The sequence below is a fragment of the Archocentrus centrarchus genome, unplaced genomic scaffold (assembly GCF_007364275.1).
Source record: "Archocentrus centrarchus isolate MPI-CPG fArcCen1 unplaced genomic scaffold, fArcCen1 scaffold_107_ctg1, whole genome shotgun sequence".
Lineage (NCBI taxonomy): Eukaryota > Metazoa > Chordata > Actinopteri > Cichliformes > Cichlidae > Archocentrus > Archocentrus centrarchus.
In genome coordinates, this window is record NW_022060153.1 from 1 (window position 1) to 71,244 (window position 71,244).

A 71,244-nucleotide genomic window follows, 5' to 3' on the forward strand; every position below is an offset into this window, starting at 1 on the left:
AGGTCAAGATAGAGAGAGTGCTGTGATAGATAGTTAACCTTTTCAGGATATACGCTTCCTCTATGATGGCTGGGACAGGGTTCAGCCCCCCCCCCCCCCCCCCCCCCCCCCCCCCTCACAGGTACAGATGTGAGATAGAAAGTGGTCAGTCAGAGGCACCTTTTTTCCACCTCGTTAGAAACAGTCTCCTTGTATTCATATTTTATTTAAAATACCTGATAATACCAACATGAAGCTTTGTCTTCATGTTGGGCTCCAGGACCAGTGTTACAGAGGAGTTTCTACTAAGCACAGATTCACAGTAAAGCATGAAGCTGTACCTAAAAACAAAGATGGTGTCCTTAATATGTCAACATTCAATAATATCATATCAATCAATTAAAAGTTTTTTCTTTTGTTGTATCTAAAAAAATGCTAAAAAAATCTGAAAATAAAACCTGAGATGGAAAAAATAAGGCTTTAATAAAATCAATCTCCTCTAATATCCACCTTTAATCACTTAATGTTAACATTTAGATGGAATCAGTAAATATGTGTAAGTATTGTCTCTGATGTGTCATAAATATTCTTATATGAAGTTTATTTTTATTAAATTGAAGTCAAAACAGACGTCTTTACACCATTTTACATGATATATTTAATGAGCAGTATAATTTTGTGTGCAGATTATAAAACAGCCTCGCGTGCTCAGTATGTTTTCAAAGCAGCAGCTGACCCGGGGTCAGAAACTTCACAGATCTTTAATGCTGAATTACACTTAATTTTACAGGAAACAGCAACATCTGTCAGGAAACTGCAACATCTGCATTCATGATGGTTCACATTAAACTGGATAATAAAACATCAAACAGAGACTTCTGATGACAGTACAAAACAAACGAAACAATTATTGGACAAATCAACAGGTCTTATAATTAAAATAACACGAATCACCGTTTTGAGCATCGATCTGAACTATTACAGGTTTTTTTAATAACTTTATGATCATTTAACTTTTTTCCAGTTTAGTTTCCAGAGTGGGTTTCCTCACTTATAGTTTTAACAATGTTTGCCTTTAATTTTACTTTAATTAGTTCTACAGTTCATTTTAAAGTGCTATTATTATTATTATTATTATTATTATTATTATTATTATTATTATTATTATATGTTTAATGAGGAAAAGATTTAGAAACACATTTTAAGTGACAGGCTACAAATTGACAGTGAAAATCAGAATGAGGAGATATAATTAATGAATCTGTCAAATAATCATAAAGATAACAATACCACCAATTATTACTACTATTACTAATATTATGGGTCTGCATGTCTGCTACAATGGACAAGTCTCTCTAGAAAAACATCAATGCAATATTATTTTATTTACATAGGTAAAAAACTAAGTAAATACAATAATAACTAAGCAGAAATATCCATTTACAAAAGACAATAAATAAATATTTCAACAGTTATCTGTTTCTCAGTATATTTAAATTAATTCAATTTTATTTATATAGCACCAAATAACAAAGAGTCGCCTCAAGACGCTTTGTATTGTGGGTAAAGACCCTACAATATTACAGAGAAAACCCAACAGTCATAATGACCCCCTATGAGCAGCACTTGGTGACAGTGGGAAGGAAAAACTCCCTTTTAACAGGAAGAAACCTCCAGCAGAACCAGGCTCAGGGAGGGGGGGTCATCTGCTGTGACCGGTTGGGGCTATTCATGCACTGAGATTGCACATGAACAGACCCTGTTATAAATTAGATTTTTTTTTTTTTTTTTTACTTGTAAAATTTCACAACACATTCAGCAACACACAAATACACATGAATGTAAAGTATGGATGTGCATTCACCAGTAATTCGGCTCAGTGTGATCCACTTAGTTCTAGTTGATAACAGATCATCTCAAGGTGTTTTATATTTGTCAGTAAAGACTCTGCAAACTGAGAGAAAAGGCTCCAAAGATCACATGAGCCTCTACAAGCAGCACATGGTTAAAGTGGGGAGGAAGAACTTCCTTTGAACAGGAAGAAACTTTCATCAGCACCAGTTACAAAACACACTTTCACACCTGCATTTGGTTATAAAGACAAAAAATGACATTTCTCATGTTTAGAAACGCTTTAATTTAACCTAATTTAACAATGAATTCTTGATTATTGACTGATTATTTTCCTGTTTTCTAAGAGCTCATCACAGTGTAGCTGACTCCAGTTCCACCCCTTCACTTCACTGTCCTGACTCAAACTCCTCTCAGCTTTGAGCCAAGTGAGGCGTCTTTGTAATAAAAGAGCTTTGAGTATTAGCATTAGAGCAGCCATCCTTTTATTATTTACCCTCTTTGTTGTTTTTAATTTTCTGACGTCTGATTCTTCATTAGTGACGATTCCAACGTTAATCCAAACCTTAAACCATTAGAACATGGGATTTTTTTTTTGTGATTAAATCAATCTTTTCTTTATGTTTGAACAAAAACAAAACATCTCACTCTGTGTGATGCTGTCCCATATAAAGTGTCTGACAGTGCATACGTTTATTTGATATAGCAGTTACTACAGGACAGCAGAGAGGCTCTTTGGTTTGGTGAATTTGATAAATGTATTCACTGTAATGTCGCTGTTAAATTTTTCTTTAACACTTACATACAGTTCAGGTCCCGTTCTGACATTTAACAAAAATGAATGAAGGTCACATCAGATCCAACAGCTGCCTGACATCCAGTGCAGAAAAACAGATTCTGTAACAGCTTCACCCCCTAATCTCCAGTCTCTGCACCCCCCTCCAGTCTCGCATGTATGTGCAATAACGCTGTGCTATTGACTACAAACAACAGTTTAAATATTCACTAAATATTGACTGTTGTCTTCTTGCATTCTTACGTTTACTTGCACTTTTTTTTCTTTTTGTTTTTTACATTTTTTAAGATATTTTATAATTTACATCTTATGCGTATTGCATAGTAATACTACATCTATGCACATACAGCATAGACCTGTGGATAGTTAAGTCACAGTAAAAGTCTGTTCTATTCTATTCTATTCTATTCTATTCTATTCTATTCTATTCATAATTCTGTGAGCCTGAAATCTGATATATTGAAGTGACCCAGTGCATTTAAATTTTTGTGCCCTTTGACAGATGTTACAGTTTTTGGTGTGGCTCAAAGTAAAGTACGTGGCACCTCTCTGAGAGGACTTTGACACCGTGATGAGAACTAACTGTTCCCACCACTTCTGTCCAGGTTCCCACAGAGAAACATACCTGCCGATCTCCAAAGTCTCCAAACAGTGTTATAGTAAAACAGCAGAGAAGGGATCGTATATGGTGCGCATAAGGAGCAAAGGTCACTCAGAGGTCACAGAGTGCCCAAATCAAAATTTTTCTGATCTGAGATTAAGAAAACATCTAAAGAGGGACTGAGATGGTCACAAGTCACCTGTGGTGTAATTTCAGCATGTGCGTGTTTCCTACCACTGCTTTGAATGCACACACTAATTTTTAATAACCAAGGATTGTTATGTAAGAGTTAATTGATATTTAATTATTATTTATAGTTTTAAGTAATGCTATGAGAAAATGTTAATGCTAGAGAAGTGGGGACAGTGTTTAAAGGCTGCAGTGATTACACAGTTATATAATTAAATCCTAATGTTTTATTGTCTCAGGTAAAACACGTTTCAGGTGTTTTTTCTGATAAAAATATTATAACTACTGTCTGAAATATTAATTTTTAATCATCAATCCATCAATTTATACACTCTAAATTAATCTGTAGTTCAAATTTGTTGTTGAGAGAATTTTTGGCCTGGGACAGAAATTAAGCTGAACCATGAGATATGAGCAGTATATAAATATATATAAGTATATATATGTATATAAGTATATATAAGGTGAGCAAAGCTTTCACATTTCTGCTCCATCAGCAGGATGTTTCAGACCAGATTATTCCTCAGTAGGAAGCAAACTCAGATGCTTCTTATTTCTTTTAAGGAGCAAAACTAACAAAACAGCCACAGCAGCTACAACAGTGACAGCAGCAGCAGCAGCAGCAACAGCAGCAACAACCAGCGGGGCAGTCGGAGTTCCAACCTGCTCAACATCAGTGTTTCCATCAGCATCTTCTCTTTCCATGATGAGCTTCTCCAACGTGTCTTTGTTTGTTTCACCTGCAGAGGAAAGATCAGCTGTCAGAGCAGAACCCTTCAGACAAAGCAGCAGCAAAGAGTCCTGCAGGTCAAAGGACGAGGAGAGCAGCTTCATCTCCACGTCAGAAAACATGAAAACATCTGTTATAGGGACGTTTTTAACTTAGATAAAATACGTTTGGCTGCTGAGCGTCCACAGGAGCACTTTTAGCCTCCGTGTTAGCAGCATGCTGTGACTTTAACATTCAACAGTGTTAGCTTAATGCCTGTTTGTTATCTGTGTTACTCATAGCACAGTGAGTCACTCCACAGGTTTCACACCAGGCGACCTTCCTGATGCCACAGGGGATTCATGTGAATGTGTTAACCACTACACTGTGGAGGCATCGCATTTGCTTTGTGACAAAGGCAGAAATATCAAACTGAATTGGAAAGGAGGCGGTTCTCAGGGGGAGCCCACTCACCTGTGACTGTGAGCTCGATGAAGTGGCTGATCTCAGTGTGAGCTCTCTTACTTCTCACAGGGTTCCTCACTGCTATGTGACACTCATATATCCCAGCGTCATTAAATGTGACGTTTTTCAGGATCAGAGAAAAGTCTCCGTCCTTCATCTCCGGGTTCCTCAGCTTCACTCGCCCGTGGAAAGATGGATGCTGGTAGTTTTCATAGGAGCGGCTGTTCCTGTAGAAGTAGACGTAGCCGTCTGTGTTCAGGTCAGGTCTGCTCCACTTCAGCACTGAGATGGTTTCATGTTTGGAGATCTGACACTGAAGAGTGACGTCCTCTCCGAGCTTCACCTGCACATCCTGCTGCAGAGCTGAAGACAAGAATCATCAGTTATCATTAGTTTCACGCCAAAGTTTGTTTTTTTTAAGACATGAAACTCATTTTAAAATGTCTGATATATATATATCAAATCAAACACTGCAGTTTACACAGGTGTTGGTCTAAAACCTGAAGAGAACCCTGCACAATGTCAAATGATCCTCATTTCCATAAAAATTTTTAATTTAGCACAATTGGTTTTTATTCTGTGGAATAAAACAAGGAAAGAATGAGGAAACGAAAGCAGGAATGTGATGAGCTCATTATATGTAAATTGCGGCAATGCGATTTACAGAAAAGGGAAGAGCTTGTTTCAGAGAAATCATTACCAATTCACACACATTCAGTTTCACACTGACACTCTGATGAGTCAGCATTCAGCATCTTGCCACACAACACAGCCCAGCAGGACCACTTTGCCACTGTTGGGTTTGTTACTCATAAAAAAGTACTTGTTACTTTTCTTAAAAATAATGCAGTACATTAATTAATTAGTTACACTACTTGTTACATTACATTCCTCTTACGTCATAAAATGACCTGAAAAGCATCGTCACATAATTACCAGTTATAAACTAAGTGATATTATAAGTTACTTTATTAGTTACTTTCAACAGCAGCCGGTCTTGTGCCAAAAAGTGATTGTCTGCCACAGGGTTATAATAGTTTTGGATTTTACATTATCGGTTAGTTTTAGTTAGTTTTTACTTTTTTTTTCTTTAATTCATTTAGTTTTAATTAGTTTTCAGAGTGGTTTTGCTCGTTTTTATTTTTTGTTTATTGCTTAGTTTTAGTTTAGTTTCGTTAGTTTCAGTATTAGTTTTAATTTTTCATACTTTGTCAGGTGCAAGATTCAAAGTACAAGAGTAACTCTTGTGTAATAAAAACTCAACAAAAGATACCGTTTAAAGAAATTTATTCAACAACCAAGTGTTCAAAAGACAGCAGCACTACGTGCTAAATGTGTGTAAAAAATGTGTTTCCGTAGCTGCCTTGTGTGCGCTTCTCAGGTGGTGTGTTGATATTGGTGTTTTTTCCTCACCGAGACGTGTTCCTATGGAGCTAAATTGGGGCCATAAAGTTTGTTCGAAAAAAAATAAATTGAAACTGAAAAATTATTTTGAACGTTTTGCAACCAAAAAAAAATAGTTTGAAAATGAAAAAAAGTTTTGCAACTGAAAAAAAAGATGTGAAACTTAAAAAATTTATTTCAAAACTACATTTCAGATTCAAGTTTTTTTTTTTCCACTTTCAGATTTTTTTTTCGCAGTTTAAATTTTTTTTTCGAGTTCAAAGTTTTGGCCCTGTTTTGGCTTGGGGGGCGGAGCCTCAGATGACGGGGGTGTGGAATCATGACAATGGCAATGGCAGTTTTTACCTTGATTAAATATATATATATAAAATTCACTTTGCCAGAAACTGATTGCAGCTTGTACCTTGTGATAGAAATGCTGTTCTCTCTCAGATATCATTCAGAGAATGTTTGACACGTTTCACAGATTATAGGTCAACAAGTCATTTACAGCAGTTTAAATACAGGCGATCACTTGTCGGCAAATATCGAAAATCACTTTTTGGCACAACACCGGCAGCACCCCCGCTGCCTCAACATAAAAATGACAACCAGGAAACGAGGGCGAGTCAGCCGTGTTTAAGGGCAGCATTTCCTCTGCTACATACTGTCCGACCATCATCCACTTACTAGTTTGTACCAAAGTCCAGATTTCGTTGTTTGGGTGCTGGGGGGCTCCTGCATTAGCCGCAGCTCTGCTTCGCTCCACCTGGTGGGACTCGCTCTGTAAGTGTGACTGCTCCGTGACTCCAGATGTTTCTTCAAATCTGACTTAATGTATTTGAACCTAGACAGCACTTTGTCGCCAGCACAGAGCGCACAGCTAACCTTGATATTGTCATCTTTAGCTGACACAGACTCACAATAGTGCCTGTATTTTAGCTAGAAAACGCGCATCTCTCTCCTCCCTGCATTGTTTATGTTTGTGTCGCTGTGCTGTTATTGTCCTCATGCTGCAAAGGGGACGCAATTGTCCCATCGGCCAGCGGTCACTCCCCGAGACTCAAGAAGAAAGCAAAAGTATATCTTTGTACTGAGGAAAATGACAAAAAAGTAACGCACAGGGACCTGGATAAGTAACTTTAATTTAATGGACTGCAAATACTAACGCGTTAGATTACTCGTTACCGAGAAAAAGTAGTCAGAGTAGAGTAAGGCGGGATGTCAGTGATGTCAGTAACGCACTTAGTAATGAGTTACTGACATCACTGGTGGTTTGAGAAAAAATAACAAAGTTGCTGGACTCACCTGTAGACAGAGAAATTAGTGACAAAAACAGCAGAAATTTGACCGAAGCCATCTGTGACAGCAGGGTGGAGAGGGGAGCAGAAGCCTGACCTGAACAGAGTGAAGAACATTTACAGTACAGAGCAGCTATTTCACAGAAAGGCTGGGGATGAGGGAGGGAACACAGAACAGAAACTGAAACTATGTTTATTCAAATGTAAAAGCACGTGAGATTAAAATTCTGTGTCCAAGCAGAACTGTAAACAGCAGCGCATACAGCACACAGCAGGGACAGCAGCGCTAAATGATCCCCAACGCCCAAATTATTCAGTTCCACAACATTTTAGTGAGAACATCTCAGGAAGAGGATGTTAAAAAAATGGTAATGTGATGAGTATATGTATGATATCATTGCCCAGGTGGTTCTCAGCTCGAAACCGGAACAAATTAAATGATCTGTTTGTTTGTTTAAGGCACTCTCACAGTCAAAGTATCCATGTGCTGAATTCAACATATGAATAATACCGATCGAGTGCTTCAAAGTTTCTGTTTTCTATTAATCAGAACAGAAACAGAACATCTGCCCTTTCATACAAACCCTCTACCTCAAGATAAATAATAATAATAATAATGCATTAGTCTTATATAGCGCTTTTCTAGACACCTTTACAATTTCATGCACTATTCATTCATTCTTGCCTCTGTTTTACTTTACAGTTTTAATTTAATTCTGCTGTAGAATAAACGAGTGTCGGGATCAACACGAATAAAATGTTATTTAAAGCTATGGAAAAGTATCAACATACAGTTTAATCCAAAAGTGAAACTAATTTCAGGTTCAGCCAGCCGTGATAAGATTTTAATCTGGTGACGGTGTGCTCAGACTGAAACCAAAACTTCTCTGTGTGCAATTTCCTTAGATTTAATTTTAGAACAGAAACTATTTGATTTGGCTGCTTTAAGCGTGATACAGAGGCTCTGCTGACCGAGCCGGTTTATATCTGCAGCTTTTTTAATCTAGAGCCTGGTGGGACTCGTGTGAATGGAGCCCAGCGGTAGAGCCACAGCGCTGTTTCTCTGCAGCTTGCATGTATCCAGGGGAGTGGTGGCCATCGGGAGGTTTCCCGAACTGCCGGTCGTGTCCAGGTCGAACCGGCCGGTGAACAGATTATGTTTTATTTTACCCAATGAAGCACAGCAGCGCGCTGCAGATCTCGCGGCCACGCGCCCGGACTGAATTTCAACCCCAGCCCTGCATATCTCCAGCTGGTGATGCAGAAAGTGTATAAATGTGTTTGTTTTGTTCCGATGCTGCTGAGGCTCTTTAACGTCGCTGGAACTGCAGCTGCTAACACGGATTAGAGACTGTTCAGTTACATTAGCAGGATATTTATCACCGATAATGTTCAGTCAGTAAAGCTCGGGTCTGTTTGGCTTCAAACTGTCCTCACACTGACTCAGAGTCAGACCTGAACGCACGGAGCAGCCTGCAGTTATATCACAGTAATGTCTCTGAGAGAGGCGGCGCTCAAATAGAGGCGCGCAGAAGAAGAAACAAACAAAACGACCCGTGCGTGAGCGCGCACAGACAGACGCAGACGTTTTTAACCATCCTTCTGCTTTAGGTTTTTTGGAACCATCGAAAACCAATAAACACATTCAACCCGCTCCGTAGTCGCAGCACTGTGTTTGTAACTGTAACTGTATCTGCAGTGAGCGCGGTTTATTAAAGGCCCGTTTACATGATAAATATGAGCAAAGCTCTTACATGACTGCTGGATTCAGAACAAGTTAAAGCTCACCTGCAGCTCAGCTCCAGCAGCCATTTCCGCCTCATTGTTGTGCTGATGCGACTCTTCAAAGTTTTCTAAATATCCAAAGGATGCTGGGATTCCCGAGGACAGCAGAATATCCGAGTTTAAATCCTGACGAGATGTTAAAGAAAGCCGAAAGTCTCCGAGTGTGAGAGCAGGTTGTTTACAGCAGCTCGCTCTGACTGTTAGTGTTCTTCCTCGTGACCTACTGGGGGTGGGGTCATAAACACGTGCGCAATAACAAAGGAGCTGAAGTTACTGAAAGAAAAAAAAAGTTTATCCTGCTCCGAGCTGATCACCAACAAACGGATCATAACTCAATTAACTGTCACTTAAAACCCACCACGGAAGCTGTTAGAATGAAACTGATTCATGCTCAGCTTTATTCTGTTCATCTGGGACTGTTTTCTATTTTTGATCTCTCGTCCTCAGGAGCCTCAAACTGAGACGATGTCTCTTTGCTCACACAGTCGAGCACACACTGGTGCAGCTTTGAGTTGTGTCTCCTTTCTAAGGCTGTAGTCACCGTAATAAATTTACAGACATTAATCAATAACTGATCACATGATCAGATCTTAGAAGCACTCACTCAATAGGTCACAAAGCCTCTCAGCCTCATCTTCATCTCAGCTTGTATCTTCATCACATCTTTCTCGCATCTGTCTGCTCCACCTGGATGTGTTGTCTTCTTCTTTACCTGCAGGACTGCCCCCCCCCCTGTCACTGACTCTCTGCTGTCCTCCAATAATATCCATCCATCCATCCATCCATCCATCCATCCATCCATCCTCTTCCACTTATGTGGAGCCTATCCCAGCTGTCATAGGGCAAGAGGCAGAGTACACCCTGTACAGGTCACATCCACACTCACATTCACACCTATGGGCAATTTAGAATCACCAATGAACCTAACCCCAGTACCTGCATGTCTTTGGACTGTGGGAGGAAACCCACGCAGACACGAGGAGAACATGCAAACTCCACACAGAGAGACCAGAGCCAAGCTGGAGTCAAACCCAGGCCTTCTAGCTTTGAGGCAACAGTGCAGGAGGAACTTTAATAAAACACAGCATCACAGGTCACTCAGAGTGAAACTGAAGGAGCTTCATTCAAATCTGATCCAGGGTCAGTTTGAAGTAAGACTGAAACAATAAATGAAATCCAAATCAGAGCGTTTATTTAAACACAAAAGCAGAAATATATCCAAATGATCTTCACACAGTCAGACAACTCGGGGTGTTTGTCAATTCAGGATGTGTTGAGCCAGGGTGGGTCAGTGGGGTGGGGGTTTCCTGTTAAACTGGCATACTGCTTGGAGAGCTGATCCGGCACATTTAAAGTCAGTCTGTGTCGTCCCCACAGAAATCATTTCCTCAGCTGGCGCCCATCCAACAAGGTCAGTTCTTACTCTCAGCCTGAACCTCTGTGCAGGTTTGAAGTTTGTAAAACATGTAAATCAGGTTCCATCTACCAGGTCCTGGCTCAGCTGCCTCGTGTGTTCCAGATGTTTTCCTCTGATGGCTTCACTGACCACGATGCTCTTCTTTAGTTCTCCATGGACTAAGTGCTGCAGGGATTTGGGCATGTCCCACACTGTGATCCACACCGATGCTAAAGCATTCCTTTGGTTTGTTGGGATTGTTAACTGGTCACTGATAAGATTAAAAAGCTGTATGTACATTATTACAAAGTCCAAAAAATATAAAAGTCAGCGGACAGAAATAATAACTTGGCAGGCAGGAACTACACAACAAAACAAACTGATGCTGGAAAGTCAAAAGTAAAGTCAAAGTACAAAGTAAAAGTGGAAATAAAAAAAAAATAAATAAACAAATACAAAGGCAGGAAACTCCCACTGAACAAAAATGCTAGGGGAACTCTGTGCGTGTGTGGGCGTGTGTGGGTGTGGGTGTGTGTGGGTGGGGGTGGGGGGTTACCAGCAAAGCACAATGAATAGATAACAGTGATGTGCAGTCAGGTGAGGCAGTGCCTCCCGTCATCATGACAAGTAGAATAGAATAGAATACAATGCCTTTATTGTCATTATACAGGATGTACAATGCGATTGGAGGGCCACTCCTGTTCAGTGCCATGCAACAGAAAATCAAACTCTCTAAAATAAAAAATAAAAATATTATAATCTAGTATAATCAAGAAATATACAGAAAATAAACAATGTATAAAATATACAAAAAATAGAATGTATAGAAATATATACATACATTAAACATACGTAAACATACATAAAATATTAACAATGATGAGAAAATACATTTGACCACTTCACTGTTCAATAAAACTGTTTTCTGAATTATTTCAACACTTTAATGGTCAAAATCGCGGAATTTACACATCGCCTGTTCAAACACATGAAGAAATGCGGGGAGAGGCAGTGCAGTGCAGTGGTTCACCTCTGGTGGCGCTGTGTCACATACAACAAATGAAGCAGGCGGTTGGCGCATGCCCATTGCTGTCTCTCTTTATATCACTAATACATGTTTGATTACACATGTGCTGCACATGCTGATGTTCCACAGTCTGTGTAACAAACTGAAAGAATGTGTGTGACGTGTTTATTCTTTATGATCGGTCATAAATTCATGGTGAAAATAAGCAGGGGGAGGCAGGAAGTACCGTGTCGCACCAATAGGGGGCAGTGCTGTCCATTATTCAAGAAAAATTTTAAATTCTATATTTAAAAGGAAGCCAAGGAAGAGGAGCCAGTATGGGAGAACTCTGCTCTCTTGATCACAAATCACAGAGATTTAAGACTGTGTGCAGGAAGAGTGTGACCTTTCTCCACTTGTCTCAATTTATTTGGAATGTTAAAGATGTTAAAAAACTACACAGATTACCAGTTAACGAATTAGCCTCTTAATTCTAAATGAGCTCAATGAACTCAGAGATGACCTGGAATCTACAAATTTGAAGGAGTTTCCATTAGTACATGGTACCAGGTAGCAGATACTTTATTTTAGTACTCACTCAGCCGGAGTTCCAAGTGATCTGAGGAGATCCTAAACTGTGATGTGGAAGAACAGCAAAATTCACAGTTCTGGACATTTCAGACCACACTCAAAAAAAGGAATTTAGGTTGTCATTACATTAAAAAAATAGTAACATGTTCTTTAACAAAATAATTTCATGTTTCAAAGGCAAACGTGATAAAATCATGTCAGATAAGCATGAAATTAACAACCTAACGTTCATGAAATTCAGTCATGTTGAGATAACATGATTCAATGGAGTCAGAATGATCTTGCGCCGAAGACGGAGCAGCGAGATCACGGGAGATCACGCGAGATCACGCGAGATGACATACCATTTGGTGTGCCCGGGAAATTTCGAATGGCAGTTATCAAGCGAAGAAGGAAGTTGGCTGGCGTGCATCATAAAAGGTAAGATTCAGTCTTTTTTTTTTTCTCGTCCGTCTAAATGCAAATGATAATATGTGAATCAAATCATCAGCAGACTTTAATCATTTTCCGTAATATTTGGTCGCGTAACATGTTTGTTAGCTAAAGTGACGATAGTTAGCTGGCAATTATTCGTGCTTCTCTACCATTTGCGCCAATGTTTTGCCTGTTCCATGCTTGTATATGGCACATTATTTTATGTTGTGTGGATTAAATAGGTTAATTTTAGGCACAAACAATGCTTCGTTTTAACTCTGCAGCTCCTGGAGCGATGTCGCTCGCGCTCCATTCATTTTTTCCTATAGAACTTGTGTGATGAGGCCACCGTGGCTTCACACAAGTTCCATAGGAAATGAATGGAGAGGGAGTGACGGATTTCCATCATATGGACAAAACGACCCTTTAACACGAGTGGATCATCGCGTACAAGTTTTTCCACGCCTCCACAGCTCTGTGCTGTGAGCGTGCATGCGTGTGTTGTGCTCGCTGTGCAGAGGTCAGCTGTTATTTTTTCTTTACGTCAGCTGAAGCCACCGTTAGCAGCCATCGTTCAGTGTTGGTCTTGTGCGAAATTCTGTTCCCGTGTGAAAATCTGTTCCCCCTGTGTTGGGAGCACGCACTGCAGCCAGAGAGGCGGATCGAACTGTCTTCAGCAAACCTCATTTGGTATTTTCCCCAGTGATTTATGTACAACCTTCCCTACCACCCCTAACGTGCCCTATATTTCCAGTTGTTATTCATGTTGCATTCCAGAGACCTATACCAAAAGTTTGAATACATGTATAGATGCACCTCTGCTCAGGATGAATTAAATATTTAATGGTTGAAAATTTATCTGATCTCTTTCAGAACATCACTTGTCTGTTGTTCATCTGCATGAGTACCAGTGAAGGGGGTCATCGGCCATCAAGTTTTTGATTTCAGTGGTTAATAGTAAGTTTTACCAGATCTGAAGTGACTGATTCTAATGTTGGAGTGCTTATAAAGCTAAACCTGCATGTGAAGAAGCCAAAAAAAGCAGAAGTAAATTACTGCCCCAGCTATCCAGCCAGTGAAACAGCAGAGACACTGGAAGAGTTGAGAGTGACGCTCCTCTCAGAAGTAAAAAGAGAAACAATCATCAGAAGTTGGCAGAAATGATGGACAAGACCTTTGCACTCAGAAGGCAAGAATGTATTTGGAGAGGCCCCCATGATAGCAACAAGGTGGCGAGCTCTCTTCCATGTTTGTGACATAAGTGGATGAATGCATAAAAGAACAAGCCCCACTGCATGCAATGTGTCACAATACATATTGGCAGACTCCGAGAAGTTACTCATACTGATGTGGATTTACTGAAGGCCAGCAACTGTAGCCTAAGGCTACATTCACACTGCAGCCTGAAGTGACCCAAATCTTTTTTCTTTTTTTTTTGCCCTTATGTGACCTGTATCTGATCTTTTCATGTCAGTCTGAACAACATTGGATTTCACAAAAAAAATCGGAATTGAGCATTAAGGCCTGCACTGTGAATGTAGCTTTAGTTGGCCTTCTGACAAAGAAAGTTCATGTATAGATAATACATGTTTTATGCATTTACATTTCTTAAACAGAACTGCTATCTCAAACGATTACCAAAGGTGACGGTACAAGTGCCAAACTAAGTTTTGTCTACTTTTTTGGTTTTTTTTGTAGGTGAGTGCAGAGTTCGAGAGAATCACAACAATCCATTTGCAGTCAACATTCTTCTCCAGGCTTGATGTTCAATCTGCAAACCTAATGAAGGCGTATGCCAAGAAAGGAGGCGTTCAAGGGAGAAAAATCAAGACCATCCTGGCACCCATAACCCAGGTATGATACCAGTGTAAAAGTGACATTACTGAAAACTGGTCTATTGTAGAAATGACTGAGCACCACATCCTTTGTTAAACTAGAAGGATGTAAACTGTTTTGGAGTGGTCTACTTTTCACATATTTCAGGCATAAATATTTCTTAGATGACATCTTCAACTAGGTGGTAAAATAAATGTTAAAATAATTCATTTTAATCATGGCGTGATGAAAGGAAACACAAAGTAGTAAAAATAGTTAAGTAATGGATTCTTAAAGATCTTTTTAAACAGACTATCCCTGATCAAACAATCTAAGCTGTATAAAATGTTAGCCACTGATCACTTTTATATTATGACTTCCTTTGAATTTAGTTAAGTTTCCAAGTGTGTGAACCTACACTGCTGGATTGTTGAAATTGTGTTTTCACTGTTTTCTTCTTTTTCTGATCTGCATATTAAGAATGAAACTATTGAAGTCAGAAGAGAATACATCCTCAAAGGTCTCTGCATGTACCTGAATGAAGACCCAGAGAAGCTGGTGAAGGAATACCTGGTATGTTAATTTACCTATGTGTTATGATAGGGATGATCAGAGTTGGAGTTAATTGGGCTTCCTGTGTATTCCTATTAGATTTAAATTATGTTAAGAGAAGGTCATTAAAACTCTTCTTTTTCTTCTTTCTCTTGGTTAAATTTCCAGTTCAATTTATTTATAATGTTCATTTAAAAATAACAAAAATTTGACCAGGACATTAAAAACATGCACCATACTTTGGCACAATCACAAACCACCCTTACCTACTAGACATTTACAACCCATTGTTACTCTAAATTGAATCACATGCTGTCGTTGAGGGTCACTTGAAGAAGGGGGAAGGTATAAGCACTGACTTGTGGGACGTCTTTACTAGGGCTGGGTGGTATATCGAGTTTTTAAGAATCTCGATATATATTTTTATATGCGATATAAGATGAGACAATATCATTATATCGATATAGTCATGTTACAGTCATACTTGTTTGTCTCTGAAAAACTTCACACTGCCTCACCTTTCTCCCTCACCGCTTCACCCATAAATAATGCAGGAAGCGACAGCATGGCAGTGTTGCCAACTTAGCGAATTTGTCACTAGATTCAGTGGCTTTTCAGACCCCGCTGGTGACTTTTTTTTTTTTAACCAAAAAGCACCTCGCGACCAATGTAGCGACTTTTCCCGGTGATGTTGCCGATTTTGGAGAGTTTTGGAACCTGAAATCCGCCGCTGTCGCTGTGTTTTGTGTACATACAGCCTTCATACTGTGTCCATTTATATGCTTTGGCATTGCCTGGACCCAAGAGTCCCTGGCCATACACAACTAGATAGCATAATTTGGTTTGTACTGTAAGTCATGTGACCTTAAAAGCGGAGGTGGGTCTTTTTTGTGTGCATGCATTGTCATGGCATTTACTCCATCATGGGAACAAGACAGGTTCTGCACATGGAAGATGTTTGGTTTGTATATAGAGTTGCTATGGAGGGCTTTGTACTCGCCCATAAGTATGACTGGTTTGGAATGACAGGCAATGTGGCAGACCCTCCAAGCAAACTTGCAAATTGAGGTGACTGGCCATGGAATACTGGGCCTGTTTGGGATTCACCCTCTGTCCTTGTCTTTCTGACAATAACAAACACACATACCCTACTTTAGCTCCTAGTTTTTCCTGTAATGAGACAATATACCTTTTCCAAATTGGAAAATCTAACGCTGGACTCACGATTACCACAGACAGGCCTATGGTGGAGCTAGTTGTTGGAAGTATTTCACCATGACTCAGTCAAATTTTTATGTTAATTGGTTATTTGATTACATGTGTTTTGTTATGAATATGGATTAGGGTAGTGAAAGCTGTTTTACATACTGTAAAGATTGTGTACTGTAAATATGAATGCAGTGCAAATCAATTTAAGAAATCTTTATTCTTTTTTTGCAGGATGTCAATGAAGGTGCTCAACGGCCATAGCAGAGACTGCGTTTGAAATCTTTGTCCTTCAAGCAGAAGGTGCAGAGCCTGGTGATGACCCCATGGATGTTGGGAGTGGAAGTGATGAGTAACTTGGACAGTGTATCTTTTGCTGTAGAGAAGTTGCTGGGTCTTGTCTATGTGCTAAGAGAGGCAAGAGGTTTATTCCTTGTTTAGTAGTCAGCAAGCATCTGCACTGCCCATGTAAAAGTAATGCATTACATTTTTGGAAATACATTTTTAGAAATACAATTCTATTGTATTTTTTCTAATTTGTTGTGTATTCTTTCAACCCTTTCAACCAGTACTGTTAAAACACTTAATTTATTAACACTAAAAAACTATTCTTTAAGGTAACGTAATTCAATCATGGAAAGTATTTCCACAAGATTAATTGCTTTCTTTCAGCATAAAGCAAATTTGTTAGGCTAACTTAATTTCCATGAATTGGATCAACTTAATTAAGTAGTGTAGTTATACCACTGTAAAATAAGTTGAATTCAACTAAATTTGAATTCATCTGAAACAAGTAAATTCATTTAGTTGGTCCAAAACATTACAAATTAGTTGGGCTGGCTCTATTAAATTAAATTGGGCCCAACTATAGTAATAGGTTGAATCAACCTTAATAAATTAAGTTGAACCAACACAGGTGCTTTAAATTGGAGCAACAGAATTACATAATGCTGAAATAAAGTAAAGTAATCATGTGGAAATCTTTTCCATGATTTTTTTATGTTAATCCAAAGAGTTATTTTTTTGAGTGCAACTGCTGGTTATGTGCCTCAGTGGGCTGCTTCTTCTTCCTTTTAAATCTCCACAGAACTACAGAACCAGCTACAGCAGCAGCAGCAGCAGCAGCAGCAGCAACAACAACAACAACAACAACAACAACAGCAGGAAGAACCATCAGGACAGTCGGAGTTTCCTCTTCTACCACATCAAGCGTGTTTTCATCTTCACGTTCTCCTTCTGTGACGTTCGTCTCCATCATGTTTCCATGTGTTTCACCTGCAGAGGAAACATTAACAATCAGAGCAGAAACACTGAGACACCAAAGCAGCAGTGAACCAACAGGTGTGTGTTCAACAGGTGAAACTGCAGAGACAGCAGCTTCAGCTGCTCATCAGAAAAAGCTATTTGAGAGCAGCTTCAGCAGTAAAGAGGACTGTGGCTGAGTTTTAGCTCAGCACCACGTTACAAATGGAGAAAATTATAACTGGCTCATAAAGCTGTGCAGTTTTAGATTCTCACAGTTTTTAATTTTACACTTAAAATTTATTTTCTTTTTCCACGTTTTTATGATATGAGACCTGAGTGTGAGCTCCACAGACTCACCTGTGACTGTGAGGTTGATGAAGTGGCTGATCTCAGTGTGAGCTCTGCTACTTCTCCCAGGTTTCCTCACTGCTATGTGACACTCATATATCCCAGTGTCATTAAACGTCACGTTCTCCAGGATCAGAGAAACGTCTCCGTCCTTCATCTCCGGGTTCCTCAGCTTCACTCGGCCGTGGAAAGATGGATGCTGGTAGTTTTGATAGGAGCGCCTGTTCCTGTAGAAGTAGATGTAGCCGTCTGTGTTCAGGTCAGCTCTGCTCCACTTCAGCACTGAGATGGTTTCATGTTTGCAGATCTGACACTGAAGAGTGACGTTCTCTCCAAGCTTCACCTGCACATCCTGCTGCAGAGCTGAAGGAAAGAGAGGAATCATCAGTTTCTCTCCCTTCACTGTTATTTTAACAGATAAAGCTGCTGAATAGCCGGGAAAAAAAAAAAATGGCTGAACAAACTTCGGGGAAACGTTTAATCATTCAAACCTGAATCCAGTTTCCAGTCAAGTGAACAAACTTCTACGTGTGAAAAGTGAAGTCAGACCTCTGACTCAGTGGATTGCAGAACCACTTTTAGCTACAATAACTCAAAGTAATCATTTTCTCCAGAACTTCATGAGTCTCTCACAGCTCTTCAGACTCATCTATAAAATTAGGCATAAAATTAGGAACATGGATGATTAACAGACACCAAAACAAATGTAGCCTCTAGCTCTCTGCAGCCTAACTTCAGCTAATTAGAGTCCCTGAACAAGACTGTTGTGTTTGTGCTGTTGGAGCATTTTTAATGCAAATAGCTGACATTTATTATGGCTGCTGTGCAGTTAATTAGCTAACAGACCATCCAAGAAGTCTGCTCCTGACCTGAGCAGCTGTGATCACAGCTGTCCTGTAAGGCTGTCAGGTGGTCTTCACCTGTGCACCTGAACACACATATTTGACGATGTGTTCAGTGTCCAGCTGGTGGTCCTGCTCTGCTTAAACCACCAAATGTAAATCAGTGACTTCTGACTGATGCTAATTCAATTTTATTTATATAGCTCCAATTCACAACAACTGTCACCTCAAGCTGCTTTTTAATGCAGGCTACAGACCCCCTGTGAGCAGCACATGGTGACAGTGGGAAGGAAAAACTCCCTTTTAACAGGAAAAAGCCTCCAGCAGAACCAGGCTCAGGGAGGGGCAGTCATCTGCCGCGATGGGTTGGGGCCCCAGCAGCCTAGGCCTATAGCAGCATAACTAGGGGAGGGTTCAGGGTCACCTGATCCAGCCTTAACTAAGTCCTGCTGGACTTTCATTGATGTCACATTTGTGTGGATGGACGTTTATGGTCACAGAGGAGGTTAAGGGATTAACTGCTTCACATTTTTAATCTATGACCAAACGTCAGGAAGCAGAAAGGGAAAAAGAGTCGGCCCTGAAGCTGCAAGGGGATCAGGTGGAGGAAGGCCAACCATTGGAGCAGGAAGCTCAGAGGACCTGCCAGCTTTAGATAAGCCTGAGCAGAGATGCTGTGACGGCACCTATGATCCATAACAAGAAACACGCACAACCACGCACACACAACCACACACATGCACAACCACACACAGAAATTAGGTTGAAATTGTTTTTTAGCATGAAAATAGGACAACACTGCCCACAACCACCAGATGTTCCACTGAGGACATGATACAGAAAATAGACAACCTAGTTTTGGAAAGAATTAGAGCACACACACACACACACACACACACACGCACACGCACACACCCACACGCACACACTTCTGTTGCTGTCAGAGCTCAGTCAGAGTTCAAATGCACAGTTTACAATGTTAAACCCTTTAAAGGACAAACGTCTCCATCTGCTCCAAACCTCTCCAACATCTCCCGGGGTGCCAGGTAACAGCATTCCTGCATCTCACTGCAACCATTCCAGATGCTTCCAGAAGAGCTGCCATTGAACTCCATCAGACTGGATGAGTCAGTCGGGACAGCATCAAGTCCTGACTGAGCATCAGCATTTGTGAAAATGGATTGATCAGCTATAACGAGTGATGACACATTTGGCGGCTGTAGATACCGACATGTTTCCCACCTCAGAGCTTTCTGCTCAGGTTTCTGCTTGTTCTCATCATGCAGCAATTCCCTGCTGACAGTTTACAATCCAGCATTGAGACATCACAGTTTATTTTACACCTTTACCAGTGGGGGCATCCAAAGGGGGGGCTGAGTGCGCTGACAGATTTCTGATAGGATAGTTAATGAGCAGTGATGTCAGTAACGCGCTACTTAGTAACGCGTTACTCTAATCTGACTACTTTGTCTCGGTAACGAGTAATCTAACGTGTTACTATTTGCAGTCGAGTAATCAGATTAAAGTTACTTATCCAAGTAACTGTGCGTTACTATTTTTGTCATTTTCCTCAGTACAAAGATATATTTTTGCTTTCTTCTTGCGTCTCGGAGAGTGACGTCTGGCAGATGCGACAGTTAAGTCCCGTTTTCGGCATGAGGACAATAACAGCACAGCGACACAAATGTAAACAATGAAGGGAGGAGAGAGATGCACGTTTTCTAGCTGAAATACAGACACTATTGTGAGTCTGTGTCAGCTAAAGATGACATCAAGGTTAGTTGTTCGCTCTGTGCTGCGACAAAGTGCTGTCTAGCTTCAAAAACACTACGTCAGATATGAGGAAACATCTGGAGTCACGGCGCAGTCACACTTACAGAGCGAGTCGCAACAGGTGGAGCGAAGCAGAGCTGCGACTAATGCAGGAGCCCCCCAGCACCCAAACAGCAAAAGCTGGACTTCAGTACAAACCAGTAAGGGGGGGAAGGGCTGAAAAAGTTGAAAAGCCCTCTACTTTAGTATGTAGTAGAGGCTGGTATTGTGCAAAAAGTGATCGTCTGCCAAAAAGAAATTTTCGGTATTTGCCAGAAAAAAATCATTCCCTGTATTTAAACAGCTGTAAATGACTTGATGACCTATAATCTGTGAAGCATATATCAAACATATCTCTCCTGAATGATATCAGGTTATTCTGAGTGAGAAACAGCATTTCTAGCACAAGGTAGAAGCTGCACTCAGTTTTTTGAAAAAGTGACTTTTATATATAGATTTTTTTTTTTTCAAGGTAAAAACTGTCTGACATTAAAAATGTCTTTTTAAACAGAAATCTGGCTCACAAAGCTGCAGAAATCACAACAAATATAACATCACAGTTATATAAAGATATTTGAAGTGGCCAAAAAGCTCTGGATTGATTATAATGTAGGTACAATAACACAGACTCCTAAAGATTGTTGAAAAACATCTTCTGCATTTTATGAAGGGCTTACTTCATAAATCAGGCTGACTGAACTCTGTTTACCAATATAAGCAAAGATATTACACATAAAAACACACAGAAACATCAGAATCACTTTATGACAGACGATCACTTTTTGGCACAAGACCGGCAGCTGTTGAAAGTAACTAATAAAGTAACTGTAATCTAACTTAGTTACTTCTAAAATTAAGTAATCAGTAAAGTAACTAAGTTACTTTTTACTTTTTTTCAAGGTAACTATACCATCACTGTTAATGAGTACTTTTACTTTTTCTCTGAAACTTTGGTACTCTTACTTAAGTAAAGAGTCTAAAAAATTCATTTCAACAGTTTGTGAAACAACTCTAAACTCTGGAGATTATTAGTGATCAGTCTGTATGAGGGCTGAACTTGAGCCTGAGAATCAGAGTTTAATTTAGTTTAGCTTTAAATAATCCTGGAAACACTGCTGTGACAGCAGACACCCCCATCCCACAATCTGTAGTGTCAACATCATCTGTGGTCTCATTATTAGTCATTACAGTGCAATAAATAATCTGTTTCACTCACCTGTAGATGCAGAAATTAGAGACAAACACAGGAGCAGCTTGAAGGAGTCCATCAGTGACAGCAGAGAGAATGCAGACTGAACAGAAAGAGATTTGCAGTCAGGGCAAAACCTTTATGTAGAGAGGGAGGATTTTACCACAAAAACAAAACCAAAAAAAAAACCACCCAAAAGATCATGTTACAACAGAAAATGAAATTCCAGAAGTATTCAATCACTTTCTCTCTCACACACACACACACACACACACACACACACACACACACACACACACACACACACACACACACACACACACACACACACCCCAAATTTTTCCCAAGATATTCAGGATTATTTTTCAAACAAAAGAACTAAACAAATCCCCCAAACAACCCAAAAATCAGAAAAAGGAATAAAAAAACTAAAAACGCATTAAAAAAAATAAGTATATGATATTCTCTAAAAACAATGAACTCCTGACTGCCCCCCCCCCCCTTTTTTGATTTTGCACTTTTATGTCCTTCAATGGGAGACAACAGTCACTTTGTATCCCTGAGCGCTCTTGACCCCCACTCCCTAACTCTACCATCCATACCAAAAAACAAACAAATGCAAAAAGGGGAGAAAAACAAGCCACACACACTGACTCAGATACACACACACTGACTCAGATACACACACACTGACTCAGATACACACACATAGACAGATACACACACAGACACGTTTCCTTTTACTATGCGATTCAGCATATGCGAGTTTTTCCCAGATTCCTGACCTTTTGTTTTCAGGTGCACAATTTAAAACAAAGAATTGAACCAAACTTTTGCTTTATCTAATATCTGAGCATCTCCCTCATAATTGTTTACATTTACTGCAACCTTGATATTTGTCCTCTGGACTTTATTCACCCTTAATTTGTTTTACCGGTTTCTTTAGGATTTCATCCCCCTTTTTTTTTTTTTTCCTTTTTTCACTGCAGTATCAGCCCACTTGTTCTCACACACACACACAGATACACACATACACACAGGCCTCCTCATTCACACTTTTAGTTGCAACTTTTACTAACAATTTCATGCCAGTTTATTAGTCTATTTATTCACACAACACTTATGTTACAATTTTTATTTTCTGCCAACGTATATACCATGAAAGATCGCCCGAAATATTGGTTATGTTCAATTTTATCTAAAACAGCCACGAGTCTATTCTACAAGCAAGTCATTATTTTAAGTCTAATCTGATTACAATTCCACCAGTCAGGCTTGACCTCTAGAACAGCTCTAATTAATGTTTTAGTGATTTCAGCACACCACCACCCTAGCTATAAGTCTTTAATCCGGTTACTCGAACATTTAGATTAGCTCTATTAATGTCTTAGTGATTTCAGCACACCACCACAATGGCACGACGTTAGCTATTGAGTCTTTAATCTGGTTACTCAAGCCAAAGGTCGGGGCCCGGACATTTAGATTAGTTCTATTAATGTCTTAGTGACTCAAAAAAACCCAAAACACAATACTTTTTAGACTTTGCTGCACACACGTCACTACTCGTCATCTTTCATGTATAAAAACCAGTTCTCACACTCCATACTTAATGCTGTGGATTACAGGAGTTATTTCTATTCAGTAGAACTTCTTGGTTTAAATAAATTTAAACTATAGCCTACTGCTATAGGGCAGTTTTACATTTCCAGTATCTCACAATCCTTTTCTCACTTATTTCAACTCTTATAAATTTGTTCTCTCGAGACCTTACCTCCTCCTCACTCACAAAATTTCAACATCCAATTCTGCAGGATTCGGTTATTTAAAAACAGGTTTCTGTTTACCTTATTTATGAGGCGCCCCCCGTGAGTGTTTTGAGTTAAAGTCCCAAGGTGAGTCCTGGAGGAAATATTCCCCTTTGTCCTCTTTTGTCAATCATCCTCCTTCACAAATTACGTGTCATTACCTGTTATCAGTCCTTATCACATCGGGGTCACCATCTGACAGGTAACCAGATTGTTTATGAAGGAAGACACCTGAAACACTTTAATTAAAACAGTAAAACATTTAATATATTCAAGAATCAGTAAAATACACACATGCATGTGGGGACTCAGGAGAGACAGGCCTGTGTGTGTCCTCTCTCTCTCTGAGCCCGTGTTCCTGTCTAACCACATTTTTATGCTGAAAGCCTCCTCCTATCTATACAAACAATCTCTGGGCGCTACGAGTTGACCTTTGTCACTCAGTCTTGTTCAAGCTGGTTTTCATGCTTCATGATTCCTCAGCTGTGGAGTCATGAAGCACATCATCTTCCTGATGTTTTAATTATGCGTCCTTGTGGCCGGTCTTCAAGATAAGATGCACTGAAACAGAGAAGTTAGTCTAGTACTTTCTGATCAGTTGCTCTGTCTAATGTATTATTTAATTGTTTATTATCTGGTTGATCCACTGTTAATTATTTAATTTACTGGAGTTTACCTTTAAACATTTGTCCTTTATTCACTGAGTAAAAAATAATCCCTAACAAATCCCTGCCTCCACAAGAGCCTGTTTCAAACCAGCCTTAACAGAATCCTTCATCTTTTTATCAGATATGTCAATTTTGAACTGTTCCTCAGTACACAGTTCCAGTGCCAATTCTGAAGGAGCCTGAACAAAACTCTGCAAAACAGAAGCCATTTTCAACAAATTCCACAACCATTAAATTCACAAAAAGCAACCCACCTGCTGCCAGACTGGGTCTAGGACAGGAGACACACCCCACTATACCGCAAAACAGCTAACTGCACCCTAGGCTTCATGCAGTCACATGTGGGGGGGGGTCTTAAGCATACAAACACAATGGAATGAAAAAAGTAACCAAAACCGGTCACCCTCCCCATCCATGGAGGTGCTCCCGAGCTGATGTCAGGGAAAAAGGGAACAGGGAAGCTCTACCCACGTTCACTGCCACCTAAAAAACAAAACACACCACGAGCGTCCTAATGACACTCGCTGATTAACCTCAAACGGGGAGGACTCCCACCAAACACAAACCCAGTATAGGCCCAAAGTGAGTCACAAAACCAACTAGCAAATGCTAACCAAACAAAAGGAACAGAAGGGCCGTGACAACTGGAATAAATAATGTTGCAAATCACAATATTTCCCCTGTAAATTACCATAAAGGGGCAACATGGTGGGTTGCTTTATTGTACAGCATCCATTTCCACCAAGGACAAAAAACAACACAGTAATGATTTTGGCCTGATACAGCCATATTTTTGATAAATACCACAGCTCTGGTTTAAATCACTCATACATAGTGTTGGTAAAAGTCATCAAAAAAAAAAAAAAAACATACAAAGGAAGCTTTTGCTTCACCATATAGCAAGTGTTTTATATTTTAAAACAAACAAAAAGGAAAACAAATGTACCTTTTTGTAAATATAAAGTGATTTTTAAATATTTAATTTCAATTGATACAGTTTCGCTGTCTTGTTTTCATGTAAAAACACTGTCATTCACATCGGTAATTCCTTATTGTGCTTTAAAATGCACACTTCTTAACTAATTCTTTAATGTCATCTGTTCATTACTTTTACTTGTAACCAATAAGCATTTTATTGAACCCTGTACGGACCAAATACTCACTGGAATTTATGAGCTGCATTCAGATAGTGTTTGAATATAGCAAATTATTGTACAAATTAAGTACATTATCAGTTCAAAAGTCCAAAAAAGAAACATGACTGAAATAAGAGAGCTGGTGGTTTGTAAAGATCAACAAAAAAAACACCAAACCCTTTTTAAGTTTTGAAAGGCATCATTTAAAACCAAGCCACTGCTTTTTGTTAGGCTTATAAGTGTATCAAATAAAGAAGCTGCTCAGTATAAAATAGCATCACCGAAGTCATGACCTTTTTTTAGTCGCTGCTAGAGCATTTCAGATTAGGGTCGTGTATCTGGTGCCACATGAGATACATGTGAGCTGAAAGGAATCTGTGAACGAGCAGAGTTCCTCTATAAAAGCAAGGATCATAGCCGTCAGCTTTGCTGGAAGCAAGATAAAGTCCAGTTAACTTCACACCAGCGTGGGACTCAGGTCGAAGTCTTGCTTTGAGCAGACACATTCCAAAGTAAACATCATCAATGGGATGAAGGGTGATAGATTGGGACACATTGTATATAATCAAAGCTGTGTAACCAGATAAAAGGAAACCCCCACCACTACAGTAAGGGGGATAAGAGTTTGACTCCTGCACCTGAACTGGAATATAATACTTACTGTTTTGATATCGAACGGGGCCAGTATTTTCGAACAGGTAGCCAGTAAAGAGGTGCTTCTGTCTAACATTGTTGTCAAAGTATTGGAGATATTCTACCATGTTATCTGTGTTGGCAAAGACATCATCATCACCATTTAGCAGGAAGTGAACATGTGGACAGTTTCTTTCCATCCATTCGAGGAAGAGTGTTTGCTTCAAGGTGAGGTTGTAAAATGTGTCACTAAAGTCCCACTGGAGAATATCATTGTTCTCACGTTGCTCTATTTCAAGCAGTTTGTTCAGTCTCTCTTTCTCAAAACCAGCACCCGTTGTCCCTGAGATGAAGAGGGTTCGGATCCACACACCATTATGTAATCTCTCCTCAGCCCAGGTTTTGCGCAGTACTTCTCGACGGTCGTAGTTCAAAGGATGGCTTTTAATGACCAGTAGAAGAAAGACTCCTGCAGATCCATCGGGTCCTCCACACTTATCAGGAATGTCCAGTAGCATGGGGAAATGTCGACAGTGGCGATAGTACAGAAAGTCTTTTATATGACCAGGGAGAGAGCTGAAATTCGTGATGTTGGCAGCAGACGTGTTTTGTTGACACTTTGGCCAGGAATAAATGTAAGGTGAAGTTGTGGGGGGCAGCTTTGTTTGAATGACATCATTTCTCAGGATTCCTTGTAGTAGTGTATTATTATGGAGAAAAGTCACAACCAGGATGACAACTGTTGTAACCAGGAAAGCGACTTTTTTTGAGAGGTTCATCCTCAAAAATCTGTGGTGACAAGAAAGTTTTCACATTAGAAATTAGAAACCTTTTAAAACCCAGCAGTCTATCTGGCTTTTTCAGAGTTCTGAAGTTTTGCATTAACAGTGGTCTTTCACTGCAGGGACTACATCACAGGTACTCTAGAGCAGTGGTCCCCAACCTTTTTTGAACCACGGACTGGTTTAGGGTTAGAAAACATTTCCACGGACCAGCCTTTAAGGTGTGGCGGATAAATATGTCAAACTAAATGATACGACAGTAATAAAAAGTGTGGTATTTTCAGTATAATAATATAATAATTATATAAATAGTATAATAATTTTAAGTATAATAATAAATGTGAATCCTCTGTGTATTCCTATGCAACTCTATCAGCAGCATCCTCGTAATATCGTGCCAAAACATGAATAACATCCTCTCTACCCACAATGCTCTCTCGTCGCCATGGTGACGTTTAAACACGCCTTCAAAATAAGATACACCGCAAAAACAAATACAGTAGAAATCGCCTCAGTCAGATTCAAATGGTCCAGTTTGGGGTCTAATATCGAGTTTCGCTGCAATGGTTTCTGCTTCATGTCTGGATTTGCTTCTGCAAATTTTAGAACCTCATATTTTTGCTCATAAGTGCGATTTTGTAGATTACGCTTGCCTCCTGCGCTTCCCATGATTGTCTACGGTGAAATGAACTGATGTAGACACTAAAGCCAGGCGTTCTTAGTGTGTGTAGTTGTGTGCGAACGAGCCGATGCATGGAAGTGGATGAGGTAGGTGAATATCCCACTGATTTAGGAGACGATTATAGTGGGATTAATGTTAGGAAAACTCAGGACCTGCAGAAGCCATCGACTAGATGTGCCACTACGACTTAGGTGATTTTTACTGTATAAAGCGCATGAAAAATACAACTCACCATAATGCTGAATCAGTGTGAGCCCTGAGCTTGATTCACTGATAACCGTTTTTGCTAGCTTGTGGGCTGGCTGGGTTCCGCACACACAATTACAAGCTTTGATTTCACATGGAGAGTCGCTGCAGAGCCGCGGTGTCGAGCACAGGAGAGCGAGCTTGATGCCTAATGTAGGTCAACCAACTGATTTTGTTAGACACAAAGCTTCTGGATTTGATTTTAACAGTCATGTGACCAGAAAAATCTTGACACATCAAGAGGAAGTCATACAGGGAAGTAACGGAGAGAATCTGCCCATTTTTCAAAACAAAACATCATTGAGACTCAGATAATAAGTAAAGCGGAAATAATGTAAGTTATTTATTCTTTAAGTGCAGCCCGGCACCAAATGACCCACGGCCCGGTACCGCTCTACGGCCCGGGGATCGGGGACCTCTGCTCTAGACAAAAGAAAGAGATGTGTAATGTTAGAGACTGCTATGTGGTTTCTCCACCAGAGGCACTGAAGAGAAATCACACTGGGCTTCGTTTTGGTGGATAAGAAATTTAGGTCACTGTGAGAAAACCTTGATCTGATTCAATTTGACCAGTAAAACCCCCAAAAATTCTTCAAGGACTTTAAAATTTAAAAACTGCACTTCTGTCGCCTCCCTATGTTACATTTGGTGGTTGCTTAGTAAATGTCATAGTAGAACGTGTTGACACTTTGATGCAGCAAAGGCAGTGATCGTCCTTCCGATGATCCCTTTGTCTCTTACTGCATTCATTGAGGTTCCTCATACCTTTTTTAATGTCTTCGAATCTTAAAGTTTGAATATGAATATGTGACCACTCTTCTTGGCACAACTGGAAGAGTTAATTTAATTGGTTGTTTTCCTGGCATGGACCTGGCTTTTAAGCATAGTTCACAAATTTTCAATAAAGTTGAGGCCGGGACTTTGAAGCTGCCCACACAGACAAGCCAAATGTCTTCTAGAGAAAAGTTTTATGGTCAGACGAGCCAAAGATTGAGCTATTTGGCCACAATAGTGGTACTGGTGCATTCCAGACAGAAGGTGGACCTCAAAATTCTTCAACTACATCTCAAAGTGTGGAAAATTTGTTGTTATGCTATTGTATGGCGTGAAAACACTGACTGCTGGAATATTTCGTCAGTGGTGGAAATAGTCTTAACAGTCTTTAAGGAATACAATAAGCTTAACTGACATCTGAAAAAAAGGAGGATTTAGTTTGTTTGATTGGCTATTTAAACTCCTCCTGGAGGGCATTCCAGCTTTTCTTGTTTCACTACATTCAGAGTATCTTTAGTTTGTGTCGTCTTTTCTGAATGTTCCAACAGGGTTGCAAAATAGTTAACAATGTGCTTAAAGCTATTCTCAAAGTAGTGAAAAGTCTAACTTTACTGTCAGCTTGAATGTCATTTAGAGAAATCCTTACACAAAATACAGCTCTGCACAAATATACACACAAATACACGAGTCATCTTGCTTTTGTCTTTGAAGAATTTCAGAATCTGCTGATAGTAATTTAGTCAAATTTGCTTAAAAGGAAGAGTATCAAACAATTCTGCTGTCTACAAATTTGGTTCTTGTCACGCAAAGCAAAATTAAAGTAAAAAAACATTGGAGCAACAAGGAGATTATTCAGCAGAGCTTCTAAGTTTCATAACACCCTCGACTTTCGGACTCACTGCACTTTTACACTCTAATGCACTGACTTTTCACAACTACTCAAATAATCCAGACTTTAACCTGTTAACTGGCCACACCCAGTCTACTTTCAGTGATTCCCTCACACACCCAAAATAAATAAATGGTATATCTAAAAAAAGTTTCATGCACTTATATCTGGAATGAGATTCCATATTGCACTGGATCAATAAACCAACATTTACACTTCACAAACATGTATTTCACTGCTGAAAAAAACACCTTAAACAACTGACTCAAATCTTACTAGCCACTATCTACTCACTTCACAAGTTCTCTCCTTTGATACACCTATGATGAACTGCATATATATATATATATATATATATATATATATATATATATATATATATATATATATATATATATATACAGACTAAGTTAACATGAATATCTAAAAATATATCTGTTACTATAAACATCAATTTTGTTCAACAGTAATTACCTCAGCACACTGGCAGATCGGTGCAGTTGACAAGTACCCCTCAGGTCAGCTGTGAGAACATGCCTGAAGACAAGTTAAACTGCTTAAACTTAAAGGCTGTTACCAGGAAATACTTTGACTGCGTCCAGTTGATCCGGTACACCAAGGCAAACTATCCTTTTCAAACACTACATTATTCTAATTATTTGACGTAGGAGAAAATGTATTTAAATAAAAAAGATGAAATAATAAATAATACAAAGACAAATACATTTGTCATAGCTTGCTGACATTATTAAGGTGAAAGTTAGTGGCGCAGAAATGCAACCAGTGTACAGTCAACGTTACCTGAGAAGGCAGGACCGCGGTGAGGGCAGGGTGGAGACTGAGGCAAAACTGATGGGGCTGCTGAAATGCTTTCCAAATGGTTTTGTATGGCAGATCAAAAGCAGCATTTCCACACAGAATGACTCAGCACGGGTCGACTCACTCAACACAACACGCCACGGTCGTGTAGTGTTTCCATTGCAGCGCGGGCAGTAGGCTCAATGTCATTTGTATGCGACTCAAAACACTACACAACAATAGATGAGATAGAGGCAAGCTAACAGCTAATGCCAGTTTAATATCATCACCATGCATAAGTCCCCGGTACAATATTTTAATGGATGAAGGTTATCATTAAGTATAACCCTATAGCTCCGAACATGTTATAATCAGCTCAGTGTACTTCAAAAGTGCCACCGCTCGTGGACTTACGGCAACAATTACCATAATAAAACCATAGTAATACCCTATGTAGGTTGTGAAGTGCAGTTTCTCAGCTTTCAGAAACAGCTTGAATTTTTCCGATAGGACAAACGGTCGCGTTATTACGGTAATTCAAATTGCTTTGATCAGCCGCCGCAGGCTCGGCGTTAACCAGCCGTTCGGCTTGTAGGGGCAGGAGCGCTTCAGCGGCGATTGTCCGGCAGTATCAGGTTATAATTAGGGATGGGACGCTCGACGCTGAAGGTTCGACGCTGTGTCGAGCTTCCGAAGCGCAGGTGTTTCGAAACACTGCTCCGAAACCTGGTTCGAAACACCTACATCACGTGACCGTGGCTAAGCCAGGCTTCGGTGCGTTTCACTCCTGCTGTTTCAGGCGGCCGAGGCGGCAGGATTCATGTGTTTTTCTTCTTTTTTTTTAAATGAACCTGTCATTCTGGGCTGGGCCTTGTAATTGCTGAATGAATGTTTTTGATACCAACGTTTTTATTTATTACAAGCGGACACGCAGGTATAACTGATTATTGTTATGTTGGACGGTGAAGAATGAAGTAGGAGATCCGTTCAAAAACAGGCGAAACATTTTCTTTCGGTGCGAAAACGAATCAACAAACTGAGCCCACACTGGGACAGCTGGCTGTGGGGCTGAAACCCTCAATCCTCCAACTGTGTCTGCACGAGCCGAAATGATCTATTTCATTTTCAAATAAACATTAGAGGAACTTCCCTCAGTCTGACCTGCCTCCACCCTCCGCTCAGTGTCCTCCTCAGTCATGCTGATCACCACGATCGCTGCTGAAGCCTAAACCGAATCATTAAACTGAGCTCGCACTGCAGTTATTTACCGGTGACGTGGCTGTTTAAGTTTTTCATTAACAAACTGTATGAATTTGTGTAACTTATAGTTGAAGCGTATCAGTTTGGTGGTTTGTCCACGTCTCACAGTTATTAAACATATACATGTGTAAATTATACATGCAATAATAGGTGTACTCAACAGAGGTGGCAAAAGTACTGACATTCTGTACTTAAGTAGAAGTTCAAGTACTTATGTTAAAAAATACTTTAGTAAAAGTCGAAGTACTGGTTCAACTTCTCTACTTAAGTAAAAGTAAAAAAGTACAGGCTCTGAAATGTACTCAAAGTAAGAAAGTAAAAGTAGTTCTTTGGAGGATGTTTCTACAAGCTATTTTTGTGTAAAACTAACCGAACCTCATTATATATTATTGTAATAATATAAAATAATATTACATGAGAATACAAATGTTATTCCAATCTAAATTTTAATCCTAATGAATGCACTCAGCTTGAAACTGTTATGTAGGACACAAACTGTGAAAGGGAATTTAAACACAGCTCTATTCTCTGTGTCCTCCATAGTAGAGGGTGACTGTGCCTCCACCTAAACACCAACATGAGGATACTCAGGGGTTACAGTGGGATTCAGAAGGTGGAGGAACCCTAAGATCAGCTGTAGTGGCTCTGCATGGGGAGAAGAATCACAGCTTTCTATTGTAGCTGCAGTAAATGATGTTGGTGTGCAGGCTGTGATCAGCTGACCTGCTGCTGCTGCTGCTCTGAGGTTTACTGCTCTGTGTGGATGAACTGAACTCACAAAGATGTAACCCAGTATTTCACAGCTCTCTGAGCTGATCTCCATCCCCTACACTGACAGCATACAGTGAATGAATCTCAGCATCAGCAGCTTTGATTCAAACTCATCTCTGCTGCAATGATGTAACCTGTAATTCTGACCATGAACACAAACACTGTGCTCCAGTCCAACACAGAGCTTTACTGTAAATACATTACAACAAGCTAACCTAAACTGCAGTATTTTCATAGAATCTTTGAATTACACAACGTCAGCATACTTCAGTTTATTTTCCGGGCCTTACCTTTAATTCTAACCTCTCTTCTTCCTCTCCTGTCCTCTCTCTCCATCTCTGAGTGAACTTCTCTCTCTTTGCTCTCCCTGAAATACAGCAGCTCTTCTTTTAGCTAGCAGACACACTGTGTAACAAACTGCACACACTTTGTGTGTTTGCTGATATTTGTTGAGCATTTAGAAACGTTGCATTTATCTGCCACACGTTACTCCCTTCGTGCTCGCTCCTCTTCAGTAGCGCTAGCTAAGCTGTTTATGTGCCGCAGCGCAACTTACGGACTCGGTCCGGCCCGCTGTAACCCCTGATTATAGCGCTATAAATGATACATTAATTATATGGGTTTGCGTATTTAATCCCTTTGTACGAGATAAGCCCCGATGATGGAGGATACGCCAGTACGATTGTCTCTTATGTGTTATTATTCCTCCGTTTAGGCTCAGATCGTTTGATGTTTGACGGCGCACTGACCGGAAATGCAAACTTCTCTCTGACGTGTTAAAAAGTAACGAGTCTGTTTGAAAATGTAAGAAGTAGAAAGTACAGATACTTGTGTAAAAATGTAGGGAGTAAAAGTAAAAGTAGTCAGAAAAATAAATACTTAAGTAAAGTACAGATACCTGAAAAATCTACTTAAGTACAGTAACGAAGTATTTGTACTTCGTTACTTCCCACCTCTGGTACTCAATACTATTTTTCCAAGAAACATTTGAAAAAGAAAAAAGTAAAAGATCAAATAGCATTTTTATGATTTGCTCCGAGTATTAACGGATCTGTCAGGTTTCCGATATGTGTCCCCCCGAATAGTAAACTCCTTCCTACGCCCTTGGCTGCACTAGATTGGAACAACCTCGAAGGAACAAAGAAAATGATTGCAGGTTTAATTGAGGGCCAGTTGCAGATTTTATCCATATAAGCAGAAGAGATTTTATGTTCGCTGCCAAAGTGTTCAGTAAGGAGTGATTTGGCTCTCTGATATCCTTCTCCAGGGGGAAGATGCTGACAACTTCTAGTAATCCAAGAAGTATCCAGTAAAGGGAAAGATTTTTCACTTAATGTAGCGGCCATTTGTCCACATCAAACCCCAACAAATCCAAATGGGCACTGAGGCACCTCAGGACTGGATCTTACGCAGGTCAAAAAGGTCTTAAAAATAACACAATGTCCATACAAAAGTGCATTTGGGTCGGTTTATTCTCCATTACGCAGCAAACTTACAGACATAAGCACTTTGGTCTGCAGCCTCTCTGTCACCTGGTAAAAAACCATATGACCCGGTGCCTGCTGACCCCTCCTACTTCACCTACTTAAGTAAATTAAGTGTATGCCTGCTTAGCCATGAACCCAAAACGTGAACCCAAATTTATCAGAAGAAAAACCATGAACTTAACCTTAGCAAAAATAAACTCAACACTTTAATCCAAAAAGCAAAAAACCCCACAAATAGCTCCAACAATATGTGCACTTATTTTACTTTTCTTACAATGTATATATGCACCAATGTATATATTTTTATACATTCTCCTATTTTCTGTATTTTAAATACATTTTATTTTAAGAAGAAGAAGAAGAAACAGCCTTTATTGTCCCACAGAGGGGAAATTTGGGTGTAACAGCAGCCGCAGTTATTATAAATATAAATAAAGATATAATAATTCACACTATTAAGAAAAGAATATATATAAAATCAACAAACAATATTAACCTTAATACTACTAATAATAATAACACTATATACAATGTGCATGATGTGCCGGACTATTTACAGTATATTATATATTATCCTACATTGTGTAGGCTATTGTGGTTTTTGTTGGGAGCAGTGATGGTTATAAAGTCTTACAGCTGCTGGGAGGAAGGATCTGCGGTAACGCTCCTTTGTGCATTTAGGATGCAGCAGTCTGTCACTGAAGGAGCTCTCCAGCTCAGCAACAGTTTCATGCATGGGATGGGAGACCTTGTCCATCAGTGATGTTATTTTGGTCAGAGTCCTTCTGTCTCCCACCACCTGCACTGAGTCGAGAGGACATCCTAGGACAGAGCTGGCTTTCCTGATGAGCTTGTCTATCCTCTTCCTCTCAGCTGTAGCCAAGCTGCTGCTCCAACATACTGCTGCATAGAAGATGGCTGATGCCACCACAGAGTCATAGAAGGTCTTCAGGAGTGTCCCCTGCACTCCAAAAGACCTCAGCCTTCTCAGCAGGTAGAGTCTGCTCTGACCCTTCCTGTAGAGCGCATCAGTGTTATGAGTCCAGTCCAGTTTATTGTTTAGGTGAACACCCAGGTACTTATAAGAGTCCACTATCTCAATGTCCACTCCCTGGATGTTCACCGGTGTCCGTGTGGTGGGTCTGCGCCTGCGGAAATCCACCACCAGCTCCTTGGTTTTAGCGGCGTTGATCAGGAGGTGGTTCCGCTGGCACCAGTCCACAAAGTCCTGAGTCCACTGTCTGTACTCTGAGTCATCCTCACCTGTGATGAGGCCAACTATGGCAGAGTCGTCAGAGAACTTCTGCAGATGGCAGCGTGGGGAGTTGATGGAGAAGTCTGCAGTGTAGAGGGTGAAGAGGAACGGTGCCAGCACAGTTCCCTGTGGGGCCCCCGTACTGCAGACCAGCCTGTCAGAGACACAGCCCTGTGTCCTCACGTACTGTGGGCGGTCATTGAGGTAGTCCAGTATCCACTCGGAGATGTGGTGGTCCACTCCTGACAGTTCCAGCTTGTCTCTCAGAAGTCCTGGCTGGATGGTGTTAAAAGCACTGGAGAAATCAAAGAACATGATCCTCACAGTGCTTCCAGGCTTCTCCAGGTGGGTCAGAGCTCGGTGCAGGAGGTAGATGATGGCGTCATCCACCCCGCTGCCAGGCCGGTAGGCGAACTGCAGCGGGTCCAACGAAGACGACACCATGAGGCGTAGATGGTTGAGGACCAGCCTCTCGAGGGTCTTCATTAGATGCGATGTCAGGGCTACCGGCCTGTAGCTGCTAAGATCCTTTGGATGTTTGGTCTTTGGTACCGGTACCACACAGGAGGTCTTCCACAGTTGTGGTACTTTCCCCAGCTTCAAGCTCAGGTTGAACATGTATCCCATGATGCCACACAGCTGATCTGCGCAGCACCTCAGGAGCCTGGAGCTGATGCCGTCTGGACCAGCAGCCTTTCGCACCTTGATCTTACGTAGCTCCTTCCTCACATGATGAGTTGAGAGGGACAAGATGGAGGTGGGGGATATATTCTGTATATATTTTTATACATTTTATTTTTTGTATATTTTATACATTGTGTTTTATTTTCTGTATATTTTTTGATTAGATTATTATATTTTTATTTTTATTTTAGAGAGTTTGACTTTCTGTTGCATGGCACTGAACAGGAGTGGCCCTCCAATCTCATTGTACATCCTGTATAATGACAATAAAGGCATTCTATTCTATTCTGTTCTATTCAAGTTAGATCTGCTGCCTCAGTAAGCCTCACTGACCTTGGCTTCTTACTTATTATAAATATCAAAAATGCCAAAAACCCGACAACAGCAGCAACAACAGTGATCAGAACAGTCCGAGTTTCTGCTTCTTCATCATGAATATTTCCATCTCCTCTTTCCACAATTTGCTGCTCCAACATGTTTTCATGTGTTTCACCTGCAGAGAAAACAGAGCAGAAACACTGAGACACAAAGGCAACAGCAAACCAACAGATGTGTTTGTGTGTGTGTGTGTGTGTGTGTGTGTGTTCTACAGGTAAAACTACAGAGAGCAGCTCAGACAGCAAGAAATATATCTTAAACTTATGCCTATATTTTTTTTAAATGAGCAAAAACATGTTTGAGTTCTGACTCTCGACAGAAGCACATTTGTTAGCCACATGCTATGACCTTTCCCTTCACACTTACACTGAAGGAAATGAGCAGAGGGGATTGTGGGTCACAAGAGAAAATTATAAGTGGCTCATAAAGCTGTGAGGCTGTGCAGTTTCAGTGGAGTAGAGGAATGCTGGGAGCAACCAATTTTATACATTTTTATTTTACATTTAAAATTTCATTTATTCACACCTGAGTGTGAGCTCCACACACTCACCTGTGACTGTGAGGTTGATGAAGTGGCTGATCTCAGTGTGAGCTCTGTTACTGCTCCCAGGTTTCCTCACTGCTATGTGACACTCATATATCCCAGTGTCATTAAACGTGACGTTCTCCAGGATCAGAGAAACGTCTCCGTCCTTCATCTCCGGGTTCCTCAGCTTCACTCGGCCGTGGAAAGATGGATGCTGGTAGTTTTCATAGGAGCGCCTGTTCCTGTAGAAGTAGACGTAGCCGTCTGTGTTCAGGTCAGCTCTGCTCCACTTCAGCACTGAGATGGTTTCCTCTGTGGAGATCTGACACTGAAGAGTGACGTCCTCTCTGAGCTTCACCTGCACATCCTGCTGCAGAGCTGAAGGAAAGAGTCAGTCAGCATTTCACTGTTAAAACACGACCATTGATATTTAACTCACCATCATGGAAACTTTTCCAGTGTCAGACTTTTTTAACACACATATTTATTTAAATTTCTAAGGATGAGGCTGGTTTACACTATTGTATTTATTCATTTATGTACGATATGAGTGAAAGTACCGGAGTGAGAGAGGAGCTGAAAGCTTTAATAGAAATAAAAATATTTTATTAACTCCACTTGATGAATCCAACATTTTTAACTTCTGTGGCTGAAAAATGAAGCCAACAAACTGCAGTTCCTCTAATGTCCACTTGAGGCTCTAAAAGTGAGTCTGTCCCCATAAACTCCAAAGTTAAAATGTCCAAATAAACATGTTTACAGCCTGGAAAAGCAGCACTGGACTCTGGTCCTTATTTCCCCCTTTGGAACAGCTCCATGTGGATCTGACCAAGGCTTAAAACTAGAGACAAACTTGATTAACATGGACTCTAACACAGGTGGTTGTAAGAGAATGTAATAGTAATTATCTGACACTATCGCTGTTGTGCAGTTAATTGTACTAACAGATTATCCAAGAAGACGAGGTCTGAGCTCCAGATTACGTGAGTGAAATTCGAAGACTATTTTGCATTTAGCATTAATTACCAGCTATCTGTGACTCTGATTTAATTCTGATCCAAAATGCTGCAGCTAGAGTACTGACAGGGACTAGAAAGAGAGAGCAGATTTCTCCCATATTGGCTTCTCTTCATTGGCTCCCTGTTAAATCTAGAATAGAATTTAAAATCCTTCTCCTCACCTACAAGGTCTTGAATAATCAGGCTCCATCTTATCTCAAAGACCTTATAGTACCATATCACCCCAACAGAGCACTTCACTCTCAGACTGCTGGCTTACTTGTGGTTCCTCGGATACTTAAGAGTAGAATGGGAGGCAGAGCCTTCAGCTTTCAGGCCCCTCTTCTGTGGAACCAACTTCCAGCTTGGATTCAGGAGACAGACACCCTCTCTATTTTTAAGATTAGGCTTAAAACTTTCCTTTTTGATCAAGCTTATAGTTAGGGCTGGTTCAGGTGTCCCTGAACTAGCCCTTAGTTATGCTGCTATAGGCCTAGGCTGCTGGGGGGTGACATTTTCATTTTATTCTCCCAAAAAAAGACATAAAAATCCAATAAAGTCAAAAGTTAACTGATCTTTTGGTCGTGATAAATATGAAAATCTCATCAGCACAAAACACTCTCAGCCCAACTCTGAATGCTGAAATTTCAGAATTTCCAAAAAGGTAAGCGTGATGTGATCCCCAACCAAAAGAGAAAGTTTCAGTTCTGCCTTAAATGATTTCACTTTACTTTTTTGAATTGTAGTTAAAATTCAGTTAGAGTGAAAAAACACAGTTCAGGTTAAAATGCAAAAAGTCAAACACACTTTAAACAGCAAACTTCTCCCATCTGGAAAGGACCTCTCCAAAATCTCCTGAGGTACCAACTTCCAGTTTGGTTTCATCTCCTGACTTAAGCATCAGTTTGTGTGGACATGAGTTGGTCAGTTAAAGTGAGTAATGAGATGTTTAGCATAGCTACCTTTAACCGCAGTAAAGGTAGCCACATGTTTGCCACTGCAAACGTCTTCAGTCTTTAAATGTTCGCTCTCACTGTGCAGCAGAGTGATCCCTGAGTCAAAACATGAGCAGGTTACGATACAGCAGCCAGAGTGGACAGCGAAACAAGAAGCGCCCGACTCACCTGTAGACCCGTAAATCAGAGTCATGAGCAGGAGGACAACCGGAGAATCCATCTGTGAAGTGTTGCAGCCTGACCTGAAGTGAAAACGGACTTGATTTCAATTCTTAACAGTTAATGTGCAGTTTTAAAAGGGAAGTCAGACATTCTTCCCTTTTATTAAAAGGAAACAAACAGAGGCGTGGTGGTGTCCAAACTAGGACCTATGAGCATCCACAGTGTCCCTCAGGACAAATTCACCATTTACAGGATCATAATCAATACACAAATAAACTACAGTTAGCAGAGGACAGTATCACAACACAACACATGATGGCAAAATATTACACTGATACTAAATTATCCTCAGGGCTTTGATTTAGCTCTGCAACAATCTGCATTCTTGTAGTTAATGAGTACTTTTACTTTTTCTCTGAAACTTTGGTACTTTTACTTAAGTAAAGAGTCTAAAAAACTCAATTCAACAGTGTGTGAAACACTAAACTCTTACACTGGAGCTTCTCAGTGATCAGTCTGTATGAGGGCTGAACGTGAGCCTGAGAATCAGAGTTTTAGTTTTCTGCACTGCTTCTTTGTTTCCTGACCACCACCACCAATTTAAATAATCCAGGAAACGCTGCTGTGACAGCAGACAACCCCGTCGAACAATCTGTAGTGTCAACATCATCTGTGGTCTCATTATTAATCATTACAATGTAATAAATCTGTTTCACTCACCTGTAGATGCAGAAATTAGAGACAAACAAAGGAGGAGCTTGAAGGAATCCATCAGTGACAGCAGAGAGACCGCTGAAGATAACTGACACCTTCTTTAATAATCAAACACATTTTAATAATCAGCCAGTTTCAGTAGTAAGAGCCCCTCCTGCTCTGGTAAAGTTACTGCATTACAACATTTCCTGTATCTTTTCAAATGAAAAGCCCTCTGAAGTCTCACTGGTCAGAAACACTTTATTTCTTAACAAGGCTTTTATTGTGAAACATTTAACATTAAACTCGTGAGAGAACGGGCAAACCTGTATCTGTGGCTCTGATATTGATCCTGTGAAAGTTGTATCAAATTCACATCCTCAGCTTCAATAACAGGATCACAGAGCTGATACACACATGTGGACAAGACTCATGAAGCCAAGAACTACAACAGCCAACACAAATATATTTATCACACTTATTTTAATTTTTTTTACAGGGTTCCTGACAGCAGAGAACTGAAAGAAATTAAACACATTTCTCCATCTCGAGCCATTGTTTCTGTTTTTGTCAGTAGCCACAGACTCAGAGCTAAACTGGAAGAAATCTCTCATTTGATGCTCATCACTGCCCTGTGCTGGAGCCAAGAATCCACATGCTGCTCTGACACACAGCTCCACAACAACAGGTGATATAACTGCAATTACAACAGTTAACACTTTGTTGTGAATATTAGCGCTACACAATGAAGCGATGTTATCACACTCTTTACTGTAACAGTGTAGCTGCTCTTCCACTGACAGTAGTAACAAAGCTTCATGGCCAAATTTACTCAGAACAGAAACAAAGACACACAATACCTACAAAGTAAACTGACTACATCCATGAACGCACACAAGCCATGATTAGTCCGACTGCCTGATAAACTTTCATGCAGCCGCGCCACCATCAGACTGAGCTCTCAGGTCACAAAACAGCAGGTGGATGGCTAAGCGCTCTGATTGGCTAGGAGATGCCTATTGGTCACTGTGTGAACCATGATGACCCCATGCAGGTAACACATGTACTAACAAGAAGAGGTTTTTAACAAAGTTGCTCTCTTCAGATAGGACGTATGTCAGCTGCTTCAGTGGGACGAGGAGGGGGTGAGGTGTTCTGTTTCTTGGAGATCACAATCATCACAACAAAGGCCACAACAGACAGAACAACTACAAGTCCAAAATGTCCTCTGCTGACTCCACGCTCCTTCCCTCCATCCTCTCTGAGTGGACCTGCAGGTGAGAAACAGGTGTGAGGTGTCAGCTGTCAGGTAGGTGTCTCTGAGTCTTTAATGTCATATTTATTTATGAGCTTGTTCATATGGTTTGAGTTGATATTGTGAGATTGTAAATCCCAGAGAGGAAACAAGCACCTACTGTAGGAAAGGCTGATGAAGATCCAAATCCATAAACATCTGTTTCATAACAAACAGATTCATAAAATAACTCACCTGGAGGAACAACACTCAGGTAGATGGACCTGATGAGCTGCGCAGTTCTCCTCCTGAAGACACGACATTTGTATGTTCCCGTGTCGTTAACCGTCACATTCTTCAGAATCACAGACACGTCTCCATCCTTCATCTGTCTGTCCTGCAGATCCACCCGGTTCTTAAAGGATGGATGCTGGTTATCTGGAACAAACTGCTCATCCCGGTACAAAAGGACATAATCTGGCTCCAGGTCAGCTCTGCTCCACTGCACAGCCAAGATGGGGTCACTGTTAGTTGGAGCTCGACATGTCAGAGTGACGTTGTGTCCAGACTGAGCTGTGATGGTTTTCTGCTCTGAAAGAGGAAACAACATTAAGTTGAAAGGAAGTTTAAAAACAGGAAACATACTAACATGACACAGAGGACCAAACCACCTCATACTATAGAGCCTTGTTTTCAGCTTCTGTCATACTTAGATTGTGACTCACTGATTCATGTTTCATTGAGCTCTGCCTTTAGAGTCATTTCCTGTTTTGCTCAGTGAAGTTTTTAGCAGCAGCACAGTTTCAGAGTGAAAACTATCAGAAATAAATGACAGAGAAATAGAAATGATTCAAAAAGCTGGCTATCCCAGCTGTCGTAGGGTCAGAGGCAGGAGCCGCTCTGGACAGGTGGACAATCTATCACAGGGCTAACACACAGAGAGACACCCGTTCACTTTCACCATCACTTTAGAGTCACAGATCACCTGGTATGCATGTCTTTGGGAGGACGAGAACCCACACAGACATGAGAAGAACCTGGAAGCTCTGCACAGAAAGCCCCGCACCACCCGGCAGACTCAAACACAGGACCCTGTTGCTGAGAGGTGATGGTGCTGAGCACCACACCACTGTATCGCCCTGAGATATTTCCTGAATGATTTACAGAGCAATGAATTTCAGATTTGAACAGTTTGGTGTGGCTGGGATGAAGTAAAAAGATGAATGAACTCTTCTGGATCCTTCAGATTCACAGAAGTGAGTTATTTTAACATCACTGACTCTTTACTGGTCAGGTTTTAGTTTGGAGGAATTAAAATATAAACACATTCAGCTTCACTCACCTGCAGATGCAACAATTAGAGGCAGCAACAGGGGAATTACTAAAGGAGTCATCTATGACAGGAGGATGGAGACAGAGTTTCAGCAGCAGCAGCCTGACCAGAACAGACAGAAGAGAGGACAGGAACCTTTTATGAGTCAGAGAGGGGACGAGGGAGGAAGAGAATGAGTCCTTGTGCAAAAGAAAAGCAGTTAGCACTGATCAAAAACCACAGACCTCTGTTTAAACACAAGCTGTGATAAAACAACCCTCTCCTTTCAATAAATGCAATAAGGTGAAAAACATGAAGTTCTTCCTTGACTGATATTAGAAAGCACTGTGCCAAAAATGGTCTGCAGGCATTTACAAGAAATCAGGCTGCTTCCAGGAAATGAGTCCATGGAGGCAGCAGAGGCCCAGAACCAATCCCACCTTCACAGCCACAGCAATATTTGATGCAATCAGAAATGTAACCAGTTCTTAGTGACGGTTTTGTTTGTTTGTTTTTGCAGGTGCTATCCCACCCTGGAAAGCACATGTTGGTAATAAATAATGAGAAAAATTGATTTTATCATTAAATCTCCAGTTTTCTTTAGCTTTCAGAGTCTTTGAGTGGTAAATAGAGTCTCTGCTGAAAGGTCGCATTATATAAAAGTTTGCTTTCTCCAGTTCATGCAAATACATAAAGTACCAGTCAAGAATTTGGACACACTCACCCATTCATATGAATGAGGAAGTGTAATATGTAGAGTGATATTTTTAATTCTTCTGATCACAATAAATGTGAGTCCAACTCGTTAAAGCTCTTCTCGTCATATTTCAGAAGGCTCATATTGGAGTCATGTATGTGACTCCCAACCAAAAGAGGAAGAGTTTTAGAGCTTAGAGCCGAAAGTCCACCCCAGAGATTGTAGAGTCAACATCATCTGTGGTCATGATTAGTAAGCGCTGCAGTGTAATGACTCCTGAGGAACTCTGCGGGTGGCTCCTCGCTCTAAAGTGAAAGGAGACTGTGCATTTGGAAAGCACCACCATCACACCTGAGATCTGTGGACTCTACTGAGTCTTTCATAGAGCAGCTCAAGACTTGCTTTTAACTAATGACTTGTGTGTATTATTGTGTATTACCAGGTTTAATTTGAGTGTTGTGAAGCACTTTGTTATTTTTATCTAGAAAGGTGCTAAATGAATACATTTTACTGCTGCTTCAAATAAAACACACAAATGAATCATTTCCAGGATAAATTAAGGATAATTATACTGACTTAAACATTTCTTCCCTCTTTTTACTCATCAGTCTTTGATTCTGGAGGAATAGAAATATAAACTTGATTCACTCACCTGTAGATGTAGAAATTGGAGACAAACACAGGAGAACCCTGAAGGTGTCCGTGTGTGACTGCAGCCTAAACAGAGAGTCTGCCTGCTGCCCCGTTTCCCTTCGATAAATACAGATGTGTCAGATGACTGTGATTCATGGAACAGTCAGATTGATCGCTTGTGTTTTCACAGCTGGACTCAACACAATAAAACTTTAGCAATGACGCTTAAGAGTGAGCTGAGCATAAGCTGTGGCTCTTTTCCTTTAGCTGTGTAATCACTCACACAGTGTTCTCATTAACGGCTTCACAGCAGTAAAAGATTCGGCACTAAAATTGCTTTGATCTCTGAGCATGGACTCTGTTGGCAGAGCGGTAGCAGCTATATTTGATCCAGATGAAGCAAACTTGCATATTTTTAAGAAGAGCAGCAAAAGAAAGAAGCTTCAAAATAAAAGCCTTTTTCATCCACTGCTGTTACATGAACATCAGCTGCTGGTTTGTTGAGGTGAACATGGTGGAAACTGTTCAATAGCTTCATGCAACAAAGCGAGGAAGGTCCAAGGTTCCTCAGCACTCCACACATGCAGGGTGGTCTTCTTTTTTCTGCATGTGTTGAGAGAGCTGACACGACGCCACCGATACCCGACTCCCTCGAAAGACAACAATAAATGTTTTTTTGTTTTTTAGAAAATATAATTTTCTATTTTGTACCTCATGGAAGAAGCACCAAACTCACCTTTGTGAGCCACTGACCTCAGGTAAACTTTGGGAACTGTCATCTTATATTGCAAAGTAGGAAAAAGCAGTGAAGCTGCAGCAGTGACTGCATTCATCTGTAAACAGGCTGAAAGCGCAGCACAGAGAGCACAGCTGCAGAAAACTGAGTCTGACCTTCGTTCAGCTGAGCAGCTGAAGGTGACCACACTTCCTTCTGTTTGGAGAGTTTCACCCGTCAAACTGACTGGAGCGCATATAAGAGTGAAATCAAGTAAAAACACTTTTGCCTTTATATTGATCCCTGTCAGCTACTGTAATGCAGGCACGCTCAAGTGACTCATCATGACCTAATCAGAAACAGGAAGTTTTATATACGATCTCTGGCTGCAGGCTTTCAGGGGGTTTTGGAGCCACCGAAAGCAAAACCAATAAATAAATTAAATAATAACTCTGTGTCAGATCTGACAGACCACGTGGTCCACTTAAAGGCAGGTTTACATGATAAATATGAATAAACCTCATGTATTAGTTAAAGCTCACCTGCAGAAACACTCATTCCATGTTCCAGCAGCCATTAAACCCCCATTGTTCTCTGCTCTGACTCTAAAACTGGGATTTCCTGAGGATGACAGAATATTTTTCCAAATAAAGCTGAAAGTTTCCGAGTGTGAGAAGAGTTGCTCTCTGATCAGTGATGAGACGACGAAGCAGGAAAGGTTCAGCAGGCTCCGTGTTTCAGAGCTGATCAACAAAACAGATCATGAATCAATAATCAGTCACCTTTAAACCATCATGGAAGCTGTTTCCTGGACAGGTCACCAATCTATCACAGGGCTAACTCATAGAGACAGACGGCCGTTTACTTCAACCATCAATTTAGAATCATCAATTAACTTAAGCCTCTATGGCATGAATTTTTATCTTAGGACGAAAAAAATTCACCTTAGTTTTTTGGAGCTTGGGGGTCCCTGATAATACATCATAAAATATGCCCCCCAGTAAACCCCCAGATTTTGATTTGTTGCCTCAGGAGAACAACATGCTATGATGGCACTAAAACACTGAGGTTTCCTAAATGGGTGGAATAAGTTTTATTCCAACAACAAACAGCAATTTTAACAAGGTTTATTATTACAGACATCAGACATGAACGGTTTATCAATCAGGGGGTTCGAGATTGGGTGCACTGTGCATTTGTGTTCCTGAAGGTGTGCTCTGAAGCCCGTACAGGCCTGAGCAGGGTGAGGCTTTGTGGTGGAAAGATCAGCATGGTGGACCTGCCACCAGAGCCTGAGTGTGAGGACACCAACAAGTTCTGACTAACCAGCAGCTCATGTGGAAATCGGCTGGTCAGCTTGAATGAGTTATCATACATTTAGTGTGTCCTGCTTCCCCACAGTGACAAGCTCCTTTCAATAAATGCAATATGGTCAAAAACAAGCTATTCTTTGACTGATATTAGAAGGCACTTTGCCACAAACGGTCTGCAGACATTTACAGGAACTCAGGCCACTCCCAGGAAATGAGTCCATGGAGGCAGCAGGTGTCAGCAGAGGCCCAGAGCCAATCCCACCTTCACAGCCACAGCAGTATTTGATGCAGGCAGAATAACTCCTGACAGCAGCAGCTGTGACTCTGCATTCATGTGGAAACAGTGTGATGGTGCAGTATCCAGACTGCAGCTGTTTCTCTGATGTTCACTCAGCTCAGCAGTGTGATGGAGCACTTTAAAGTCTGGATGGAAGTGCAGCTGAATTCTGATCCAGTTCTTAGTGACAGGTTTGTTTTTCCATGTGCTGTTCTAACCTGGAAAACACATGTAGGTAATAAATAATGAGGAAAAATTCATTTTGCCCATTTTAGAGCCAAATTATATTTTGGCCCTAAATTGGGCCAAAATCTCAGTTTTCTTTAGCCTTCAGAGTCTTTGAGTGGTAAACAGAGTCTCTGCTGAAAGGTCGTGTTTTATAAAAGGTTTCTTTCTCCAGTTCATAGAAATACAGAAAGTACCAGTCAAGAATTTGGACACACTCACCCATTCATATGAATGAGGAAGTGTAATATGTAGAATGATATTATTAATTCTTCTGATCACAATAAATGTGAAAACACTCTGAGTCCAACTCGTTAAAGCTCTTCTCATTATATTTCAGAAGGCTCATATTGAAGTCGTGCATGTGACTCCCAACCAAAAGAGGAAGCCTGAATACTGTCTGTGATCATTTTTACTTTCACTTCACCTTTGGTTTAATGTATCTGATGATGTTAAAACTACATGATTATAGAGGAATAAAATCATGGTACAGGTAAAAAAAAAAAAACATTCAAACTAACGGCTGCTCTCTTGGCCTCGTAAAGAGATTATGGTCTTAATGTAAAACAAAGGTAACAATCATTTTACTCATCAAACCACAGTTACCATACAGTAACTCATATATATATATACTGTATGTGTGTGTGAGAGAGAGCGAGAGATATGACTTTTTTTAAAACAACAACAGCTGTTGCAGGTGAGAGAAAGTCAAAGGGAGGTCTCCTCTGATGTTAAAGTCCAGAAACAGCCAAATATTTAGAGTGTTGTTGGAACCTGATGTGGATCAATTTGTGCCATTTTTGGGTTTCATGGTTACATTTGTATTTTTGTTTGACAGCACAAACAGAGGACAGCAGCATATTTCACAGTGTGCAAGAAGAGTTTATTTAAATTTTCATTCATGATGATAGTTTGTAGAACTCACAATCAAACACAAACTCTGAAACAACACACTGATGATACAAAGTTAAAAACACAGTTATTGGAAAACTGAGCACCTTTTATCGTGTGAGTAATCTTTCCCCAGAATTTTGTTTCTTTTATAATTTTGTTTTTTTGTTTACTTTACTTTCCAGAGTGGGTTTGTTCATTTCACTTTTGTTTAAAGTGGGAGTAACAACTGCCTTTAACAGGAAGTGAGCTCAAACAGAACCTGGATCAGGGAAGTCCGGACCGCCCTCTCCATTGTGTTCTAGGTCAGCCCCGCACCTTTTTCTATGAGGAGACACCAAAACAGCTCAACTAGGAGGCGACCAAGAGGCATCCTGGTCAAATGTCTGAACCCCCCCCATTATTTTAACAAGGTGATGATATGGAGGAGCAGCAGCTCTAAAACACATGCAGGTACTGGGTTTACCTGTGACCTGAATGGTTAACACTCCTCACCTAAACTCCACTGGAGACTTTTGATGCAGCTCCATCAGTGGCTGAAGTGAGACCACAGAGTGAGACCATGTCAGCCAAGACAGTCCCACAACATCCAGAGTCATAAGAAACTTGAAGCATAGCTCGTCCACACTAGAGGTCTGACCACTGTGGTCCCCCAGTCACCTTTGCAGCCTCAACCCAGTGAAGAGAAGTCGTCCCCTTTGTCTCCACTCCCTGCTTCTTCCACAGAAGCACTTTAAGTGGGACTGAGAAGATCTTCACAGTATTCGTTCCACCACCCAATCAAACCCTCAGTTAAGGTCAGCAGCACTCCAACTCCATCATATACAGTGTAGCAGGAAGCTGCTTCCCCTTCCTGACTTTGAGGTCAGCCAAAGGTCTCGCTCCCTGGTCTCACTTCACTCGCTGTCAGATCTGTGCTGTGCTAGCACCAGTACCCATCAGCTGCCTCCACAGTCTCACAAATCCAACCAAGCATGATGGGAAAATCTCTTCAGATTGATGGCTGTCTTCACCTCTGGTGTCCACCACCAAAGAGACAGTAGAAAGCACTACATAAGTCTATAATCGCAGTAATACTAGTCTGCTTTTACTCCACGTGAAATGAGTAGTATTAACCATTATCAGTGTTTTTACATTTTTGCTGAGTGTTTTGTTTTTGTTGTTGTCAAATGGTGCGTAAAGCCCAGAACTGGTTCAGTTCAGTATACAGGGCAATGGTTTAATGTCAGTGCAATTATCCATCCATCCATCCATCCATCCATCCATCCATCTCCACTTATCCTGTTCAGGGTCACGGGGGGGGGGCTGGAGCCTATTCCAGTTGTCATAGGGCGAGAGGCAGGGTAGACCCGGATAAGGTTGCCAGCCTGTCTCAGGGCTAACACATAGAAACAGACAACCTATGGGCAATTTAGAATGACCAATTAACCTAACCCCAGTAACTGCATGTCTTTGGACTGTGGGAGGAAACACCACAGAAACAGGGAGAACATGCAAACTCCACACAGATAGAGGTCCGGGCAAAGGTGGAATCAAACCGAGAGCTTCTAGATTTCATTCTAGCTGTGAGGCAGCCGTGCAATTATAATTTTTTTTTTAAAGTTCATATTTCTGAAGAAGTTAGACCTGCTGCCTCAGTAAGCCTCTCTGACCTTGGCTTCTTACTTATTAGAAATATCAAAAATGCCACAAACCCAACAATAGCAACAACAGCAACAACAGCAGCAACAACAATAATCTGAAACAGAGTTTCTGCTTCTTCATCATCCATATTTCCATCTCCTCTTTCCATGATTTGCTGCTCCAACATGGTTTCATGTGTTTCACCTGCAGAGAAAACAGAGCAGAAACACTGAGACACAAAGGCAACAGCAAACCAACAGGTGTGTGTGCGTGTGTGTGTGTGTGTGTGTGTGTGTGTGTGTATGTGGGTTCTACAGGTAAAACTACAGAGAGCAGTTCAGACAGCAAGAAATATATCTAAAACTTATGCCTATATTTTTTTTAAATGAGAAAAATATGCTTTGGTGCTGACCATCAACAGGATCACATTTATCATCTTTGTTAGCCACATGCTATGACCTTTCCCTTCACACTTACACTGAAGGAAATGAGCAGAGGGGATTGTGGGTCACAAGAGAAAATTATAACTGGCTCATAAAGCTGTGAGGCTGTGCAGTTTCAGTGGGGTAGAGGAATGCTGGGAGCAACCAATTTTATACATTTTTATTTTAAACTTTCATTTCATTTATTCACACCTGAGTGTGAGCTTCACACACTCACCTGTGGCTGTGAGGTTGATGAAGTGGCTGATCTCAGTGTGAGCTCTGTTACTTCTCCCAGAGTTCCTCACTGCTATGTGACACTCATATATCCCAGTGTCATTAAACGTGACGTTCTCCAGGATCAGAGAAACGTCTCCGTCCTTCATCTCCGGGTTCCTCAGCTTCACTCGGCCGTGGAAAGATGGATGCTGGTAGTTTTCATAGGAGCGCCTGTTCCTGTAGAAGTAGACGTAGCCGTCTGTGTTCAGGTCAGCTCTGCTCCACTTCAGCACTGAGATGGTTTCCTCTGTGGAGATCTGACACTGAAGAGTGACGTCCTCTCCGAGCTTCACCTGCACATCCTGCTGCAGAGCTGAAGGAAAGAGTCAGTCAGCATTTCACTGTTAAAACACGACCATTGATATTTAACTCACCATCATGGAAACTTTTCCAGTGTCAGACTTTTTTAACACATATTTATTTAAATTTCTAAGGATGAGGCTGGTTTACACTATTGTATTTATTCATTTATGTACGATATGTGTGAAAGTAACCGGAGTGAGAGAGGAGCTGAAAGCTTTAAGAGAAATAAAAATATTTTATTAACTCCACTTGATGAATAAAATATTTTTAACTTCCGTGGCTGAAAAATGAAGCCAACAAACTGCAGTTCCTCTAATGTCCACTTGAGGCTCTAAAAGTGAGTCTGTCCCCATAAACTCCAAAGTTAAAATGTCCAAATAAACATGTTTACAGCCTGGAAAAGCAGCACTGGACTCTGGTCCTTATTTCCCCCTGTGGAACTGACCAAGGCTTAAAACTAGAGACAAACTTGATTAACATGGACTCTAACACAGGTGGTTGTAAGGTAATGCAATGTAATTACAATTATCTGACAGAATGTGCAGCTAATTGTACTAACAGATCATCCAAGAAGTCTGAGCTCCAGTTTAGGTGAGTGAAATACTAAGATTTTATTTGGATTTCACTTTAATCTAAGCATTAATCTCCGGGTATCTGTGACTCTGTGATGCTCCCATACAGTCTATGGATGCATCGGCTGCTAACTCCACCATCGTTCCCAAATGTGGTCACTTCTTTCTCCAACAAACTAAACAACATGGTGGCAGCCATAGATGTTTGTCTGACATCTTCACCATTGGTGTGCATGTATTTTTGAGTTGTGACCAAGGCGACATTTGACACTTGAACACAAAAGTCTGATCAGCTGATCCTTGAGCTCAATCAAACATTGATGTTCGAAAGAAATCGAGACTACAGTGAGAACCACAGGTTCCAGCTCTGTGTGAGTCTGTAAGAGCGTCTGTAATGAACCAGCATCAGCTGAGCAGCTGTGATCACAGCTGTCCTGTGCGTTCGGTTCACCTGAACGCTCATCTCTGATGATGCCACTGCTGATCGAGCTCTGCTTTAATAAATTACAGCTAGGTTTAGTTGACAGGCTGGTATTGCTTCATAATACAGCCCACAGCTAAGGGTGTAACTCTCCCAGAGTTAAATGTGATTTAAATGTATTTTAGCTGAAATTATGATGCAATGACACTGTTGCCCCTTCATGTTAGCTACACTAGAATAACTGGGTAACAATTTAGCTTTTTACAGGAAGTAGTTTTAAGTGGTGCCTCAGCACCTTTAAGTAGCCTCTAACTTGTGGGTATGTTACAGGAAAAGAGACACAAATTATAATGAAATTAATTTGAAGTAAATGTGTAACTTCTGTCTATAATAAACCCAGTTTGGCCACTTCACACTATAAAAGGAGGAAAAATTGTTGTCTTTACTGTAAAATATCTGAATTGGACATTTCTTCAAATTCAAAGTAATTAATTAATGAGCAATGACTCTAAGAGTCATTACTCATTAATTAGTTACTTTTTACTTTCAAGATGTTTGGTTTTCAACTTGTCTTTGAACAGATTTGGTTACAGACTCTTTCCACCTCCCACAGGTGAGGTTTGAGTTCTATTATTGTGCCAAATAATTAATTAAAAGTTAATATGACTGACCTTTTGGTCATGATAAATGTGTAAATCTCAAATATTAGCAGAAATTTAGAGTAACAGACGTCCCGAAAAAAAAAATCCACGTTATTACAGAAGTGTTTGAGGAAGAAAAACTGAAGGGGAGACTCCAATAAAAACAATAAGTAAGTTCTGTCTGGGATGCTTTCACTTTCCTTTAATGAATTGCTGTCACTGTTAAAACTCAGTTATCAGAGGTAAAAAAAAAAAAAAAATGTTAAAATGCAGAACGACAAACACGCTTTAAAGGCTGAACTTCTCCCATCTCTTCCCTCCTGCTCTCTGACGGGGACGGTCGCATTCTATCCTGCCTCCCTGCCCTCCAACATCTCTCCTGCTTGCTGTAAGAGTGTCTTTTACACACTGTGCGAATAAGAATAAGATTAAGAAGCAACATGGATCTGGCAAACTGGGCCCTAAACACCACTGATCGAATTTTCTCCACTATGAGAGCGGGGAAAGGGGAGCCTGAGTGTCCGAGTGGAACTGACCCCGTCAGCTACGTCATCGATTCTTGGAGCTTGTGGAGACCTGTGTGCCTCTCAGCTCTGGAGGTTGAGGACATGGAAGACGTTTACATATTCGGCTACTTGGAAACAGGATCTCTTCAGTTTGGGCTCAGAGGATACCTGATTTACCAGGAAATTATGAAAATCTGGGCAGCAGTTCGACATCTGCCGAGGCTGCAGACCCAGGTGGATGGGCTGTGCAGAGCCGTACAGACTCAGACTCAAAGCCTGTTGGACCTGAGCCGTAAAGCGGACTAGTAGTCCAGCTGAGAACGTGCTCGCAGGCGAGAAGGAATAGATCTGGAGATAAGGTTTGATTCCTGCACAGCGAGGACGGTAACTAATGAATTTGGATTACTGGATTTACTGAATGGGTTCCCCAGTGAAGCTGAAGGCTGCTGGAAAAAACACAAGCACCCTGTTCCAAAACAACATCTCCATTATCAGGAATTCGGCTCCCCAGCCGGCCTTGGGCTGATAATCATATCTCTCCAGGACAATGTGTGATGGTCGCTCGTCCCCTCAGCCCTCTCTGTGATTTGTGTGAGCTGGATCTGGTGTACCACGGTCACTGATGAACTTGCATCACTGTCAGCGAACTGTTTTGGCTAGGAGCTGGCATCGGGCTCCACAATGCTATGACCCTCTCGTCTCCGTCTGCATTCCACCCCCCCTTCACCAAATCAGACAATAAATGAGACAAATCTGAACAACTCTGTACAAGTCTTCAGTCTTTAAATGTTTGTTCTCGTCATGGAGGAATTCAAAGAATGCAGAAAATGCAAAGTGTAGGTGGCAGCTTCCAGTACAGCAGCCAGAGACTCAGACATACAGGGTATGCCAAAGTGGGCACCGCCCCCTGTGAGAAATCAGCTGTTACATTAAGCATGCTGGTGTAATGAATATGAATATGTTTCCAAGGTCAATAAAAAGGGATCAGAGATGAACTTCTGACCTGTTAAAGCTGTTAAGCTGCATTGAATTACACTGACCTAAAAATGACTTACAGTTTGTCACTTCTTAACTTAAAAAGAAAAATATAAACAAACTCTGTTTGACTCACCTGTAGATCCATAAATCATAAGCAGGAGCACTATGAGAGAATCCATCTGTGACAGGAGGGTGGAGAGTGAAGTAGATGCAGCCTGACCTGAACTGAAAGTTTGGTTTCACTTCTCAGCTCTTATGTGACCATGAAGGGAGGGAGAGAGAATTCCCCCATCCCTCAACTCCAATTCAATAAATGCAGGACTATGAAAAAGTTTTTCTCTGATTAGATGAATATCGAATCAGTCCTGTGCGTTCAACAAATAACATTTGGCCTACAAATGCATCAAACTACAGTTATCACATGGACAGTATCTCAGCTCAACATGCAGCAACGCAGCAGCAAAATCACATGACGGCAAAATATTACACTGACACTAAATGATCGTCAGCGCCTTGATTTTGATTCGGTTCTGCAGCATTTTCCCGAATGTGTTTCCAGCATCAGTAATTCGATAAACTCCTTCAGCATTTACAGGAAATCAGCGCGCTTCTCAGAAATGATGCAAGAGTTTGTTAAGCGTATGTTTAACCAGCAGATGGCAGCAGAAGCTCAGAATATGATAAATATTTAGTGCAAAGTATAAAGTACTGAAGCTGCAGCAGTGACTGCATCCATCTGTAAACAGTCTGAAAAAGCAGCACAGAGACATAAGCGGAAGTTTTTAAATACCGTCTGTGGCTGGACTTTTAGGGAGTTTTGGAGCAACCGAAAGCAAAAGAAGAAGAAGAAAAAATAACTGTGGGTCGGAGTTCCCCGAACTGTTCACCTCCAGTGAGCCCTGACAGACCACGTGGTCCACTTAAAGGCATGTTTACATAATAAATATGAATTAACCTCATGCATTAGTTAAAGCTCACCTGCAGAAACACTCAGTCAGTCCATGTTTCCGCTTCCATTTAATCCCCATTGTTCTGCTGATCCGACTCTTCAAAGTTTCCTGAAACTCCAAAGAATACTGGGATTTCCCGCAGATAACAGTATCGGAGTTTAAAAAGCCCGACCTGATAAAAGTGAAAGGTTTTTTTCTTGAAATAAAGCTGAAAGTTCCCGAGTTTGATCTCAGGTGCATAGGCTGATCAGCGATGAGATGACTGATTGTTGCTTGAAGAAGCGGAAAAGCAGAATGAGGGTGGGACCAACACCATAACAGATAAAACCAGTGGTATTAAACACGAGGCCCGGGGACCACACCCAGCCCACCGAAGGATCCATTTCAGCCCAATGGGAGTGAAGTGCAACTTTTTATTTTGTGTGACTCTGCTGCTCTACGTGTTATTTATTTATCTATTTATTTATTTAAATGATTTTTTTTCTTTTTTTGGGGGGGGTTCCAAAGAACCACTGATGTACAGACTGGAGAATATCTGCTTAACACTGGATTGTGCTACAGTGAGGGTGCATGAGGGTCAGGTATGGTTTCTGTGAAAGGAACAAAGAAAAATCACAATATAAAAAAGACTAAAAGTCAACATAACACCTACAGCTTAATCAATGAGCTGCATCATCCTGTGCTGTCCAACAATACAAAGATGTGTTCTAAAACAATTCTTAAATGTGCCACAAGATGGCAGTCCAACACAAAGGTGAAATTCTCTCTGCAGGCAGTCAGATCTGCACTGAGCCTCTGTACAGGAATATGGCTCCATAACTCCTATTTTAAACTTAAAATCAAACCCATATGCACACACAACTAAAGGATGGGGGGGTAACCTTTATTTATGACTCACACCAGTCAGATAGGCTGCAACCCCATGGGCTGCTGGGTAATGTAGTACCAATGAGATAACAGGAACTTTTCTTGCTGAGTGATTAAAGTGAGCAGAGTTACTATATGGAAGAACTGAACAGGGGCATTTTTTTTCTTTTTTAACAACTAACTTGTAACAAAAACATAAAAAGCAACAAATCATGTCTGTAACATGAAGGCCGAAGATGGATCACTGGTATCGAAATTATAATTTTAACAGTACAACACACCAAACATCTTAAACACACTTCACAAACAAAAACACTGTTTAAAAGATCACCTGCTTGGTAACTTCTGTGTTTCACTGCTTCAGAAATGAGAGTAAAATTAAGGATAAATCTGAGAGAATCCATGAATGACGGGAGCAGAGAGAAGCAGCTTTGTCCAACTTAGTCCATCTGCAGCAATGACGCCAGCATGACTGAGGAGGGCGCTGTGCCTGTGCCAGTCAGAATTTAGGAAGCACCCTTGACGTGATTCTTCAGCTAGTATTAAAAACAGAAACTTACTTACTTTTAATGTAATAAAATTTAATCTTTTTTTTTCTTTTTTCCACCAGTGCAAAATTTTAGCAGTAAAGTATCAAAAAGAATCATACAAACATTATTTTCTAAGGTTTTCAGCTTCAAATTTACTGGAGAGGCAGAGAATCCTGATAAAGACTCAAGAATGGTTAATGCTTTTTACAGTGAACTGATGGTTTACAGTTTTTCTGGGTTTTAGTAACATTTCTACTCAGACTGATTCAAACAAATCTTCCACCATCATGCTGCAGGCAGAATAACGTTAATGTGTGCATTTATGTGGTTAACTTTATTAACAGGGACATAATCAGGACCTGACCGTATGATGCTTCACGTTCTCCCACACCCAGCTGTTCCACACAGATGTCAAATTTCTACAGCAAATGTATTTTTCCATAAAGCAGCCTCCTCTCTGGGTGAATGCTGTGCTCTATCACCAAAATAATGAGAGAAAGATTAAGAACAAAGCTAACCTATAAAACAGCGCTGCCCTGTCCGGTCGCCCCTTTCTTTCAGCTTCAACCTCTTACGTAGTTTACAAGCTTCCCTTCAATAAACACAGAACTATAAAAATCTACAGTTTTCTGTGTAAATGTTAAGTTTATTTCACTCTTAAAACACCTCTCACCCTCAAAGTGTTTATGCTTGAGTAAGATAAGATAAGATAAGATAGTGTTTATTTGTCACATGCACAGTTATACACAGTACAATGCACAGTGAAATGTATTTTGTACCTGCAACCTTATATACACACACATATAAATAAGAAGAATAAAAATAAAAAAAAGTAATTCACACTATACACTATACTCTATATACTATACACTATACACACTTTTTAAATTATAATATTTACACTGTGCAATAATGGTCCAGTTAGGGCTCAGAGTTGAGCAGACGGATGGCTTGTGGGTAAAAACTCTTCTTCAACCTTTCAGTCTTAGTCCTCAGGCAGCGGTAACGCCGGCCTGATGGGAGCAGGGAGAAGAGAGAGTGTCCGGGGTGGCTGGGCTGTTTTAGGATCTTCATGGCCCTCAGCCTGCACTGCTTGGTGTAAATGTCCTGCAGGTTGGGGAGGGTGGTTCTGATGGTCCGTTCAGCTGAACGAACCACCCTTTTTAGGGCCATGAAGTCCTGCTTGGTGCAGTTTCCCATCCAGGTGGTGATGCTCCCACGCATGATGCTCTCAATGGTGCAGGTGTAAAAGTTCCTGAGCACCTTGAGTGGGAGCTTGAAGTCTCTCAGCCGCCTGAGGAGGTAGAGACGCTGTCTGGCCTTCTTCACAGTGATGTTTATGTGATGAGTCCAGGACAGGTCCTGTGAGATGGTCACTCCCAGGTATTTGAAGGTGTCCACTCTTTCCACCTCAGCACCACTGATGACAAGTGGATGGTAGTCCCTCTGCTGCTTCCTGCTGAAGTCCACGATCAGTTCCTTTGTTTTGCTGACGTTGAGCAGGAGGTGGTTCTCCTGGCACCAGTTCTCCAGGCGGGAGACCTCTCTCCTGTAGGCTGTCTCCTCATTGTGAGAGATTAGTCCCACAACAGCAGTGTCGTCAGCAAACTTGATGATGACGTTGGACTCTGACGTGGCCTCGCAGTCATGGGTGTACAGTGAGTACAGCAGAGGGCTGAGCACACAGCCTTGGGGGGATCCAGTGCTGAGGGTGAGGGAGGATGAGGTGAGGTGACCCACTCGTACCACCTGTGGTCTGCTGGTCAGGAAGCTGTGAACCCACCTGCACAGGGATGGGCCCAGGCCCAGGTCCAGCAGCTTAGAGACCAGCCTGGAGGGAACTATGGTGTTGAATGCTGAGCTGTAATCTACAAACAGCACTCTCACATAGTTCCCCTTACCAGTGTCTATGTGTGAAAGGGTCTTGTGGAGGAGGAAGGATATGGCGTCATCTGTGGATCTGTCTGGCCGGTATGCAAACTGTAGTGGGTCGAGGGTGGTGGGCAGTGAGGAGGTGATGAATGTCTTGATGAGTCTCTCAAAACACTTCATCACCACAGAGGTGAGTGCTATGGGCCTGAAGTCATTGGGGCTGCTGGGGTGTGGTTTCTTTGGGACAGGGACTATAATGGACTCTTTAAAGCAGGTGGGAATCACACACAGTTTCAGTGAGAGGTTGAATATCAGTGTAAACACAGGTGCCAGCTGGTCAGCGCAGGTCTTAAGGACACGTCCACTAATACCGTCTGGTCCAGCCGCTTTCCTGGTGTTTACACGTCTAAACGCCCTCCTCACGTCGCGCTCCGTCACAGTGAGTGTCTCCGCCCCTCCGGCCGGGAGCGCAGCGGGCTGTCGGCTTCCCGACTCAAAGCGCGCAAAGAAGATGTTGAGTTCATCAGCCAGAGAAGCGTCGGCACTCACCGGGTGTGTGTGTGGTGCTTTGTAGTCCGTGATGGTGCGTAGTCCCTGCCACAGTCCCCTGGGGTCAGACTGTTGTAGTTGCTGTTCCAGTCTGCGGCCGTAGCGATGTTTTGCCTCTTTCACCGCTCTGCGGACGTTATATGATGCAACCTTGTAGTCCTCCATGTTCCCAGAGGCGAGGCCGGAGTTGTAGGCAACGGTGCGGGACCTCAGGGCGTCGCGGACAGATTTATCCACCCACGGCTTCTGGTTGGGAAAAGTCCTGATGGTCCTCCTAAGTGAAGTGTCTTCAACAACTTTCCCAATAAATCCCACAACAGTTTCCGTAAACTCTTCGATGTCTCCGCCCGCGCTGCTGTGAAACATGTCCCAGTCGGTTGAATCCAACGCACCCTGCAGAGCGGCCTCTGTTTGATCAGACCACCGTGTCACTTCTCTCACAGCAGGGGGTTCCTGCCTGAGCCGTTGTTTGTATTTCGGCATGAGAAGGACAGCGGTGTGGTCAGACTTCCCAAAAGGCGGAAGAGGCTTTGCTTTGTAGCCATCTTTGAATGGAGAATAGCAGTGGTCTAGGGTCCTCTCTCCTCTGGTGGGGCAGTCTATGTGTTGAATCAACTCCGGTATCAGCTTTTTCAAGTTTGCACTGTTAAAGTCCCCGGCTACGATGAGAGCCGCATCACGCTGGTTAGCCTGATAGGTGGAAATAGCCTCATGTAGCTCGGATAGTGCAGTGTTTGTGTCCGCCTGAGGTGGAATATAGACGGCGCTGAAGATGACCGACGTAAACTCGCGGGGCAGGTAGTGGGGACGGCATTTCAGGGTTAGGAGCTCCAGGTTAGGTGAACATGATTGTTTCAGAGGGACAACATTCCTACTGTCACACCAGTTGTTATTAATCATTAGGCACACACCTCCTCCTCTTGATTTTCCAGACTCACTCGTTCTGTCCGTGCGATGAACACTGAAGAACTCCGACGGCTGTACGGCGTGGTCCGGTATGAGGGGAGTCAGCCATGTCTCCGTGAGACAGATGATGTTGCAGTCCCTTATGTCCCTCTGAAACTGTATCCTGGCCTTGAGTTCGTCCAGCTTGTTATCCAGTGACTGGACATTAGCCAACAGGATGCTCGGCAGTGGCGTTTGGTGCGCTCTGCTCCTCAGCCTCTCTCTTACGCCGGCTCTTTTCCCTCGGGGCCTTGTCCGTGACCTGGTCCGTCCTTTGTTTGAGCTGGCCCACTGGAAACGCAGTATCTCCCGAGGCCAAGTCGGGTCGGGAGAAAAAGGTGTCAGAATACAGCCAGAGTGCTGTATTCTGATATTAAAAAGAGTCTGTCTGTCATACGTGATATGACACAGAGCAGGCGGAATTATAAAGTCCAAAATTAGAGCTAAACCTAATATAAACAAACAAAGCGTAGGAGCAGGTACGACGGCTGCTGACCTCACCGGCGCCATCTTGGATAATTTACATATCAGTCCTGTGTATTTGGGGCTCATAGATGGGGCTTTATGGGGCTTTATAACAATCAGTTAAAGGACTTCTCTTTCTTTTCTTCTTTCTTTCTGTTTTTTTTTTCTCTCTTGTTTTTATTTTTAATAACAGGTAATAAAACTAACAAAGGTCCCCAGGGAAAAACAAACGTCTCTCTGGTGAAGGCTCATAGCTTTTAACAATAAGGGCGGCTCATGTATTGTGTATTCTATTATAAGTAATAACATAACGTTTATAAACCTTTATTTCCAATCACCGTCCAGCAGCAATTATCAAAAAGGTTCAACAAAATGTTCAGACACATATACCACACACACACACACACACACACACACACACACACACACACACACACACACACACACACACACACACACACACACACACACAGCTCCTACTGACTGGACAAAGGAGGGGGCCACCACATACATACAAAGTTGGGGTACTGCCTCACACACTTACACAAAAATCACTCCATTCACATAGACATATGCATACACACACCCATTTGGTCTTTTCTCTGCACACACACCTCACTTACACATAAACTCAAGCACACAAACACTGAAAGACAAAATCCCTTTAGCTCACACACACAGGAAAGGGCACAGGGGATGACACACCCTTAAACACACTCACGGGCCGGCACACACAGACATAAAGAACAAACAACGTCTCTTCTCACACAAACAAATTTAGACTTACACACAAAAGCGAGGAAAGTCAGGTGGGGTCTCCCCTCTCAAAAAAAAGGAAGAGTCCATTTCCACACACACACACACACATCTTGCTCTACACGAAACAAACACACAGACTAGTCGACCTTTACTTCTCTTCATTACTAATGCTGCTTCTTCTCATCTATCTATCAACATCTTAATTTATGCAAAATTCATATAGAAGGTTATATCATACACAACTCGTCAGCAGTGTCAATGAAAGAAAACATTTAGGCCTGCCTAACGCAGCTCCTTATAGGAGGCTCAACCCAATTATGCGGCTGTTTCTCTCAACACTTACATATCTGTTGCATATGCTCTTTTCCTTTACTTATCCCTTCTTTTATTCTCTGTAAACTCTCTCCTGGCCAGGCTATACGCTTACCACTTCTGGATCCACTACTTAATCAAGCTTTATTTTTCATGGTATAGTAAGAAAAAACACATGACTGAGATTACCCCAAGAAACACAAACACCATAAACCCCACACACGGGGTCTTTGCAGTGTGATACAGCTCAAACGGGAAAACAGCCGCACTCAAATAAGGAGGTAATCACTCACCCCCTCGCTGGCGTTTGGACACAGAGCTGAAACGCTTAGTCTTCAGGCACCACTGCAGTATCACAATTTCTCTCAGTTCGTGAACTCCAGAACTTGTGTCTTTGATGGATGTGTTCTTGAAGAAAAAATGCTCGCTGACAAAGTCTCAATGCATATACAAAAATTTATTGCAAAAAAACAGACAATGTCAAAACAGATGCTTTTTCCTTAGCTACCAGGGAGAGGAGGCCCAATCTTCCTAACTCAGTTCAGAAAAGAGATCACAAAGGTTACATAGTGTTGGCAAACCCCCCACATTCCTAACTTACCATATATGGCTATAAAAAAACATCTTCAACCTATAACCTATAGCTGGACATATGGTCAGTTCCTTATATGGAAAGCAAGAGAGCCGACAAGGGGCCCTTTGTGCTGATGTCAAACCTTTATGTTAAATTCAAGTTACCATTTTTGCATGAAATCAATACAGGCCTTAAGGATGAAACCATACATACGTATATAGATAGTTACATGGCAGTATAGACACCACATATTTGCCCCCTTCAACTCTGAATCCAATAAAAGCCGGTATGATCCTCTGCAGAGGTAACAATCAGAAACAAAGCAGCAGTATTCAATGTGTGGAGGAGAGAAGAACTTAAAATGTTTTTACTCTTATTTATTTTCATGTTATTTTCCACAGACTGTTCGCCTCACAACGAGAGTGTGAGTGTTCCTAATGCGTGGACAGTGATATAATTGTGTGCAAGTATCTTTTGCTGTTGTGTGGGTGTTTTCCTGAATATTGTTTATGTATACACTGTGTTTATGCTCTTTATTTACAATGTACAAAAATGTTGTCCAGCTTCTTGTTAAACCTACAGACGGTCCGCCGCAGCTTCCGCTACAGTCAGCCTCACGTTCAGGAAAAGGCGGCAGCCATTAAAAATCCTGCCCGGTGTCGTGCAAGAAGGAAGCAGGTAAGACGTACTGGATTGTTTTGTTGGTCTGCTGTATTTGTGTAGTTAGCTTGTAAATGCAGTTTTATTTTTGGAAAATATTACTTATTGTTTTTTTAACTTTATATAAAATCTGGCTTCTTTTGAACAACCCAAAATGTCAAAAAAAAGGTGATGCAGTGAAGGTGAAAATAATTAACATTGAATGTTTATAGTTTCAGCAGCTGTAACATTTTGGGACCTAAAAGATAAAAAGTGTATAATCAGTTTAAAGGTGCCTCAAGGGTTAATGACCAAAATCAATGAAGTACTTTTATCAGTGTTACATTTTTTCAAAGTACTTGTTCATTTGTCTTTTATTCACAGGATGCAGGAGTTGGTACTTTGTCACATAACCATTGTTTTTGATGACAAAGATGGGCTGATATTAAAATTTTTTTCCTTTTTTTTTTTTTGCATTCAGGGTCTTATCTGCTATGTGTGCATTCAAAGTCAAGAGACTCAAACTTTCAGTGTAGTTTCCTGATTTTTCACAATATTTCATATAGTTTCATAATGACTTAATGTGTGCTCAGTGTCAACAGCTGCTGGAGGCGAGGACGAGTGTCCTGGCAGTGAAGGAGGTTACCTTCTGGGACGGTGTCACCACTGACCTCATGTTGGATGAGGAGGATGGCGTCTCAGAGGGCGTGTCGGGCTGGATTAAGACCCCCAAGCTTCCCCAGCCAGGAGCTCAGTGACCTCTGAGCCAAACTGCAAGACAGACTAGAAGCTCACCCTAAATATAACACTGTGCACCATAAGTGTTTGTATGCTGGACCATGCTCTGAGAGAAAGCCACCACCACATGGCCCAGAAGTAGCAAAGCATTATATGTCATAATGTTTTTGTTTTCTTTATATATATATATATAGATAATATGATGTGTGTATGTGCATATTGCTTTGTAAATAAAAAAAAAAGATTCAAACTTGTGCCTCACAATTTGTTTCTCTTAATTGAATTCCTTTTAGTTGAGGTTATTAGCATGGCATGAATACAACATAACATACAAGGTATATCACAGAAATAATAATTAAAGATAATTTTTATTACTGGGTTATTATTTATTAGGGAGGGGCTTACCCAGGCCTGTCTTTATAAAGGCCAATAAGGGACAGATCCACCAACCAATCACATGTGAGTGCTGAATTGTGATGGCATTTTTTTCATCCACTGACAGAGAAGCCACGTGGGTCTGTTGCCGCTGCTTCGGCTTGCAGTGCTCCTATTCATATGTAAAGTAGTCAACGCCTGCCGGCTCCCCCCGTACCTTTACCCCCCGCTGCTTCTGGTGGAACGTAAACGACCATATCCGTCTCAGGCGAACGAAAACGCGCATCCCCGTATGCTGCTGTTTACTAGCGGCGCCCGCGTCAGTATACGGGGACGAATATGCTTCTTTTCGTGCAGTGTACTTTTATCAATGTTAAATTTTTTCAAAGTACTTGTTCATTTGTCTTTTATTCACAGGATGCACAGGAGTTGGTACTTTGTCAGATAACCATTGTTTTTGGTGACAAAGATGGGCTGATATTAAATTTATTTATTTTAATTTATTATTTTTTTTGCATTCAGGGTCTTATCTGCTGTGTGTGCATTCAAAAACTTATTGGAGGGGAACTTTTTTGTTTTAGGTTGACCTTTGACCCATGCACTAATACGGACACGTTTTTGAGAGTTAGGTTGTCCATGTTTTCTACAGTCACTGCATACTAACAGTTGCAGAGGAGATTGTTGCTTCACTCTATACTTTTGTTTATTTTCTGTTTCTAAGGCTGCTCACAGTAATAAATAACAGTCAGCTTCAGTCACCATAAACTTGTAGTTATTTATTTATTATTTATCCATCTATTCTGGTGTTTATACTTCCTGTTTTACACACACACACAGCAGGAAGTATGAGTCCATAAACTTACAATAAGTCATCAGGATTCATGACATTACCTGTGTTAAAGACATCAGAGGTCTGCAGAGATATTTTCAGTTTCAGTTCTATACAGTTATATGTCTGTGATATTTGAAGATGTCTGTGATTAAACTCTGGTTACAAAAGACATTTTATAAAATGTGCAAAAACACATACACACAGACACACACAGACACACACACACACAAACCACACTTTCTTGCCATTATGGAGTTGATGATGACGAATATCTGACTCCCAATCTGTCTGATTTTTCTAAAGAACCAGGAACTCTTGAGAGAGCTGTACCACGCTGCCTGTGACGTCCTCTTGTAGTGTCCTCCCTTACAGACGGAGTCTATTTTGTCCAGCAGCTCCTGGACCTGACTCCTGTCTTCTATCTTTCTGTTGTTGAACACATGGTACACACCGCTGCAGTTCCTCAGCAGCTCCTGCAGGTTCTCGTCCTCTCTGATGAACTGCTCCATGTCGGTGTTTTCCAGTTGGTCTCCATAGGTGAACAGGACCATTGTGTGTTTGGAGATTTCAGCATTAAACATCTCCTGCAGAGTTTTCAGCCCTTCTTGTTCTTGTTCTGTGAATCTTCCAAGCTGAAGGATGAGCAGGAAGACGTGAGGACCTGGACAGCTCAGCTCGTCTGCATTTTCCAGCTCTGCTTTTACCTCTTCTGCAGTCAGTCGGGTGCTGAAGAGTCCGGGGGTGTCGACCACAGAGACTCTGCGACCCAGAACATCAGCTTCTATCTTCTTACTGCTCAGAGTCAGAGGACTGGAGCTGATCTTAGAGTCAAAAACCTTCTTTCCCAGGATGGTGTTTCCTGCTGAACTCTTCCCCACTTTCTCCTGGCCCACCAGCACCACCCTCAGGTCTGAACCTGAACCTGCAATCAACACAGGACATCAGGTGGAGGCAGACTGAGCTTCAGTGCTCACACAGCAACATGAACCACATTCACACAATCAGCAGAACAAATAAGACAAACAGGAAGATGCTGAAGAATGAAGGTCAGACTCTCATTTAGTTATGTTTATATTTATTATCATATCAGAGCAAAGATTAAATCCAGAGCAAACATGAAGCAAACATCTCTTTAATGTCACAGTCTGATCAACAAACATCTCAGTGAATGTTCTGCTCTAAAAAAGCTTCATTCCAGTTTCTCCTCTGACTGATTAAAGTGAGTCCAGACACGTTCCATCAAAACTTATATTCAATATGGAAAAGGCAAAAAAAAAAAAATTTAAATCAGAATATCAAATGCAGCCATCCTCCTGCAGCTACTACAACCAGCTCCCTCCAGACCAGAATCTGGGCTCCTCTGAAAGGACCTCCTATGAACACAGAGCCCAGAGTAGATGCAGGGCTACAGTTTCCTCTCATATCTTGAAGATACTAATAAGCTCAATGATTGTAATATATCAATACACACAGTTTTAAATCACATGGTTAATAGTCAGTACAGATGTGTGAAATCCAGCTGCTAAAATGAAAAGAAAGAGCAATAATTATGTATTCAATGAAAGAAAAGCAAAAAGAATGATGGTTAAATAAAAGCCACACACATCTTCATTTATCATGTTGACGTGACTTTAGTGAGCTCCAGCTGATTATTAATTAACTCACTCACTGTATATTGCACACTTTCTTTTTCACTACCACAGCTGCAGCTCCCACAAGAAGACCGACAGCAGCTCCTGCTGCAGCACCCAATGGACCAGCCACAGATCCAATAGCTGCTCCAACAGCAACTTCAACAATGGCTAGAATTCCCTGAATAAACCTGTTGTTTCTCTCTGCTTGTCTTCTTGCTTCTTGACGCTGCATCTGTGGATTTTCTGCCATCAGCTGCTCGATCTTTTCTCTTATGGCTCTCTCAGCCTCCTGGAACATCTCATTGGTGTAGCAACTTCCTCCATTTTCCTGAACCATGGAGCTGATCTTCATCAGCAGCTCTCTGACCTGTGATGGATCATTGGCCTTGTTGTTAAACACATGGTATCCTCCATGACACTGACCGATGAAGTCACTGAGATCTGGATTTCCATTGATTAGTTCTTCCATGGTGATTCCTTCTTCTTCCAGCTGATCTCCATGAGTGAACAGGGCTATAGTGTAATCTGCTGAAACTTCTCCAAAGATCTCCTGAATGATTTTCACAGTTTCTTGCTCTTCTTTGGTGAATCTGGTTGGCTGCAACACAACCAGAAACACATGAGGACCAGGAGCAATAAAGCAGATGCACTTGGCCATCTCTCTTGTCACCTCCTCTTGATTTTTTCTGGTGTCATACAGACCTGGAGTATCAACTACAGCCAGGATCTGACCTTCAAACTGACCTGTTTCCTTCTGACATTCTGATGTCACTGAGGAAGAAGACAGCCTAGCCATAAAAAATCTTTCCCCTAAGATGGTGTTTCCTACTGCACTTTTCCCAGTTCCAGTTTTCCCAATAACAGCAATCCTGAGATCTGGTTCTTCTTCATCTGTTGGAAAAAGATATTATTGATGTTACAGGTGGCTGGTTAGGTTAACTGATTTTGTGGGATTACTATTACCACATTATTTTAGTACATACAACTCTTAAACCACCAGCATGTTATGTTTTTTTATGTTACAGTGAAAAATCAGCAGTTTTGACTGTTAGGTTTTCTCTGTATTATTGTAGGGTCTTTACATACAATAAAAGCGCCTTGAGGCGACTGTTGTGATTTGGTGCTATATAAATAAAAATTGAATTGAATTCCCACAGTCCAAAGACATGCAGTTACTGGGGTGATTCTAAATTGCTCTTAGGTGTGAATGGTTGTCGGTCTCTCTGTGTTAGCCCTGAGACAGGCTGGTGACCTGTACAGGTGTACCCTGCCTCTATGACAGCTGGGATCTGGCTTCACTTACCCTCATCAAACAGGTTATGCAGTCACATAAATGTGGTCATCAACTCAATAAGTTAACCCAGGGTTCTCATGAATCTATGAGCACAAATGAAAGGGGTGGAGTTTGAAGCCTGTGACCAATCAGGCATAATCTACATTCTTCCTGGATCTGTGATCCAGCAGCCATTTGAGTTCAGTTCAAGTTTATTTATATAGTAAGAAATCACAATAATATTTGACTCAAGGTGCTTTATGTTGTAAGAAAAAGATCCAACAGTGCATGTGGAACGTGAAGGACGCATGCAGGAAGTGGAGGCTGAGTGTGTAAAGTTAAGGTGAGCTGATTTATTGCAGGCTAAAAGCTCCATTAAATATAAACAAAACACAAATGAGAACAAATGAATTTAAACAACTACACAGAGAATTACTGAAAGCTAGGGTAACTAGGCACTGGGAGATACGGGGATAGACGAATGACAAAGGATGGGGGACTAAGACAGTACGTACACAAAGGGATTGTTAGGGAGGTGGAGACACTCCAACAACTAAATTAGAAAGAACGAGGCAAAGAAGTAAAACCAAACAAAACTGCCAAAATAAAACAGGAAATGACTAAACACAGCTGAAACACAGGACTCAAGACTGCAAAACCCCATAACAAACTTAGAATCACAGAGAGATTGTAAACAGAATTTCACAGTCCAAAAGAGAAAATGTTGGGGCACAGAGGGGGAGGGGGGGGGGGGGGGGGGGGTCAGGGTGCAGTGATAGGGTGAGGTTGGTGGATCAGGTGACTGGGCTGAGGATGAGTGTGCTGGAGAACAGAGAGGACATGGAGTAGGAGTGGGTGGAAAAATCCAGCGCCATGGCAAGAAGCAAAGTGTAAAAAAAAAGGACAATAAATCCTTAAGTGAACACTGCATATTGTGTCTGTGAAGTGTGTGGGGACTGAGTGTGGACATTCTGTCACATACTGGTAAGAAGTTTCCATCTTCTCATCATGGGCATCAATGTCTTGGTAATTTTAGGCTTTTAATGATTTCTTTGAACTGTTCTTTTTCCAGGGTGGAATGATTATACAGTTTACATCTTTAACAACTTTAAAAACTAATAAATTGTAGCACAAGTTTTAATTTATTTGGGATTTTTTTCTAATCCACACTGGGTCAAAAGTATACATATAGGATCAAATATGTATGTAATGCACATATAGAGTAATATCTTGTTAGATGTCAATTCTGCCAGGAAGCGCAGTCAAAACCTTGATGCGACTCTTTTTTTGTGTGATTTGCAATATACAAATAAACCTGGAATGAAACTGAATTGAAAATATCCAGCAAGAATTATATCTGTTAATTAAGCTTGTTGACGCCCACCAAAGGTGCACTTTGTTTTAGTCACATTTCAGGGACATTTACTAAACACAGAGATCAGATAAGAAGTTCGAAGTTATATCTGTCAACATGTAATGCCTCAGTGAGCACTGACAGTTAATAGAGGTACCACCCACAACCACCACCAAGAACACTTCAGTCATGTTCTTGGAGTCAATGTGAAATATACATCTATGCAGTAAGATGACTGTTAAAAAGATGTGTGCATAATTCTAACTTATTAAGAACAAAATCAAATTTTTCTTAATAAATGTATATGCCAGCGTTGCAGTGGGTAGGCGCTTGCCTTGCAGCCGGAAGGTTGCTGGTTCCAGCCCCAGTCCCTGCGCTGTGTCCTTGGGCAAGACACTTAAACCACATTGCCTAACGGTAGCGCCGGTCTCTGGCTGAGTTATCTGGAACAATCATTTCATTGTGTGCCTTGTGTGCACAATGACAATGAGTTGAATCTAACATCTAAATACTGGATACATGGGTCACCTGAGCTGGGAGCTCCACCCAGTCGTCAGCCATCTTTGAATTTGGAGCATGCTGTGTTTGGTATAATGGCGGATCGAATACTCCACCCTGTGACGTCATTTCAACACTTTTGTACACGTACCCACAAACTTGAATTCATGTCCACACAGAAGGGAGGAGTTCATAGTCAAAGAAACTAGAGTTGTATTCATAAGACTTTGAACTGTCAGCTTTTAGATTCATACTCACATAAAAACAATCCTAATCTGCACAGAATGTTAGAATTATGCACACATCTTTTTGACAGTTATCTTACTCCATATACATCAGCTATCCCAGTTTGTCTGTAATCAGATTTCTTCATAATACAGAAAAAATTATTTATGCAGCACCTTTCATTCAAGTGTAAGGTTAAAGTTTGGGTGGCTCTTGAATGTTATTACTCTCTAAACAAAAATAACATTATAGAAAATAAAACTAAAGAAGTATGAAAATTGCAAATGCACTTACTGAACTTAGTATATTTGGCAGACATGTTTGTTTCAGGGAGTCGATGGGTGAAGTATTGCTGCTGGTGTCTTGCTGCTGAATGGTTTAATTTTCATTTCAGCTCTGTGTTAATACTCTGCTTTTAGTCTCCTCCCTTTGAACGTCAATCAAATGAGTGCTTTGTATTTACGTGCACTGAGTTGACTTGGTGGGGGAGGCAGGAAAGAAAATGTCAAAACCTCTATCAGTGGAGCATGTTTTCAGCCTGCTAAACTTTTTGATAGAATTAATCAAATTAATGAATATAATAAAAAACAGAACTTCACCAAGAGAACTCAAAACACTGGGCCACCGGCCAAGGACATGTCAGTTTGAGCAGAAGACATACAGACATGAAGCCAAACTCTCCTAAATCTTTCTCTCTCTCACAGACTGTCCTGTCTGTCCATCGCTCTGTTTGCTGCTTCTCTACAATCAGCCCAGTAATTACTGCAAAACTTACATGACAGTCACCAATTCATGCAAAGAGAAACAGAAAGCTTGAAATGTGAAGACCCCTTTGTTTTATCAGTTTAAACTGGTTCAACAAGGTTTCAGTGATCCGTGAAGCTGTGTCCTGTTTGCATTGATGATGGTTTAACGTCAGACAGGTGTTCATGTTCTGACTTGGTTTGTGTGAAGAGCTTTTATTTATGGGAAAACACACACCTGTCGACGTATTAAAGCACTGTGTGTGTGAATGTGCAAAATGATTTCCAGCTAAGGACACACACAGGTTAAATATTTCTAGAAATTTGAAAAATTTAACATGGACTATATTTGAAGAGTGGACTACACAGTTTGATTGTATGAGTACTGTTTAAGGTTCTCCCCTAAACTACATCTGAAAAACTAAACTAATGAAAACCACAACTGAAACGTCATGCCAGTAACTCCCTCTCATACTAAACACAATAAACAAAGCTGTATGAACAGACAGATAGGTGATGCAGGTGAAGATCTTGTAGGAGTAGAGAATTGACAAGATGGCGGTTGTGTTACAGTGTGTGGAAGCTGGCCGTGTGGCTTGTGGAGGTATTAAACAAAACAAGCCTTTATTGTGGCTAAACTAACAATTACATAAACCAAAAGAAAAGAATAAAACTAAAGGAAACCTGAACTGGAAGGAACCTAAGGAAGACAAACACAGGGAGAAACACAGGAACAAAAATACAGCCACAAAGACAACAAGACTCTGACATGTGACCAGGACAAAACTCAGACAATAAATACACAGAGGAGATGAGGGGTAAGAAGAAACAGCTCTGGTAACAGGTGAAGAGAATAACACTAACGAGACTCAGGGAGGTAACACAAAACACAAGCACACAGGACAAAGAACTGTCAAAATAAAACAGGAAGTAACCCAACATGGTACATGCAGACTTGACACATAAGGAGACTGGCAGACAGAGGGAATCTAAACATGACTAAACAGAACCCAACAACACCTAAGCTGACACCAGACAGGGAACAACTGAACACGGCAGACACAGACACCTGAGACACCTGAGACACAAACAATGAAGACAAACACCAGGAGACAAGAACACGGGGAGACAGATACAGGAGCATAAAGACACAGGAAGATGGGAACCCAGGAAAAATAAGAATAACCTATAATTAACAAAAAAACAAAAACAATACAAAAATACAACAACTGAAAAATTAGACTGTAAGAAAAAACTAACAACCAGAAGATACAACAAAACAGACCATCACTAAAAGAACTCAAAACGCAGGGCTACTGGCCCAGGATCATGAAAGTACCACCCTTCGAAGGGTCGGCTCCAGACGGCCCAACCCAAAACAAAGTCCAGACCAGGGAGGGCGGCAGGAGACCAGGATGGAGGGCACGAAACAAAAACAAAACAGCAAGGAGCAGCACAGTCAAAAAACAGGCAGGGCCTGTGGAGGGGGCCAGTAAGCAGGGCCCGAAAAAAATAGAAAAAGAAGACACAGTCCCAAAAACAAACCAAGAATGAAAACAAAAGGCAGCAGAACAAGGCTGGAAAAAACAGTCCAAAGCAAAATAAACAGAACAAGGCAAAACAGGAGCCAAAACAGTTCAGGAGGAATGCCAGGAAAGCCATACGGGAGTGTCGTGTATTTTTATCTTGATGACATCAGTATTTTATATCAATATTTTTATATCATGTATTGTTATATATATATTAATCACACACTCTAATTAATGGTCACATTATGTATTATTTGTCACCTATATTGTCACTCACACACTGGAGCACTGCATAGGTAGGTGGAAAAGGCCTGCTCTGCAGGCAACCTGGGATTTTTCCATTAAGTAATGCTAGCCCCCACCTTTGTGAGGAGCTTCACCTTTTACCCAGTGCACTTTTGACCCAGCTTCTCCCGAGGGGAGGGGAGGAGGCGCACCTGGACTTCGGACCGTGGGAAAGATGGGTTCTTGCTAGCCCCCCTGAGATCAATTCATAGAACTGTTGCTTAAAGGAGCATCTTAATATGTCCCCTCCCCTGATAACAGCTGCAGGAGGTGTGAGATTGGGCTATATAAGGGCATGGCAAATTTGGGAGGGAGCGCTCTTCTTTGCTCTTCCTCTCACCCGTGTTTGCAGCGGCTGCAGGCTCTCACTCCCGAGAGGGCTTCTGTTTTTATACTCTGTTAAACTCTGGACGTTTATTTCTTTGCTTTTCTACCACCTTATAACAGCACCAAGGCGCTCACTCTCGGGAGGCTTTTTGCTTTCTTGCATTTTGTTTAACTTTTGCTATCTTGTATTTTGTTTAACTTTTTGCTATCTCGAACTTTGTTTAACTTTGTGCTTCAATAAATCCTGGAAACGAAACCTGCTCATCTCCAGTGAGTTTCTGTGAAGTGTGGAGCTTTTCTCAAGGTGCATTTGCTTCCATTGGGCTCCCCTCCGCCTGGTAAGAGCAACAGGGGGAGAGAGCCGCAAAAAAACCCGACATCTTGGCGACCGCGGCAGGACTCCGAGATAAGAACAGCTGGAGAGGTACCTAGGGTTTGGACGGAGCCTCACGTTGCTACGGAGAACACCAAAAGCGCGCAAAAGTAAGTAAAGCAGTTTTCTGCAACAATGGTGTTGTCTGGGTGACTGAGACTTCCGCCCAAGTTCCTGGTTACACTTTCAAAATAAAACAGCTGTCTTGCTCTGGATAAAGAATTTGTAAAATTTAAGGGTTTTTTGGCTATTTTGAGCTAAAATGGTCTAATCTGGATAAAAGGAGACTCCTGGATTGAGCAGGTGTTGTGTTTGGGGTTTTTCTTGCTTTGCTGAACTCTGGAGTGGAATGAATGCGTGTTGTGTGTGAGATCGCAGCTGTGAATGGTGTTTGTCTTGTCTGTTCGTCTTGTCGTATCTGTTCTGTGGTATTTATTGAGAAAGCGCTGAAGAGAATAAAGTGATAGGTCCTCGCGGAGATTTACCGCTGAGAATT

At 41.2% G+C, this 71,244-nt stretch overlaps 5 protein-coding genes and 1 pseudogene across 5 annotated transcripts in view; all 6 read right to left on the reverse strand.

Annotated features, from left to right (window-relative positions):
• Window positions 1-3,783: 3,783 nt before the first annotated feature.
• LOC115775357 (butyrophilin-like protein 8) lies at window positions 3,784-9,242 on the reverse strand. The gene is made up of 4 exons (XM_030722891.1): window positions 9,063-9,242; window positions 7,282-7,371; window positions 4,600-4,953; window positions 3,784-4,156 (listed from the first exon to the last, which is right to left on the reverse strand). Exons 2-4 carry the CDS (start codon window positions 7,331-7,333, stop codon window positions 3,933-3,935), a joined length of 630 nt encoding a protein of 209 aa, XP_030578751.1. The 5' UTR covers window positions 7,334-7,371; window positions 9,063-9,242; the 3' UTR covers window positions 3,784-3,932.
• Window positions 9,243-16,331: 7,089 nt separating this feature from the next.
• On the reverse strand, window positions 16,332-21,649 carry LOC115775350 (myelin-oligodendrocyte glycoprotein-like). The gene is made up of 5 exons (XM_030722883.1): window positions 21,503-21,649; window positions 17,642-17,995; window positions 17,241-17,314; window positions 16,417-16,447; window positions 16,332-16,351 (listed from the first exon to the last, which is right to left on the reverse strand). Exons 1-5 carry the CDS (start codon window positions 21,552-21,554, stop codon window positions 16,332-16,334), a joined length of 531 nt encoding a protein of 176 aa, XP_030578743.1. The 5' UTR covers window positions 21,555-21,649.
• A 2,238-nt stretch (window positions 21,650-23,887) lies between these two features.
• On the reverse strand, window positions 23,888-29,916 carry LOC115775356 (N-acetyllactosaminide beta-1,3-N-acetylglucosaminyltransferase 3 pseudogene; annotated as a pseudogene).
• A 3,395-nt stretch (window positions 29,917-33,311) lies between these two features.
• On the reverse strand, window positions 33,312-38,413 carry LOC115775351 (sodium channel subunit beta-3-like). The gene is made up of 4 exons (XM_030722885.1): window positions 38,372-38,413; window positions 36,274-36,627; window positions 35,692-35,838; window positions 33,312-33,343 (listed from the first exon to the last, which is right to left on the reverse strand). Exons 1-4 carry the CDS (start codon window positions 38,394-38,396, stop codon window positions 33,312-33,314), a joined length of 558 nt encoding a protein of 185 aa, XP_030578745.1. The 5' UTR covers window positions 38,397-38,413.
• A 9,451-nt stretch (window positions 38,414-47,864) lies between these two features.
• Window positions 47,865-52,310, reverse strand: LOC115775358 (myelin-oligodendrocyte glycoprotein-like). Its single transcript, XM_030722892.1, has 3 exons — window positions 52,234-52,310; window positions 48,639-48,992; window positions 47,865-48,182 (listed from the first exon to the last, which is right to left on the reverse strand). The coding sequence occupies exons 1-3, from the start codon at window positions 52,277-52,279 to the stop codon at window positions 47,959-47,961; spliced, it is 624 nt and encodes a 207-aa protein (XP_030578752.1). The 5' UTR covers window positions 52,280-52,310; the 3' UTR covers window positions 47,865-47,958.
• Window positions 52,311-53,589: 1,279 nt separating this feature from the next.
• The window catches only part of LOC115775352 (GTPase IMAP family member 8-like), a 102,731-nt gene continuing 85,076 nt past the window's right edge, over window positions 53,590-71,244 (reverse strand). The window contains exons 4-6 of the mRNA XM_030722886.1: window positions 64,397-65,026; window positions 62,753-63,420; window positions 53,590-53,640 (exon numbers count right to left, since the gene is read on the reverse strand). Coding sequence (XP_030578746.1) covers window positions 53,590-53,640; window positions 62,753-63,420; window positions 64,397-65,026 — 1,349 coding nt within the window. The remainder of the gene's footprint in view (window positions 53,641-62,752; window positions 63,421-64,396; window positions 65,027-71,244) is intronic.

What these genes read in the sequence shown, in the direction of transcription:
- LOC115775350 (XM_030722883.1), bottom strand. Translation starts at nt 21,554, where the DNA reads ATGGACTCCTTCAAGCTGCTCCTGTGTTTGTCTCTAATTTCTGCATCT. An exon ending in CATCAACCTCACAGTCACAG is followed by an intron (nt 17,315 to 17,641) that starts GTGAGTCTGTGG and finishes TTTCCTCTGCAG; the next exon opens with GTGAAACACATGGAAACATG. An exon ending in GACCCAGCAACTTCTCTACA is followed by an intron (nt 16,352 to 16,416) that starts GCAAAAGATACA and finishes GGTCATCACCAG; the next exon opens with GCTCTGCACCTTCTGCTTGA.
- LOC115775357 (XM_030722891.1), bottom strand. Translation starts at nt 7,333, where the DNA reads ATGGCTTCGGTCAAATTTCTGCTGTTTTTGTCACTAATTTCTCTGTCT. An exon ending in ACTAATTTCTCTGTCTACAG is followed by an intron (nt 4,954 to 7,281) that starts GTGAGTCCAGCA and finishes TCTTGTCTTCAG; the next exon opens with CTCTGCAGCAGGATGTGCAG. An exon ending in CATCGAGCTCACAGTCACAG is followed by an intron (nt 4,157 to 4,599) that starts GTGAGTGGGCTC and finishes TTTCCTCTGCAG; the next exon opens with GTGAAACAAACAAAGACACG.
- LOC115775351 (XM_030722885.1), bottom strand. Translation starts at nt 38,396, where the DNA reads ATGACTCTGATTTACGGGTCTACAG. An exon ending in TCTGATTTACGGGTCTACAG is followed by an intron (nt 36,628 to 38,371) that starts GTGAGTCGGGCG and finishes TCTTTCCTTCAG; the next exon opens with CTCTGCAGCAGGATGTGCAG. An exon ending in ATTTTTGATATTTATAATAA is followed by an intron (nt 33,344 to 35,691) that starts GTAAGAAGCCAA and finishes GTTATTTTTAAG; the next exon opens with ACCTTTTTGACCTGCGTAAG.
- LOC115775358 (XM_030722892.1), bottom strand. Translation starts at nt 52,279, where the DNA reads ATGGATTCTCTCATAGTGCTCCTGCTTATGATTTATGGATCTACAG. An exon ending in TATGATTTATGGATCTACAG is followed by an intron (nt 48,993 to 52,233) that starts GTGAGTCAAACA and finishes TCTTTCCTTCAG; the next exon opens with CTCTGCAGCAGGATGTGCAG. An exon ending in CATCAACCTCACAGCCACAG is followed by an intron (nt 48,183 to 48,638) that starts GTGAGTGTGTGA and finishes TTTTCTCTGCAG; the next exon opens with GTGAAACACATGAAACCATG.